The following is a 72089-nucleotide window of genomic DNA, read 5'->3' as shown; positions in this document are numbered from 1 at the left end:
AATTCATTATATATAAATGATTATGGTGTGTTTAAACTTCTTTCATTAATTACTACATATTTTCTACACTCACAATGTTTGACAGCTCACTATATAATCAACTTAAATCAGTTATATCCATCATGCAATGCATTTCCTTCCAATTTTTTGTGATAAACTAATAGATAATTGACTAAATAAACATCATGCAAAGTTTCAATAAAAATTTCCAAGTTTTTCTTACAATTTTCGTGGTTTTTATTCAATTTTTATCGATATCGATAATATCCCGATATTTCCATCGAAATTTTCATGTTTTTAGACTACCGATATTTCCGATATCATCGATATTTTATACCATGCTCCCAGCTTCATTGATGAAACTAGTGTCGGACAACTTCACTAGCCACAGTTAGTGTCGGTGTATTATGTTACATTTCTTCTCCAGTGTAACCCAGAGTCGTACAATTTCACCTTCGAGTGATGGGGCCTATCATGTTTCTTCACTAGTGTAACTCAGTGTTGTACAGCTTCACCCTTGAGTGATATGCCTTCGGGCGACTATGATACCCCTATTTCAGTACTTGGTTTTACAGATTTTCCTTTGGGCAACTATATTACTATTACTGAGCACTAGTTTGTACGTACATGTTTTTACCATACTAGGTTTTTCAGAAAACCTACTATGTAGTATTATTTTTTTTTTTCAAAATAGGGGGTTGTATGTTCAAAAAGGAAAAACGATTTTCTTATTATTACCATTATTATAAACTTTGGTCCACTCACGCTTTGTTTTGTGGCCCCATTAGGATTTAGAAATCGAGGCGTATGATCTCGGCGTCAAGGCACTTCCGCATCGGTATCTTCGAGTCCTCTCAATGGAGGACCCATTCCCTTGTTCATATCTTTTTATAATATTCCTTTCACAGTATTCTTAATTAGTTGTATGCTCTGAACACATTTCTGCATTTGCATAATTCTTTATATTTAAATTTACATATTTTATTTACGTTCGTTCCTTCTTCATAACTTGCATGCATGTTAAAATGGCTTCATCACCCTCAGGTGTTGGCCAGCACGTGCCCATCCTGGTGTTTGGAAGATATTGGAATCGGGGCGTGTCAGCTATGATTCCCGGCACCAAAAATTGAAATTCAATAACGAAATAACAATAAAATCAAAGAAATTAGAACATAAAAATAAAGAAACAGAGCTGAACTATAGCCATCAGATTGAAAAGGTGAATTTCAACCCAAAAAAAAAATCTAAAAAAGGCACAATATGTCTTAAAAATTAAAACTTAACCACAGCTACTCGGTCAATGAAGACGGAATCTGGGCGGGATCTCTCAGTCCCATTCCTGATCAAATAACATCTCAAAAGAATTGCAAGAAACTGACGCCAATATATACAAACTAGTAACAATATGAAACCAAAAAAAAAATCATAGACGTTAATTCTTTTTTTAATCCAATTAGCTCAAGTAGAGGCGGACCCTCTGCGGTCTCCATCTATCTTTATTTTGTTGCACTCCAGTCTCCATCTTTGAACAAACGCAAAAGATCAAACAGGTCTTAGCTTATGGTTGTAGTTTAGTTTTATTATAAGGGTATATAGGTATGTTCAGGTTGGTTTTCTGATATATTCGAAAGACATTATAAAACTTGTCATTTTTGAAATTAAAGACTCAATTTTGGCTATAAATGATAAAAGTATTTATCAAATATAGCCAAATATTAGCCCTTAATTTCAAAAATGTCAGTTTTTATAAAAACTTTCAAATACATCCAAAATATCACTTAAATAGACCCAAATGGCCTTAAACTTTAAAACAAAATAAATTAAAAAAAATAAAAACCATATTAGATTGATATTTTGGACAGCAAAACCTAAAAAATGGTGGAGAGATAGTGAATGCATCAGCTACTGTGGAGACTTTGTGCAACCCTAAACATACGAAGGTGATTGTAGATGGTTAATTTTTTTTCATTCTTCCTAGTCTATGTTTTCTCTTTACTTTTGTAGTTTCTTCCTTCGGTCGAATTTTATTGAAGAACGAACTGTCAATTTTTGTAAAGTTTACAGAATAGAAATTCTTTAGCGCATATTAGAAAAATTAGGTTTCTTATATCAATGGAAGATTGACAAATCTAATAGCGTTTGCCATTCAGTTAGAGGCAAAGCTAATAGTTCTTTAATGCATATTTGAAAAATTAGGGTTTACAAAATAAAGTTTTTCTTTCAATTATTTTATTCATCTTATGTTGGTTTGGTAAGCAATATTAATTTATTTTTTTTCAATGCATAAAAGTAATTGGAAGTTAACTACCAGAATAGCACCTTAATCAACAAGGTCCTTCCATTGCTTAAATGCATGATGTTTTGTGTATATATTAACGCTGTATATATTAATGCCCAGCCTTTCTCATAATTCAGTCCAGTTTTCACAGTACTCTTTTTATTTTCACATATATATTGATCTTAGCTGTGTCTGTATGTCACTTTTTTTTCTTCTTATTGTTTTGCTTATATTTCAAGACAATGTCTAGTTTGACAATTTTAGTGAACTATGGTGTGAGGTGGGCTAATTCAACGTACAAAAATTGCAAAACGGAAGGATTACTTGTTTCAGATAAAATTACATTTGCAGAGCTTCATAAGAAAGTACATGCTATTGTGAATGTAGAGCCAAATGAGTATGAGATAAGTATGGAAGTCATAAATAACGCAATGGAAACTACATGGACTACATATATAGTTGATGATGATGATGTGAGGGCATTTATTTTTGAAAACCTTTCGAGGTCTTGGAAGATTCCCTTGTGTGTTACATCAAAGCAGAAAGTATTTTCTTTGGAAGATAATGATGACCTAATACAAACATGGACTCGTGCGTACTTCGATGCAAAGCAATACAACATCATTACAACAAGTATTGTTGAATGTCTCAATGCAATCATCAGAGATGCTCGAAAACTACCTATCACCCAATTTCTTGAGTATTTAAGAATGAATACTCTCCATAAGTGGTTTTATGAGCGTCGAACCAAGGCAGCCAAAATGAATACACATTTGACAGATTGGGCAAACAAATTGATGCGAGAAAATAACAAGCAAGGATTATCATTATAGGTATTTTTGCATTCACTTAAATAGAATTTAGTTCAATTTGTCTATTTAATTTGGAACACTTTCATTTGTTCTCAAGTTTTTAAACTATTTTACCGATTCTTATATCCCAAAATCTGTAGCTTTATCCATCACTGCCATGTTTAGTAAAGAATAAATGTATGTTTGCAATGTAAGAGATTAAAGTTAAAAAAACTAGGCTTTGACCAAAAAAAAAAAAAAGGTGAAGTTATAAACCATATCTTGTGTAACTTCAACGTAATTGCTGCTATGGTTTTATATAAATTGCCCTAGTAGTTTTATGCAGCAGTTCAGGGTATTTATCCACGGCTCTTACAGATCACTAATTGCGAATTGCTTTTGTAGTTCTTATGCAAAATATTTTTTTTGGTTGTTTAGTTCTTCTTTTGTTTGAGTAATATATATGTACGTGAACATGTAGGTATCGTCCATGTTATTTTTTTTTTTTGTAGTTCTTATGCGAAATTTTTTTTTTGTTTGCGAATTGCTTTTTGTTTGAGTAATATATATGTACGTGAAGATGTAGGTATCGTCCATGTTATTCTTTTGTTTGCGAATTGCTTTTGTAGTTCTTATGCGGAATATTTTTTTTGGTTGTTTAGTTCTTCTTTTGTTTGAGTAATACGATGGATCTCGTATTGAAGTTGTGAATTTAGAGGAAAAGAGTTGCACATCCGACAATTTGATCTTGACCAACTCCCTTTCTCACATGCTTGTGTTGCATGTAGAAACCAACAACTTTCATGTTATCCTATGTGTTTTCACTATTATACTACAAACTCCTTGGTCATTGCCTATGCAGGAGCTATATGACTAGTTGGTGATCAAACCGATTGGATAGTAACTAATGATGTGCGTGAAAGAACTGTCCTACCACCAATTACACAAAGAAGATATGGTAGGCGCAAAGAAAAGAGGATCCCATCACATGGAGAAGAAAAAACAACTCGAAAGTGTTCAAAATGTGGTTCAAATGGCCATTATAAACAAACTTGTAGGAATCTCATTCAACTTCATCCTACTTTGTAGAACCCCTTTAAATTGGAGTTTTATCATTTTATTGTTTGGGCCAAGAAATTGGGGTGTAATGAATAAATATTTTCTTTTGATCATTCTATTGTTTATTTTGGTTGTATGTACAATTCTATAAATTTTCGACAATTAAAAGATAATTACTTTTATTTCTTTACTCTGATAGTTCACTTTTATAACATACTAAAGTGTTTTCTGTGAACCATGTGAGAAAGAAAAGGTTCCCTTGATTATTTATTAAAATAAAATTGAGAGAAAACTTTTGCTCTTTGTTTGGAAAAGAAAAGAAACAAAAAAGGAGAAAGTTTCAGTTAGAGATTATAGCACAATAAGTTTTAAGTCTAACAATAAGTTATTCATATAAATTGAGGGTAGTTATGTCTATCTAAGTGAGGTTTTGAATATATATGAAAGTTTTTATAAAAATTGACATTTTTAAAATTAAGGATTAATTTTTTGCTATATTTGATAAATTCCTCATTCAAAATTGTTTCGTCCAGAAAGAGAGTTTTTCTGAATATATGATGTAGGTAGATAGATGTATATTATTTGGCATAATTGGATTATTAGTCCACGTGGTGATAGGATAGTTCGAAAATCATGTGATAAAAAAATAAAAAATAAAAAACTAAGAATTAAGCCTTATGGTGAAATCTATTAGGATTTAGATCCAAAATTGAAGACTCCATCAACTCTTCATTATTTATTAGCACGTGAGCCACACATATTAGGCTAAAACAAAACTCCATTATTTGTTAGCACGTGGGGGCTACAGTGAGGCTAACCCTATCGTTTTAGTTTCACGTGCTAACAATTAACAGAGTTGACGAAATTTTTAATTTTTGGTCTAAATCCTAACAGATTTTACCAGAGGGGCTTAAATCCTAATTATTTTTTTTTACCACATGAGTTATCTTCCAACTATTGTATCATCACAGAGACTAATAATCCAATTAAGTCATATTATTATGTTTTTAGGAAAATTAATGAAAATTGCTTGAAAACTTTTAGTTTTAACGATAAAGGCAAAATAAAGGGTAAAGTGAACAGTACCAGGATTGACTTTTTAGTGTAAAAATATGATTTTTTTTTCTTTAAAATGAACAGTACGGGAAGTTTTTCGTTAAAATTTCCCTTGTTTTTCTGATATGATTACTGTATATATGCATAAGGCAAAGATGTTAGAATCAATTAATGCTGATGTGCTACTACCAAAGGAGGTGTACAATCCAAACCATTTGGAAGGTGTCCCTTTCAAATTTCAATAAAGCTATGGAATTGGCATCCATCGTTCTGGGAATTCACCATATTATAAATTTATATTAAGCTATGGAATTGGCATCCATTGTCTGGGAATTCATCATATTATAAATTTATATTATCACTTAAAAATAATAACAAGAGAATTGTTCCTCCACCCTCCAATAAAACGTGAACAAATGAGTTGAACTTCGAGAGAATGTCCAAGCTTTACGGGACCACAGCCGGGCAATGTACCAAAAACAATTGCAGAAATGCTAAGAATACTCTGTCAAAGTCGAGTTCTTTATGAATTTTTTGTTATCTTACAATTTTAATATGTCAATATTATAAAATATATTATGCCAAAAAATAAGGTGATAAATAATCTATAAAAAGTCCAACTTCTAAGAGAATCCTTAGCATTTCTCAAAATAATTTGGCATGAATACATATAGATCACATTTATTTCATAATTATTCGTGAGTGCAGATTATGGGGGCTCGAGGTCCTCTTACAGGTGTCAATATGTTATATATGTAAACCTATATTAATGATCATCCAGGGATCATAACAATTAAGCAATTAATCTACATTTACATGACTTCATGTATATAGCAGTAAACCCTAATTGGAGAAGCTATTATGAGACTTACTTGCAGTGGAAGACATCACGATTTTGACGAGTGTTTGATCATCCCTTCTCTGAAATCCTTTAGCGTTCCTTGCTCTCGATAGGACTAGCAATCATAATAGAACGACGTTGACTTGAGAAGAGGGATCAAGCCACTATATGACAACTGCTTTTCCTATCGTGGAGATAGCTATCATCAGTTTTTAAGAGTTTGTAACCAACTCTAATTCTAAGAGTTAATTATATTAATTCACTTGATTAAACCATGTGTTATGTCTCAATAGACCATAACCCCTTATTTAATTGTGTGACATACCAAAATAAATAGTTTGATCAACTCACATATGAAAAACTCTTACATTCTCCCACATGAGAGTAATCAAACTATCAACCAATATTATATCTAACAAGTAAATGGTGATCACTGAATCATGATGAACATAATGACCTTCCAATTAAATTCAAAGATTTATTAGTTGAACTTCAGACAACTTAATACAAAGTTATATAGTATTTGTGTTCTAAAATCACAAACTCATCAAACTCAAGAAGAATTGAACGTAAAGAAACTTCAGATGAGAGTCCAATCATATACTCCCACATTGCTTGACCTCCTGACATTGCAGATGTCATTCTTTATTCCATATTTTCTGCACAAAATTGCAAAACATAAATATGAACTTAATTAGACTTGAGCTCTTACAAGTGAATTACATCGTCATGTAAATCAACTTGCAAACTTAATAAGTACAATTTCTGATCAAATCATATATATAAAATGGTGGAAAATTACCTTACTCCCACATTCAAAAGTTATCCATGGTTGCATGTAAACCCATATTTGGCAAATGCCTTTGAAATGCTATTACATGTTGTTGATGCACAAAATCCGGTAGATCTTGGACCAACGTAAATCCGGCCGTGAATCACACAAACGCACAAGAACACAAAGATGTATCGTGGTTCACACTGATGTTGATTCCATTTCACTGTATGAATGTATGGATTACAATAGATCGACAAGGGAGCTCCCTGTGGATGCAGCCCTTGCCATTTTGCTCTCTGTTTGGCTGAGAGGGTATTGCCCTCTATTGTTGTGAGGGATGTGAGACTCTCTGGATGTCAGGCCCCCTCTTAGTGAAGGTGAGGCCCCCTTTTATAGAATAAGGGTTTCCTCCCTTCTTACATAAATCATGGGCTTAGGGATGAGGCCCAAAGACGAGGCTCAATATATGGTACCAATAGGAGTCCCCCAAGTCTTCAGTCAAGAGAGTCTTTTGGCTGGAAACTTCAAATCCAATCCATGTACAGGCCGAAGTGACTAGATGTCGTCCAGAACTGGTACTCAACACAAGGCAATGCTCAACATAAAGCAATACTCGGTTAGAGGTATCACACGTTACGAGACTGCTAGGCTGGAGGCGATGCTCGTTGCAAGGCTGCTCGGCTAGAGGCTATGCTCGCGGCGAGGTGGTTGCTCAGCTGGAGGCGATGCTCGTTGCGAGGCTGCTCGACTAGAGGCTATGCTCGCTGCGAGGCAGCTCGGCTCATGGTATTCCTCATTACAAGTATCTACTTTATGTCGACATGCACTCAGTATGAGTTGATTCTTGACATGACTCGGGTCCACTTGTCGGGTTAAACAAGATATCATTGTTCGGACTAAATATTTGTCACCATAAGCATGTGGCTCAGTGATCCATAGGCTGATCAATAGTGTCGGTAGGCTTCTTTAATCAGCAACAATGTCGATCAGTAGATCTAGTTGCTCAATAATTCCTGACAATAAATGACAATATAAGTATGAACGTATAATGAATAAATCAAATTGACAAAGTTTGTTAATGCAAAATATTGTACTATGTGCCTACTACAGATAAATAATTTATTCAGTCGTGTGGTAAATCACATGTTGTATAAGTGACATAGTTTAATGGCAGTCACAATACTCTAGGCCATGAATAATATATATTATATATTTTCATTCAAATTGTTGATATCCAATTTGGTCAGATGAGATGATAAAATAATTATATAATGTGAATGGTGTAGTGTGTGTGCAGACTTTGCCACGTTTTATGGTAGTGGTCATAAAGTGATCAAAGTAATGATAACCGTTACAAACAATAATTATAATAATAAAGTAGTAACAGTAAGAGTCTAAGGCCATGTGACACGACATAATGAGCACATAAAAGTAATCATGTAACTTTATTATAATGACAATGGGATACACAACCAATATATATATATTAGTTAAAGTTTTGTGAGTGCCGTGACAAACATAATGATAAAATATTAAAGAATAAACAAGTATTGTAAGCTTGAAGATTGCAGACAAGCAAACGCTGTAAAGCGTATGCACACTGTAAAAGAATATGCTCATTGTAAATCAAACATTGTCACTGGCATTCCAGTAATGATGTGATGATGTGATGGTGTGGTTTCCAGCAACAAGATCACCACAAAATAATAATGAAATATTAAATAATAAACCAGTTAATGATTTTGCAGAAAACTTATCTTCTTCGTTGCTTGTCCCATGGCTTTCTCAGAAAAGCCATTTCTCCATTATTCTCAGGGGCTGTGAGATAGCTAGGGAAGCAGCAGGGGTAGAAGTACTAGTACTCAGAGCTGGTGCGGGAACAGAAGCCGTGTGCTTCCTTTGTTCTTCTCCCATCAACATTTGGAGCCTCCCCTTGAGCATAGAGTCGGGCCTTTCACCGGTGGAGGCGCGGAGCCCTCTCTGGTTTCGGTGTCCAAGCTTTAGAATTAGAATTTTGAGTACCCCATTGTCTTGCAGCACTGCTTCCAGCTCTATTCTTTGACTTCCTGGCAATCACCTCCCACCCTCCGTCACCTCGGCCGAGCCCAAGCTAACATCTGCAACACCATGACTCAACTCTTTAATCTTGGGGCTACTTACTCCCGAGACATCTTTTCCCTTGAAAATTCCACCACTTCTTCTTGCATTCATCATACCAAATAATCTCTTTTTCTGGAACATTGATGAACAACGTCGATCGTAGTCGGAAAATGAGTCATATGCGCCAGAAGGAGAGATTCCCGATGGGTGGTGTGAATCACGCGCTCTCCAAGTGTAAGCGAGGTCGAGGAAGTGAGAGTGAGAGTGAGTTGTAGTAGAATAAGTGGCGTGGAAGGGAAGTCTTTTGATTGGCTGGGATGATGTGTTTTGTTAAGAGTGTTAAGAGCAGAGGATCTCAGGTGGGTTTTCAGTTTAGAGGAGTGGGAGGAGAGGAAAGAGTTAGGAATGTGAAGCTTGTTTGTAGCTGTTGCCGTGACGGAGAGCTGGTGTTTTGCAGTGACTGTGCAGGTGTTTGGTTCTTCGGTTTTTACAGATTTGCGGTGGAGATTGTGAGGTTTGATGAAAAAATGAAAGAGAACCGACATAGTTTTTCGTGTCGTTTCCCACAGACGGCGCCAAATGTTGATGCACAAAATCCGGCAAATCTTAGACCAACTTAAATCCGGCCATAAATCACACAAACGCACAAGAACACAAAGATGTATCATGGTTCACCCCAATGTTTGGGCTACGTCCACGTTGATGTTGATTCTATTTCACTGTATGAATGTATGGATTACAATAGATCGGCAAGAGAGCTCCCTGTGGATGCATCCCCTGCCATTTTGCTCTCTGTTTGGCTGAGAGGGTATTGCCCTCTATTGTTGTGAGGGATGTGAGACTCTCTTTGGATGTCAGGCCCCCTCTTAATGAAAGTGAGGCCCTCTTTTATAGAATAAGGGTTTCCTCCATTCTTACATAAATCATGGGCTTAGGGATGAGGCCCAAAGACGAAGCCCAATACATGTTACCAACATATGTAATGTTTTTGTCAGTGGATCCTTAACCATGTGATAAGTACCAATATGTTTCAAAACGACTGTTCCTTTTCTGATTTCATCTTGGAGCTTCATATACTTAATGTCCATGAGTCTTGAGGCTTTTGATCTTCTATTATTTTTGGCAAAAAACACTGCTAAAGTATTGTCACAAAAATTCTTGATTGGTCTTTCAACACTTCTCACTATTTTCATGTCATAAATCAAATTTTGTAACCACACAGTTTGCATTGTTGCTTCAAAACAACCTATATATTCTGACTCCATTGTTAAAACTGCTATAGTGGTCTGTTTTCGACTTCTCCATGAAACTACACCACCAGCTAATATATTCTAACTAGTTGGCATTCTGTCATCTATGCAACCACCCAAATCAGCATCACTGTAACATATTACTTCCAAATTATCAACTCGATGAAAACCCAGAACATAGGCTTATGTCTTCTTCAAGTACCTCAATACCTTTTTACCTACACTCCAATGAGCTATACCGGGATTTGATTAAAATCTCCCCAACACATTTAATGCAAAAGCCAAATTAAGCCTAGTGCAAACTTGTGCATACATCACACTACCAACTAGAGAGGCATAAGGCTTGTCTTTCATAGCTTGGATGTCATGATCAGTAACAGGGTTTGTGAAAGAGAAAACTTGTCACCTTTGGCAATGGAAACATCACCACTACTGCAATTCTCCATATTAAACATTTTGAGAACTCGGTCAATGTAATTCTTTTAAGACAACCCCAACATTCTCTTCATCACATTCTCTTCATCCTATCCCTCACAATCTCAATGCCTAAAACATAGTATGCCTCACCCAAATCTTTCATATCAAAATATTGGACAACATTTTTTTAGTCTCATTTAAAAACTGCATATTTGAATTGCCAATAGTATATCATCAACATAAAGAACCATAAATATGAAATGGTACTTATGTTGCTTTATGTAAATGCAATTATCAATCTGGTTTTCCACAAATCCAAATGATTGCACAACTTGATCAAACCTTTTATACCATTGCTTAGAAGCCTTTTTTAATCCATAAATAGACTTGTTGAGTTTACATAACTGATTCTCCTTCCCCCTTTCAACAAATCCTTGTGGCTACTTCATATAGATGTCCTCATCAAGACTGCTATTGAGAAATGCAATTTTAACATCCATTTAGTGCAACTTTAAGTCAAAATGAACCGTGAAGGCCATGACAACTCGAAATGAATTCTCAGTATAATCAACACCTTCCCTTTGAGTAAAACCTTTAGCCACAAGCCAGGCTTTAAACCTTTTAACTATTCCTTATGCATCACGTTTTGGTTTAAACACCCATTTGCAGCCAATTGGTTTAAGGTACTAAAGACCAAACACCATTTTTTGCCATTGATTCCAACTTGTCTACCATTGCAGCTTCCCAAAGAGCACTTTGTGAACTCTCAATTGCTTGTTTATAAGTTATCGGGTCGTCATGGTCACCTAGGTCATTTCAACTTCTTGCAGATAACACAAATAATCACTAGGAATGACATATTTCTTGTTTCTTGTGGATTTCCTCAACATAGGTTGAAGGTCGTGGGAAGAAGTGGTTGGTGTTTCCGTCACTGTTATTGGTGGATGTGAAACTGTCAGAGGTTATAATTCACCGACATTTTGAGATGTAGAAGCCACTATTTTAGATTAATTAGGGAGATCTTGAACTGATGAAGAAACTAGAATTGCAGCATTGTACATTGACACTGGAATAGTGACTGAATTAAGTAATGGCTGAGTTGGTGACTCTTCCTTCTCCTTAAATATGTATGATTTCCTCGATTATGAATGAGGCAAACCAAAATCTTCTATAAATTTTGCATTGTTACTCTTTGACAACCTTGTATGTGAATGAGGGCAATAGAACTTAAAGCCTTTCGACTTTTTAGAATATCCCACAAAGAAACAACTAGTAGTTTTCAAGTCTAGCTTCATTTCATTAGGATTGTATAAATGTGCCTCACAAGTGCATCCCCTAGTGTGAAAATGATTGAAACTAGGTTTCCTCCCTGTCCAAGCCTCAACTAGAGTGTTTTTCAGCGCATTAGTTGGTACGCTATTCAATATGTAGTAAGCTGTTTTAATAGCTCCCCTCTCAAAAAAAAAAAATCAGGCAACTGAGAATGAGACAATATACTTCGAACCATGTCTTTCAATTTACAATTCCTCATTTCTGCAACCCATTTTGAGATGGGGTTCTAGGCGTGGTGTACTGTGCTACTATCCCTTCTTGTTGTAAAAAAGTATAAAGGGACCTTTCTGTTGTCCACTTTCAATATATCTGCCAAAATATTCCCATTCACGATCTAATCTCACAATCTTTATGTGCTTATTCAATTGTTTTTCAACTTCAAGTTTGAAAATTTTGAAACAGTTAAGAACTTGAGATTTTTCTGAAATTAAATATAGATATGTATATCTTGAAAAATCATCAATGAAGAGAACAAAGTAAGAATTTCCACATATTGTTCTTGTTGGAAATGGTCCATACACATCAGTGTGGATGACCTCTAAGTGATCATTACTTTTGTTGGCTTTCGATTTCTTGGTTGAATTGATCGTTTTACCTTTATAACAGTCTATGCAATTCTCAAGTTCATTAGGTTCAAGTTTTGGTAAAACACCTTCCTTCATTAATCTTATCATTCTTTCTTTCGAAATGTGCCCAAGTCTTCTATGCAAAAGCATGGAAGAAGTTTCATTAGTGAGCAATCTTTTTAATGCAAAATGTTCAATATTAAGACATTCATGAAAATAAGTGCACTGAATTTGCCAAAGATCACCATTGAGAAATGCATATCCAAGGAGATTGTCAAACTGATTTTTAAAGAAAAACTGAATTTGATTGTCATAACCAGCATAAGAAAAACCATCTTTTACATACTGAGTTACTGAAAATAAATTCCTTCTCATGGAAGGTACATAAAGAACATTGTTTAAAACTAAAACATAACCAGCAAACAATCTTAACATAACACGACCAATGGATTCAACCACCACTTTATTCCCATTTCCAACATAAACATTGTAGACTTCCTTACTTGTTTCCTTCAGGCTTTGAAATCCCTGCAATGAATTTGTAATGTGGACAGAACATCCAGTGTCAAACCATTAAGAATTGTGAAGATCAAAAACCATATTAGACTCGACGGTGACAAAAACATTGATGGTTTTGTTACCTTTCCTGATGAGCCATGCCTTAAAACCTACACAATCATTTCTCAAGTGCTAAGTGGATTGACAATGATGGCATTTCTTGAAGTATAACTTATTCATTTTGAGACCAGAATTGGAGGTTTCTTTATTTTTGACATAAACATTGAAAAGTTTAATAGTTTTCTTTGGAGGAAAAGAAGAACCTGGTTTCTATGCAAATGGCTTGGAGCCTTTGTAGTTGGAACTATGGTAGCTTGCAGTCATATTTCCCTTTCCTTTTCCAGCATGCACAAGATTAACATTATCATGTTTAGCCTTCTTCATCATTTCCTTCTCTTGGCAGCAAATGGCAATCAATTCATTAATATCCCAGGTCTCTTTTTAAGTGTTGTAACTCACTTTGATCTGCTCATAATCATTCGACAGTGAGAACAATGCCATGTGAACTAAGAACTGATATGTTATTCCTATATCCATGGCATTAAGCTTTTTGGAAAGGTTAACAAGCTTAAGCTCCCTGACACTTCCAACTCCATCATACTTGGCATTGATGAGTTCTGAGAGATACATTCCAGTTTCAGCCTTGTCAGACTTCTTGAATTTCTCTTCAATCCATGCCATGTAATCCTTAGCCAAATCACAAACTGAAATCCCTCCTCTTATATGATCCTCCATGGCATTTTGCATTATGAGAATGGATATTTGATTAGATCTTTCTCATTTTGCAAAATTGTCCCTTTGCAGTGGTGTGCTTTCTTCTTCAGTAAGTGCAGTTAGTTGAGGCAACTTGAAAGCTATGTCAAACTCCAACATCCCTAAATGCATTTCAATCTACGTTTATATGACTTCGTGTATATAGCCATAAACCCTAATCGAAGAAGTTATTATGGGACTTACTTGCAGTGGAAGACATCACGATTTTGACTAGTGTTTGATCTTCCCTTCTCTGAAATCATTTAGCAATCCTTGCACTCAATAGGACTAGCAATCATAATAGAACGACGTTGATTTGAGAAGAGGGACCAAACCACTTATACGACAACTGCTCTTCCTATCGTGGAGATAGTTATCATCAATTTGTAAGAGTTTGTAATCAACTCTAATTCTAAGAATTAATTATATTAATTCACCTTATTAAACCATGTGTTAAGTCTCAATATATCATAATCCTTATTTACTTGTTGTGTGACATACCAAAATAAATAGTTTGATCAACTTACATATAAAAAGCTCTTACAATATATTGGTGGAAAACACCACCTCTCATGCTGATGTGTGTGTTTTAGTCGCATGGAAGAATTTCTCCAACTCAAGATCCATTGGATTGCTAGTTTTGATCTTCTCACCTAATTAACTCGTAAGACCACCACAACCGTAATTTGATCCCAATATTCTTAATATAGATGGCAAAGCATGCACCATTTCAATTATGAATTTGGTTACGGTAAATTTACTTTAATAAATTTATCATCTGTTGATGCACAAAACCGGAGGTCTTGGAACAACGTAAATCCGACCGTGAATCTGCAAGAAATGTAAATAATACAAGATGTATCGTGGTTTACCCTAAGGTTTGGGCTACGTCCACACTGATTGTATTTCTCTGAAAGTATTTGTGAGGGAGAGAATGTGAGAGCTTTGCTCTAAATATGAGAGACTTAGGGTTTGTGAGGGTGAGGAGGCCCTTTTATAGAATAAGGGCTCCTCCCCTAATTACATATTTGCCCCTTTCTTTATTACAAAATTACATTTAAGTCCCACGAGTATTTATACGAGGTCTAAATACGAAGCCCTAAATATGGTATAAACAGTAGTCCCCAAGTCTTCAATCAATAGAGTCTTTTGGCTGGAGACTTGAAATTTAGTCCATGTGTGGGCCGAAGTAACTAAATGTTGTCTTGAACTGATGCTCGATATGAGGCAGTGCTCAATCTAAAATGACGCTCAACTAGAAGTAGCAAACGCTGAGAGGCTGCTCAGCTCGTGGCTTATGTTGCCTTGGCTGGCTCGGCTTGCGGCGTTTGAAGGTGAGGGAGTCCCTTTTATAGAATAAGGGCTCGCTCCTCAATACATGAATGATGGGCTAGAGTTGATGCTCTCTAATGATGGTGAGGGAGTCCCTTTTATAGAATAAGGGCTCGTTCCTCAATACATAAATGATGGGCTAGAGTTGATGCTCGCGGCGAAGCGGTCGCTCAGTAGGTGGCGATGCTCTCTAATGATGGTGAGGGGGTCCCTTTTATAGAATAAGGGCTCGCTCCTCAATACATGGGTTAGGAGTGATGCTCGCGGCAAGGCGGTTGCTCAGCTGGCGGCGATGCCCTCTAATGAAGGTGAGGGAGTCCCTTTTATAGAATAAGGGTTCGCTCCTCAGTACATGAATAATGGATGCTCTCTAATGAAAGTGAGGGAGTCCCTTTTATAGGATAAGGGATCACTCCTCAATACATAAATAACAGGCTAAGTCCCCCAAGTATTTTTCATGAAGGCTCTCTAATGAAAGTGAGGAAGTCCCTTTTATAGAATAAGGGCTCGCTCCTCAATACATAAATAATGGGCTAAGTCCCCTAAGTATTTTTCATGAGGCCCAGTTGAGGCTATATGGTACATATTGTAGTCCCCCAAGTCTTCGGTCAATAGAGTCTGTTAGCTGGAGACTTCAAATTGAATCCATGTAAGGGCCGAAGTGGCGGTTGTTCGAAGGTGGTATTTGTATACCCTGCACTGAAGCTTTGTAGGTGAAGCTTTGCAAGTGAAGCTTTGAAGCTGGAGCTCTGTAAATGAAGCTTTTAAAGCTAGAGCTTTTGTAAATGAAGCTTTTGAAGCTAGAGCTCTGTAAATGAAGCTTTTGAAGCTAGAGATTTTGTAAATGAAGCTTTCGAAGCTAGAGCTTTGTAAATTAAGCTTTTGAAGCTGGAGCTCTGTAAATGAAGCTTTTGAAGCTGATTGACATGAGTGATGCTCATGAATGTTGACATAAGTGATGCTCATGAATGTTTATGTATGAGTGATGCTCATGAATGCTTATGTATGATTGACATGAGTAATGCTCATGAATGTTTATGTATGATTGACATGAGTAATGCTCATGTATAATTTGAAGTACTGGGCGTACTTTTGATCACCTAGTGGGTGATAATAACGGCAGGCTGCCGAATAATTTTGGAGTACTTGGCGTACTTTTGATCACCTGGTTGGTGGTAATAGCAGCAGGCTACCGAATAAATTTGGAGTACTGGGCGTACTTTTGATCACCTGGTTGGTGGTAATAGCGGCAGGGTGCCGAATGAAGTTGGAGTACTGGACGTACTTTTGATCACCTAGTTGGTGGTAATAGAGGGCTTGGCTTTTTTGGGCATAAGGGCCTTCGCCCTCCACACAACATTCCAGTCCATTTATTTTGGGCTTTTCCGTTTTTTTTTTTTTTTTTTTTTTACCCTCTGATGGGGTTTATACAGATGTCTCCGAAAGATAAGAAAAAATAAATTACATCATTCTGGTGGGGTGTTTATTCATTGCTTTTGCAGTGTCCCCATATGCCTCCCTTTTGCTTTCTCTTTATCCCCATGTGCCTCCCTTTTGCTTTCCTCCTTTTCACCACACCTCTCCCACTCAGTCTCTTTTTCTTTTTCTATTTTGCTTTGCTTTTGCTTTTCTTTTCTGCTTTTGTTTCTGATTTTCTTTCTGTTTCTTGACCCTGATGAATATGGCAAACAAGAAATGATAATAGTTTTAATAGTAAGAAAATAATTTTATCTCCGTTTTTGCTTTGCTAAAGCTTTTGCTTTCTTCTCTTCACTTTCCTCTCTTTCTGTCTCTGAGCTGTCATGCATGTGCACCCTTGAATCTGCAGGTTGGCCACGATGGTGATGCTTCATATTTCAGGGACAAATCTGCAGATTTCTCACTGAGGGCAGGTACAAAGTTGAACATGCATTGCTTTCTGTCTGCAACCACTGTATCTTCGAAAACTCATAGAGCTTCCCTCTTGCGGAGAAGATCACAAGTGCAACTTCAGCATCACACAGGACTGAAAGCTCAAAGGCTTTCTTCAGCAGCCCACTCCTTCTCTTGGAAAAAATCACTTGCCGACTCGCTGTATTTTCGATGCACTTCATCTGAGTCTTCCCCCTCACCATTTTCTCACCTTTCCGAACACGAAAATCGAATTCCGGAAAACCCCAGAAGTCAATTTCCCGAGAAATCTCAAGTACCAGCAAGAAAATTTTGAGTCCCTCGAGAAAGGGGCAGACCAGAGAACCCTGCAACCCTGGAAAATAATTTAAGGAGAAACCCAGAAGAGATGTTTCCGGATCGGAGAATCTGGCTTCACCAACATGAGCATCCCTCGACGAGCTGAGAGTTCTTGCCGAAGTGTAACGTTGCAGCAATCAAGTCCTTAAACGTCAAGTTCAGCAATGGCTTCTCGAACATCACCACCGGACTTGGTCTCGAGGTGATCTCTTCCGTTCCAAAAAATTGGACAAAATATTTCTTTGAATCAGGGACCTTCTTCCAATCTTCAAGCATGCTAATCTTGGCGGGCCAATAGGGGAAGCCCTTGACCTTAGCAAGGACAAGATCGCCGAGACTCAACTTGCCCTTATCCTTGGCCTTGCTCGCTCCGCGTCTACGCCCCGGAGCCATAGCGTGGACTACAGAAGCTCAGAGATAGTTTGAGAGACTTTTTTTGAGTGTTAAGCTTATGGGCGTACTCTATTGCCGTCTGGATGACTAATTGAGAAAGTTTGAGAGATTTTTTGAGGTTTTCTTTTTGTTTTGGTTTCTGTATATGACTGACCGAGTGTATGACTAACCGAGAGAGGAGAAAGAGAGAGATTTGGTTTGTTGGGTTTTTGTGATTTTGCAGATTCACGGCGGAGGTGAAAATTGAGAGAGAACCGACATAACTTTTCGTGTCGATTCCCACAGACGGTACCAAATGTTGATGCACAAAACCGGAGGTCTTGGAACAACGTAAATCCGACCGTGAATCTGCAAGAAATGTAAATAACACAAGATGTATCGTGGTTCACCCCAAGGTTTGGGCTACGTCCACACTGATTGTATTTCTCTGAGAGTATTTGTGAGGGAGAGAGTGTGAGAGTTTTGCTCTAGATAGGCGAGACTTAGGGTTTGTGATGGTGAGGATGCCCTTTTATAGAATAAGGATTCTCCCCTAATTACATATTTACCCCTTACTTTATTACATAATTACATTTAAATCCTCAGAGTATTTATACGAAGTCTAAATACGAGACCCTAAATATGATATAAACATCATCTAATATATTGGTTGGTCAACTTGGTTGGTCTTTCAATATTTTGTTTTCTATGTGTATTAATTTAAAGACGGAACAGTTTGACATATTGTTGTTAGATCTAAGATAAGAAAAAAAGAATGCCTCAAAACGTGGTCCTAATCGTACCTTTCTTTTATCTTCCCAAAAGATTTATTTTATTAAATTTAATATCATTATTCACGTCTTTAGCTAGAATGCTAAAAAACCGTGCGTGCATAACTATTTTTCTATCCAATGATATCATTGGGTGCATGTCACTTGCCATTTAAGCTGGAATAAAAGTGTGAAGAAATTTTTTACATATTTTAAAGATTTTAGGTTGCAATGATTTAAAAAACAAACAAATGTTGTTAAACAATTTCAATTATACATTCCCATGCAAACTAAAATACTACAGGCAATATTCTAAAAAAGGGTCTAGACGACGCTTAGGCGCTGGGCGATGATGACCCGAGGCATTTTCCTGCAAATCGGTTGGAAAAATCGGCTGGGCTCTAGGCGGTGCTAGGCGGCTAGGCCCTCTTTTTTTTTTTAAATTAAAAAAAATCCTATTTATATTACTATATTCCCTTATTTTCCTCCTATTTTGCATTTTATGTGGTTGATGTGTTTTTAAATGGTTATATGGCATGTGTCATCCTACAATACTTCTCACTATGGTTATATGGCATATATGCTTAATGTATTTTAAAATTTTGGACTTGTTGAATACTCTTTTTGCATTTTATCATTCTTTTATTATCTTATCCATAGATTTCATATAAGTATAATTTTTTGTAAGTGTCAATATGCACTTATTTACAAGATATACAAGAAATTTACTTAAATCCGCCTAGGCGCCCGTTTAGACCCCGCCTAGCCAACTAGGCGCTAGGTACCAGCCCGCCACCCGACTAGCGCCTAACATTTTCTAGAACTTTGACTATAAATTCCCCCTAATAGAACAATTATTATAAACTACAACCCACAAGCCTCCAATGTGTAATATATACAAGAGATTGAAACATACAAAAAGTGAAAAGTATTAAAATAATAAAAAGTAGCACGAGCAAGACCCAAATTGTTGACCACTATTTTCAGTCGAGAAAGGTTGTTTCCTTAAAAGTAAGGAGGAGTTTCTCTCAAATTCATTTAGTAGTCTATTCACAAAATTTTGTATCTATAATCAAAATCGATTATATTATAAATTATTTTTTTAAAATTATTTCTAAAAAAATTTAATTAAAACTAAGGTTATTTAATCGATTAATTATAGTAAAAAAATAGATAGACAATTCGTAGTTCTTTTACCAAATTTTTGTATGTGTCAGTATCTAGTTCGATGTCTAAATGTTTTCATATTTAATTGATTTTTTGCAGATATGATCTTTATATAGAATATATAACATGAACAATTCCTATCATAAGCATAAAGTTTCATAAACCAACCACGTAGTCAATTGAAGCACCACCTTTATTCCTTTTTGGTCTACATAGAAAATTGGCACGTAGCATTGATGTTTCACTTACATTATAATGTAAGGGTATTATTTAATTAAGTAGAAATGAAACATAGCAATCATATCGTTACTCTTATTACAATATATGTGTGCATATATGTACTACTTGACCTGTGTATTTCTGGAGATTTTTCTTCAATAATATTTAGTATTGAATAATACTAAAAATAAATATTAAAATTCAAAATAAAAAATCTAAACAATTGCAAAAGAAATTAAATTTAATGGCTCAAGCACGTATGATATTAAACGATATGTAACACTAAAACCACACTCCGTTTCTAGAACCTATAAAATTTTCTCCAAAACAAAAGTTGTTTTGTTCACATCCTTCAAAATTCTCAACTGGGTCCCCATCAATTTATTTTTGTCAAAGTCTTTGGTTTATTTTTCAATGGAGACAGGAGTGACATGGCTCCAAATTTTGATGTGCATGTGGAAAAATAGGTTACACGAATAAGATGGTGTCCAATAAACTCCAAAAGCTCGAGCTTTCGATTTAACTAAGAATTTTTGGTCAATTTTTGAGGTTTCATTTGTCTTCAAGCCACTTTCCCCGCAGATTTCATGGGTCGCTTTGCAAACTTCTTTGCCAACATATATGTACTTATGTAAATGTTAAAACTATTAACGTGCTCACACATGTGCGGAATGCATTGTTTAAATTACGACGTACTACGCGCGACTTACACGTTTTAAATGTATTTATATGCGTGAATTGTTTCAATAATTTTTTTATGACAAAAAAAATGTCAAATATTTGAAGTAAATGAATAATATTAGATCATGCTAGAAGAAACCCATCATAAACCAATCAAAGTAGTTGAATCCATATAATAAAATCGGTCTTTCAATGTGAGGCTAAGCTCATCCCCTCCCCCTTAGTGTAGATAACTTCATGCTCATCTCTCCATGGCCATTATCCTTTTCCAAAACTTAAAAAAAAAAAAAAAAAAAAAAAAAGGGGAGAAGAACAAGATATTTCTTGAAACAGTTTCCTGGGAAGGTTGACCAATTTAATAGTTCTGTGGTGAAATTCATCATCTTCTAGTTTTGACCATAGGGTACATATTTGGACGTAGAGCATTATTGCCCACCACTATAAATTTTGGTGTATGCTCATAGTACACTTAATTATTTGTCACGAGTTTTTTCACTTAACATTAACATTGGTTACTTTTTTTTTTTTCAAAATTGAAAACAAATGAAAGTTAACTAAAATTAAGTGATAGAACACTTGACAAATGATTAGGTGTATAATAAGCATGCATAATAGGTTGTGAGCAAAAATGCTTCTAAGTTCAGTTTCGTGTCAACCTATGTGAGAGGGATGTGAGTTTCAGGAACTACTACTTAAATATGTGTATATATATATATATATATATATTCCTTTTCCAAAACTTAAAAAAAAAAAAAAAAGGGGGAGAAGAACAAGATATTTCTTGAAACAGTTTCCTCGGAAGGTTGACCAATTTAATAGTTCTGTTGTGAAATTCATCATCTTCTAGTTTTGACCATAAGGTACATATTTGGTTGTGGAGCATTATTGCTCACCACTATAAATTTTGATGTATGCTCATAGTACACTTAATTATTTGTAACGAGTTTTTTCACTTAACATTGGTTAGTTTTTTTTTTTCAAAATTGAAAAAAAAATGAAAGTTAACTAAAATTAAGTAATAGAACACTTGATAAATGATTAGGTGTATAATAAGTTCAGTTTCGTGTCAACCTATGTGAGAGGGATGTGAGTTTCAGGAACTACTACTTAAATATATATATATATATATATATATATATATATATAGAGAGAGAGAGAGAGAGAGAGAGAGAGAGAGAGAGAGAGAGAGAGAGAGAGAGCTAATGGAAAATGTGAATAGTGATTTTGGTGTCACTAAGTTTTTTTTTTAACGAAAGATAGAAATATATTAAAGACGAATAGAAAGGTTTACATCCTTAGCAAGGAAATTAAACAGAAATTCTGGGCCAATACAATCCCAAGAGAAAGAACGTCCCTCCTTGAATACATACTTAGCCACCGAGTGAGCAGCACGGTTGCCCTCTCTAGGCACAAAAGCAAAAGAGACAGACCTCAGCTTTTGCGCTAGAATCTCAATGTCATCAAGAATGCATTCGATACTAAAATCAACCGAGATTTCTTTCTTCAACATCATAATAATCGTACTTGCATCAGATTCAATGATAATGTCATTAAACCCATGGTCTATGCAAGACAATAAGGCAAACCTGATGGCAGAAGCTTCAGCAGCAGAATGATTTGGACAAAAATGCCTCCAAGACAAAAAACTTCAAAAGCATCCCAAAATAATGCATCAAATAAGATAGGGGCAATAATGTGATTCAATTTCTCTATTTTTAAACACGTTCAAAACATCTTAAGATGCGTGTAATGCCAGTTATAAAAAATGTCATTCGCACGCGAATAATAATGTGAATAAATGAGTTGTCAAATGATTTTTTTTTTTTAACAAATGATATTATTTACACTGAGGGGGAGGGGTGGGCTTAACCTCATAATGGGCTAACAATAATGTGATTCAATTAGTTGTTTATTAAATATTATTTTCTCTATTTTAAACACCTTCAAAACATCTTAAGAGACATGTAATGCCGGTTATAAAAAAAATATTTTGCACGTGGATAATAATGTGATTAAATTAGTTGTTAACTAATTTTTTTTAACAAACGATATTATCTACACTAAGGAGGAAGGGGTGGGCTTAGCCTCACAATGGGTTTGCAATAATATGATCAATAAGTTGTTTATTAAATAGTATTTTCTCTGTTTTTAAACACGTTCAAAACATCTTAAGAGGCATGTAATGCCGATTATAAAAATAGGTCTTTCGCACGCAGATAATAATGTAATTAAATTACATTAAATTAGTTGTTAAATGATTTTTTTTTTAACAAACGATATTATCTACACTAAGGGGGAGGGGGTGAGCTTAGCCTCATAATAGGTTAGCAACAATGTGATTCAATCAGTTATTTATTAAATATTATTTCCCTATTTTTAAACATGTTCAAAACATCTTAAGAGACATGTAATGTCGATTATAAAAAAAAGTTTTTTGCACGCGGATAATAATATGATTAAATTAGTTATCAAATTATTGGCTTTTTTTTAACAAACAATGTTATCTACACTAATGGGGAGGGCTGGGCTTAGCCTCATAATGGGCTAGTAATAATGTAATTCAATCAATTGTTTATTAAATATTATTTCCTCTATTCTTAATGTAAATTTTATAGAGACTGATTTTATTATGTGAATTTAGTTGCTTTAATTGGTTTATAAGAGGTTTCTTCTAGCATGATCTAATATTATTCATTTACTTCAAATATTTGACTTTCCTTTTGTCAATTTAAGCATATAAATACATTTAAAACGTGTAAGTCGCGCGTAGCATGCCATGATTCAAAAAATGCCTTCGTCATTTTAATTAGTTTTTTTGTGCTGTTTTTTTTAATTAGTACCTCACAATAGGCTAGCAATAATGTGATTCACTTTCTCTATTTTAAAACACGTTCAAAACATCTTCAGAGGCGTGTAATGCCGGTTATAAAAAAAGGTATGTCACACGCGGATAATAATGTGATTAAATTAGTTGTTAAATTATTTTTTTTAACAAACGTTATTATCTACACTAAGGGGGAGGGGTAGACTTTGCATCGTAATTGTGATAGCCCGTCCCTGATTTTAAGAGTTTTAAAGTTTTAATAAAGGATTTTACAAAAATGCCCTTCGAGGCACGCACATTATTCGAGGTTAATCATTGTATCGTGCCATCTAAGATTTGTTTTCTTGACATATCCTCGTAGTACTCATCGCTACAGACACGTGGGCGCAGACGGTGCGTGATTTGGAGTTATATTGAAGAATTTATTAACGTTTGAAATTTGGGCATTTTAGGAATTATAATTTAGTAAATTCTAGAATTTCTTTTATGAAAGTGGACGGCCCAGATCTAATGAAGAAATAAATGGATGGCTGGGATGAGAAGAAAGAAGGTTTGTGTGTGTGTGCGCGTAAGAAGAAGAAGAAGAAGAAGAAGAAGAGATTGGGCAAAACTGCCTAACCAGAGGAAGAGAGAGCAGGAGCTCCGGGAGAGAAAGGAGAGAGTGCTGGCAAATGGGGAGAAGAGAGAGAGGAGACCGGAAAATCGGAACAGAGAAGGGAGGAAAGGAGAGAGGGCGAGAAGCAGAGGAGAGAAGGAAGAAAAATGGGTCTTCACTCGCGACCCGTTTCGACCCGCGACACCCACACCCAAATTCCGATGATTTTCACCAGAATTCTCACAAATTGGATCAAGTTACCACTTCCAATCAACACCTAGGCCTTCCCTCTTCATGTTTCACCCCAAAAATCATGAAATTTGATGGTGAATTGGTGAAGAACGCACTCGTGGGTGCCGCGACTTTCTTGTTCAAATTCTTCAAATCTTGAAATGTTTTCTTTCAATTACTAACACCTTTAGCATTCCCTTATGACCTAGAACAAAGCCCAAGCATTGGTTGGGACGACGGAGTTGATTTGAAGACGAATTGGAACTCACCCAATTATAGGGTTCCGCACGGATTTTGATGAAATTGAAGTGTTTCCATGCCAAATTGGCATTGGCCTCAGGTATAAAGTTTACTCTACTCATTGAGATCTTCAATTTTGTATTTTTTGAGAATTTTTGGAAATAGTTGGATTTTCCGGCGAGCCAGGGCGGCCGACCGCCACCCGCGGCGGCGCGTGGCCAATGGCCTGCCAATGTCATTCTTAGCATGTGTTTAAGGTTCTAGGTTCAGTTTTGATAATTGATGGACGTAAATTGAGTAATTGAACCTAAGTTCGTTACGATTCGTCGTTAGGCCAAAAGTTGAATCGACGATCCAACCGTTGGATCGTCACCAAACTTTGATACGTTGTAATACGTAATATTTGAGGATTATAGGAACTTATGGATCGGAAATCCGATTTACAGATCTTTCGGAATTGGAGTTGTAAGTTCATAAAATAGAATGTTAACCGTCACTTGGCTTTGGAAATTGACGGAGATCCGACCGTTGGATGGTAATGAAATTTTAGGATGTTGTCCTAGAGGTATATTGTGGACCTCTAGAAGTTATGGATTTGAAATCTGAGTTGCAGATCTTCCGGATCGAACTACATAGTGACGTGTTTTATATAAGTTATATATTCTATCGATATGTTTTCTAAGGTTGGATTTGATTATTGTTCTAGGCGCCGATCGTCATGACGCCTTGATGTGTTGTGCTAGGGAGTTGTTGGGCGAACTCCAGGTGAGTGAGCAGTATTTCTGTTTACTCCTATATACTATTGATATTTTTCCCAGAAATTGAGTTTAAATGAAAGTACGTTTTAAAATGACATGCATGCATATTATGAGATATATGAATTGATAATTGATGCATATATATGTGAATTGGTGCTGTGGACGCACAAGTGAGTATCAGCTGAGTTTTATATTGTTCATGTGAATCATTGATGATGTGAATTGTGTTGAGAGCTCATAACCCCTAGTGTTAGTGCTTATATTATTCACCGCACCGCACGCTCACCTTGGATCCAAGTAGGTGCATGTCGTACAGACCGATAGAGGGTTCCGACATGCTAGTCGTACAGACCACTAGAAGTGGTTCCGACTGGTAGGTGACCTTAGATTATGTGCACAGATGATTGATGAGAGAAGCACTAGAGCGTATTATTACACCATTCTTGTCGTACAAACTACTTCAGGTAGTTCCGACTTATGTGCAAAGTAGCGCCGTACAGGTCACCGTGGTGACTCCTGTTGGATTGGATATTGAGCTATAGAATTAACCGTACAGGACCAACTGCAGGGTCTCCGATTGATTCCTTATTTCACCTGTTATATTGATGCATCCATATTCTGTTTTTGACATTATGGCATGGCATACTTTCTGGTTTTGATAAAGATTGATGATTTGAGATATTTGAAGGTATATGCTATTATGTTATTTTCTGGGAAAGTATACAGGTTTTACAGCGAGGGGTTAGAAATGTTTTAAATGAAATGTTTTCAAAAAACTTTGTTTTACTGACCCACTCAACTTTGTTTTGCGCCCCTCCAGGTTCTAGATAGCAGAGTTTTGGTGGCCACGAGGGATCCAACGGTGTTCTGACAGAATTCACAAATGTAGGACTCACCCTTGGGTGCTTCATCTTAGTAATTGTATTTTTAAAGCTTCCGAACTGTGTAAATGGTTACGTCACTCTCATGTGACGGCCAGCATGCCCTCCTTCGGGACGGGGTGTGTCATAATGGGTTAGCAATAATGTGATTCAATTAGTTGTTTATTAAATATTATTTTCTTTATTTTTAAACACATTCAAAACATCTTAAGAGGCGTGTAATGCCGGTTATAAAAAAAGTTTTTCAAATGCGGATAATAATGTATTAAATTAGTTGTCAAATGATTGTTTTTTTTTTTAATAAACGATATTATCTACACTAAGGGGGAGGGGGTGGGCTTAGCCTCACAATGAGCTAGCAATAATGTGATTTAATCAAGGGAACTTTAACGAAAAACACCCGGTACTGTTCACTTTAATGAAAAACCACATTTTTACACTAAAAAGTCAATCCTGGTACTATTCACTTTACCCTTTATTTTGTCCTTATCATTAAAACTCAAAGTTTTCAAGCCCTTTTCATTAGTTTTCCTTTTAATCAATTGTTTATTAAATATTATTTCTCTATTCTTAATGTAAATTCTATATACACCAATTTTATTATGTGAATTCAGCTGCTTTAATTGGTTTATGAGGAGTTTCTTCTAGCATGCTCTAAGATTATTCATTTACTTCAAATATTTCACTTTCTTTTTGTCAATTTACGCATATAAATACATTTAAAACGTGTAAATCGCGCGTAGCAAGCCGTGATTCTAAAAATGCCTTCTGCATGCGCTCAAGGTGAATAGTGATTATGGTGTCACCAAGCTTCAACAAAAATATTTGGACAAAAATACCCCCAAGACAAAAAACTTCAAAGGCATCCCAAAATAATGTATCAAATAAGGCAGTGTTGGAAATGTGCCCTAAACCAATCATATGATGATACTTTACGGACATTTCACATGTTAAACTAATCTAGTTTAATATAAAGGACAAAGATTATTGTTTGAAGCCGTCTCATATAAATGTTATATACTTAAACGATAATTCCAAGGAATATGTAATTGGGAGAATGTGATCTAAAGAAGTTAGATTCATGAGACCATTCTCTTTCGTATACATATCCTAAACGTTCATGATCATAGGATTGCCAATTTGGCATTTACAGTCCGTTAAGATCAGTACATGTTATGTCTTCTCTTAGGGAGAATGACTGGTCTCGAGTCATTGGTGTGACTGACACCAAGACAAGCATGTAGGTGCTTAATAGAGAATGAGTCCACTGAACACGATCAACAAGGAGTTCTCATACTCATGTCACATGAGAACTCATGGTTGGGATAATGCAAAGTAGTCTTTTGACCTAAGGCATCATAGTTGTCTTAAGGTTAGATCCTTGATCTTTGACTATGTCAAAGTCACTCCGTCAGAGGGTGTCCACAACATAGTTGGGGTTAAGCCACTTAGCCATGGAGACAAGTTAATGCACAACAAGGGATCTCTAACCTTCAAACCATTTTAGGGAGAATATTCTATGATATGATTAAGAATCTCTGGCCAGAGTATGAATGAGATTTAGGAAGTCGTTCCAAATCACATTCAAGGTAATCATATAAGTAAGAGAATCACATTGGATAGTAGACATGAATAAACTATCAAACCAAACAATGTGGTCAAGAGTATTGTATTAGAGAAAGACCGTATTGCATTGTAATCCTAAATTGAATAGGTTCTCCACCTCTTCTGATTAGCTTAGGTATCCATGACATACTGCTAAGTGTCACTCAAGGTTTGTGGAAGCCCTAAAGGTGAGTAAACAATAACGGGAGAATTGAAAGTAAGTTTCAATTCACAATCGATTCCAAGAGTTATAATCGCCCACTGCCTCGCTAAAAGGAACCTAATGGATCATACATCGTGTAAGGTAGAGATTGAAGAAACAACGGAAAAAGTAAGAATAATTAAATGGTTTAATTATTTGTGGTTAGGATTAATTAATATGTTAATTAATCAAATGAATATGTTCGTTATAGACCTCGAGTTAGTTTTGAGCCGCAAGGCCCAATGGGTTTTGAATGTCAAGCCCATTAACTCAAGTTGTATGACAACTTGAAAACACAAAGGGCTTGAAAGCCCAATGAACCCTTAATGGCCGACCATATAGAAAGGGGTAGTGAACTTGGCTTAATTTCAAGTTTGTCACTCCTTTGTGAGGTGGTATAAAGGCAACTTTATAGTCATCTCATCCTTATGGTTTCTTTTGAAGAAAAGATGAGAACACAAGCTCCATTTTCTTTCTAAGAGGCCGGCCACCCTAGGAAGGTTTTACTAGCATCTAAATCTTCCTAAGTCACTCATCTCTTCATCAATGCTCTCCTTGGTGTGGAGACTTAGAGATTCTCTATTTTGGGAACTTGGAGAATCCATTCATCCATCATCCTCCAAGAAATCCATGGAGCTAAGAATAAAGAAATGAAGGTCCTCTCTCTTGGGTGATTAGCCTTTGCTTATGCAAAGAGGAATCAACAAAAGTACAAGATTTCTCAACTCACTTTGTTTTGAGTTGAGTCTTGGTTCACCATAACTACTAGACTTTGAATTTCATGGGTTAATTTTTGTTTTTGAGTGCATACAAGCATGATTCCGCCTTTTGATTGTTAATAGCATGCATAGATGTTGATCAAATGAACTTGTTTTCACAAATATTTCATTTTGTGAGTTTTTTTTTATTAGTACCTCACAATAGGCTAGCAATAATGTGATTCAATTTCTCTATTTTTAAACACATTCAAAACATCTTAAAAGGCGTGTAATGCCGATTATAAAAGAGGTCATTTGCACGCGGATAATAATGTGATTAAATTAGTTGTCAAATGATTGTTTTTTTTTTTAACAAATGATATTATCTACACTAAGGGGGAGGGGGTGGACTTAGCTTTACAATGGGTTAGCAATAATGTGATCCAATCAATTGTTTATTAAATATTATTTTCTCTATTTTTATACATGTTCAAAACATCTTAAGAGGCGTGTAATGCCAGTTAGAAAAAAGGTCTTTCGCACGTGGATAATATTGTGATTAAATTACATTAAATTAGTTGTTAAAAGATTTTTTTTAACAAACGATATTATCTACACTAAGGGAGAGGGGTGGACTTAGCCTTACAATAGGCTAGCAATAACGTAATTCAATCAGTTGTTTATTAAATATTATTTTCTCTATTTTTAAACATGTTTAAAACATCTTAAGAGATGTGTAATGTCGGTTATAAAAAAAAGGCTTTTGCAAGCGGATAATAATGTGATTAAATTAGTTGTCAAATGATTTTTTTCTTTTTTAACAAACAATATTATCTACACTAACGGGGATGGGGACGGGCTTAGCCTCACAATGGGCTAGCAATAATGTGATTCAATCAATTATTTATTAAATATCATTTTCTCTATTCTTAATGTAAATTCTATAGAGACCAATTTTATTATGTAAATTCAGCTATTTTAATTGGTTTATAAGGGGTTTCTTCTAGCATGATATAAGATTATTCATTTATTTCAAATATTTGATTTTCCTTTTGTCAATTTACGCATATAAATACATTTAAAATGTGCAAGTTGCGGGTAGCACGCCGTGATTAAAAAAATGTCGTCGTGATTTTAATTAGTTTTTTTGTGTTGTTTTTTTTTTTTTTAAATTAGTACCTCACAATAGGCTAGTAATAATGTTATTCAATTTCTCTATTTTAAAACATGTTCAAAACATCTTAAGAGACGTGTAATGCCGGTTATAAAAAAGGTATTTCGCACGCGGATAATAATGTGATTAAATTAGTTGTCAAATGATTGGTTTTTTTTTTATCAAACAATATTATCTACACTAAGGGGGATGGGGTGAGTTTTGCCTCACAATAGGCTAGCAATAATGTGATTCAATCAGTTGATTATTAAATATTATTTTCTCTATCCTTGAACACATTCACAACATCTTCAGAGGCGTGTAATGCCGGTTATAAAAAATGTCTTTTGTACGCAGATAATAATGTGATTAAATTAGTTGTCAAATGATTATTTTTTTAACAAACGATATTATCTACACTAATAGGGAGGGTGTGGGTTTAGCCTCACAATAGGCTAACAATAATATGATTCAATCAATTGTTTATTAAATATTATTTTCTCTTATTCTTAATGTAAATTCTATAGAGATCGAATTTATTATGTGAATTTAGATGCTTTAATTGGTTTATAAGGGGTTTCTTCTAGCATGGTCTGAGATTATTTATTTATTTCAAATATTTGACTTTCATTTTGTCAATTTACGCATATAAATATATTTAAAACGTGTAAGTTGCACATAACACACCGTGATTCAAAAAATATTATATATATATATATATTATTATATTATATTACTATTATTGTCAACTTGAATAGTTGATGAATTCTCCTATTTTTAATCCAACCTTTGAATTCTCTTCTTCTTATATTGCCTAACCATTACGACGGCTAAAGCTAACCACCTACTTTATTATTCACATAAAATAAATAAATAAAAGGCCAAGCAAGGAAAGAAATCTGTGCAGGTCTCTCCAACCTGAACCTCCCAACCCTATTCAAATTATATGCAGAAATAATTGACAGAGGTATCTATTTTCTTTAAGATTTAGGTTTTAATATTTGGTTCTTTCATTCATTCATGGTTCTCTCTTTCGTTTTTGCTCATCTGAGTTAGGATTTCTGATACAATTTTTGTCAGTTGCCTTCTCTCCAAGTTAATTTGTACTTCCATTCTGATTTCCCATCTGGGTTTACACTCTTTTGATCTTCTCTTTAATCTTCCAACCATTTGTGATTTCATCTCTTTTTTCCTTAGGGTTTTTCTTATCTTGCATATTACTCTGTTTTCATTGACTTACTGCGTTTCGTTTCTCTAGTATGATTCTTGTTAATTTTTTTTTAAGTAAACATTTTTCTCTATGATTTTGTGTTCTACTGTTTTAGCATTTCCATTAAAAATCGGAGTATTCATGTGTAGGATTCTATACAATGAAGTGCTTCTACTACTTCAAGGACAAAGCTAGGAGCAGGGAACAAAGATCAGCACCAGAACTGAAAGAACAGAGAAACTCGGACTATTCAGGTCCCGGCGATAGGGTCATTAAGTCTTCCTGCTCTGCGAATTCACCCCGCGGTATACCAGAAATGTTTGAAGAGAAGGCTCATAACTTGCGGGTGTTCACTTTCGCGGAGCTCAGGCAGGCAACAAATAACTTCAGTAGGCTGCTTAAGATCGGAGAAGGCGGATTTGGGAATGTATACAAAGGTTCAATTAAGCCTGCTGATGCCAAGGACCACGATCCAATCTTTGTCGCCATTAAAAAGCTTAACAATGATGGCTTACAGGTATGGGGGTTAAGCACCTTACTATTACTTAACGCGCTATTGTGATTAAGATACATTTTGTAGACTAATTTTCCTTAATATTTAATCAAAAATTATTTAAACCGCTGTCACGATTATTGTTAATCGAGTTCTGAGTCTTCTGGCATCCTCTCATTACATTCTTTTTTGTGGTTTCGAATACCATTGCTTATGATTCTCTGTTCTTTCGTACAGGGTCACAAGCAATGGGTGGCAGAAGTTCAATTTCTGAGTGTTGTGGAGCACCCGAATCTTGTCAAACTAATCGGATACTGTGCTGTTGATGGTGAAAGAGGAATTCAACGACTGCTCGTCTATGAATTCATGCCGAACAGAAGTTTAGATGATCATCTATTCAACAAGGCGTACCCAACTGTACCTTGGGAGACAAGGTTACAGATAATACTTGAAGCTGCTCAAGGATTGGCGTATCTGCACGAAGGATTGGAGGTTCAGGTTAGCCCTAAACATCGATATTGAAAAATCAGTTTCTACATACAAATCAAGTTATATACTTGATTCGTAAGTCGGTTGTTTTAGCTTCCTGAGCTAGAGCTTGTTACATATGGCATATTTCACATATGTATCCATCTGGTTATGTCAGATTACATGCTTTATCCTTCATAAGATCTACCTTCGCTTCTGGTTCTGGGGTGGGGCGGTTATCCAAATTTGAGAATGTAGTTTCTTTCTTTGCATAAGGTCAACCCTAAAATTTTACATTCACCAGTCTTCCACATCGCTTTTTCATGCCTTAATCTCCGCCTAGTGGCGAAGCCAAAAGTCTGGCTCTAAAATGCTCTTAAGATTTAAGAAAAATATGGATCTGACGTACCCTAACTACAAACCACTATCATTTGGGTTCGGTATGATGTTGTTCTTGTTATCATCTTCCTTAACTCAACCCCCATGCCTAGTACCATGAGTCAGATTCAAAATATATGCCCCTTTATTTGGAAGGAGGAAGGAAGGAGGAGGGGAATAGAAAAATAAGAAAAAAGATAAAGCAAAAGTAATAGTATTAAAAGACTTTAAGAAATACAATAAAAAATGAAGGAAAAAATAAAAATAAGTTCTCTAGCCTACTTCTTCTCTCTCCCTCAAAACTCATAGTGACGTCGATTAATTGCATAAGAACCATAAGCCTCAAATTGAACCCAGTGAAGAAAATAAGGAAAAGATTCTGGTTGGGGCTCTAATACTGTCAAAGAGCTTTGGAAATCAGAGGGATAACTCTGGTTTTTTCTATGTGAAAAAAAATATCAAGTAGGCCCGGGACCATTATGGTCCCTTCATGGCTCCGCCCGCCCTTCCCTGCGGGAACTGTTTCTCTGCTAGACATGTTCTATTTCATGTTTTCAGTATTCAAGCTTAGTCTTAGTCTTGGTTATTCTGATTTTTTTTCTTATGCTGTTGATGAAGGTAATCTATCGAGATTTCAAATGCGCGAATGTGTTGTTGGATGAGAATTTTAAACCGAAGCTTTCAGACTTCGGGCTTGCTAGGGAGGGGCCAATGGTTGGCCATACTCATGTTTCAACTGCAGTAAGTATTGCATTCACTTATTTCTCACTAGCATTTGTAGCTTGGATAGGAACCTACCTATGCAAACACTGCTTCGAAAAATGCTGAAGAATGTTTCTCATGATCAGGTAGTGGGGACTAACGGGTACGCTGCTCCAGATTACGTCGAGACAGGCCATCTTACAACTAAGAGCGATGTATGGAGTTTCGGTGTGGTGCTGTACGAGATTCTTACAGGCAGGCGGTCATTGGAAAGAAGCCGACCAAGAATAGAACAGAACCTTTTGGAATGGGTGAAACAGTTCCCTCCCGACGGTAAAAAGTTTGGCTTGATAATGGATAGCCGGCTGGAAAACAAGTATTCGATCACTGCAGCAAGAAAGATTGCTAAGTTGGCCGAGAGTTGTCTGTCAAAGAGGGCAAAAGATCGGCCAACAATGAGTCAGGTAGTAGACAAATTAAAGGGGATTATTCAAGACTCCGAAGAGGGAATCCCATCGGAGAGAAGTCCTGAATCCGTTGAGAATGACCAAGCCGACTCGGTAACAAAGACGGGTGAATCGGAGGCCTCGGAGTCATGGAAGAGACGAATGGCTCACCTGGCCAAACTAGGTGAGCATGTGGAGAGCGCTAGTAGAAGAAGATTCATGATTATGCAGAGGGCGAAGGTGATATGATGGATAATTCATCCTGTATAGTTGTAACTTGTTTTCGGGTCGTTTTGGAGATAGATAGAACTTTTTATCGAGTAGGATTTGGATGGTTATTTTTGTAAAGTTGTTAAAGCCATCAGAGAATTCTAAGATTGGTTATGTGAGAATCAGCCTTTTCCATGTATAGCTGATTTAATGAGAATAAGATATGGCTGTTTCTTTTCTTCCTTTTTTGCCCTCTTTCCAGATAAACAGAAAATTCCCCCAAAGCACTCATTCATGGTAGCATTGTCACCGTACAATCTTGTGAAATCATTCATAACGTCACGGAAGTTAAATCTTCGACAAGAATCGCCCATAACTCATTCCCATAGAGATTACAAGAATTCCTAAAAGGAAGCCCAATGGATCATACGAAAAACTGCAGCGACCAGAGCCGAAACCTTCTGTTGCTCCCTCTCAGCAACACTCACTCAATCATGCAAGGCCTTGACAAAAGAGTTGGCTCATGTACATTTTCGGAGACTATGCAGCCCTTCGAGCTGCAAATGGAAACCTACTAGACATTGACCTTGTTCTTCAGTGCTTACTCTCGAATCTGCATAGCAAATTCACTTGGAGTGTGGTTCGCTGGGCGTCCTACATAGGTCCTAGAGGGTGCACCTGCCACACAAATAAAACAGGTCATGCAACTAACTTTCATCGGTAGAAACACATTAACCCATGAATTGCCTTGTTAACATATAAAATGCCCCCACTTCCAAACATTGCCTTTCACCTCACCTATTAACCCATGTATACTTTGCCTGCTAGTTTAAAGCCTTGCCTTTCGTTATTCAGCATACACATTGATAATTACCCAAATGGCAAACCGTTATAAATTTTAGATTACAATATAGGTTACCGATCCAGGGGTTTACGACATCGGATTTTAGATTATAATATGAATATTCGAAGTGAAATTCGAAGAGAAAACTTACAAAAAGGGCCCTTGTCAGCCAAGACACCATGATTTCCCTCAAAATAATTTTTTTTTATGAGTCCGTGCATGAATACAGTCCTGGGTCCACCGGTTGGAGCTTTCATTTTGCTTTGCCATCTATTTTGGGTTTTCAACCTATACACTTGTTCAGCTGCAACATAAAATTAAAACACAGTTAACATCAGTTGCCATATTATATCTAAAAGTCGGCATTGCTCTTTTATTAACTTCAATACCTGACCTAATGTGCCCAGCACATTATGACCCCTTTTCATAAATTCATGCACGGCATTTATCCAACATTTGCAGTTGACGGCATAACTGGCAGGCATGACTATTTTCTCATAACCTCAGCACACTTTCCCTTCCATCTCCTTTGTCTTGACTGTTTTCATTTGCTCGCCTATCTCTTCCCTTTGAGTGATCAGTCTCCCTTGAAACCATCAAGCCAGCTGCTTTTTGCTTCTTTCTGATTGTTGCTACTTCAATCTTGTTGCCACAAGAGGCATAAAACATGAGACCGGAAGGGTACAATCATGATAACATCAGAATGTCCCAGATCATAATCATTGTGGTGAAAACTGATGAACTAAATCAACTTTCAGGAGCCTTTAAAATCAATTAACTTAAGAGGATTTTGACTTGCATCCTTGCAAGGTTTATTTCTACATAAATAATCATATGTAATGTACATGAGGAAATCCAGGAAGAGGCTGTTTTCAGCTGTTCCACTGGAAATTTCAGAATCTTCTGGCAGATTATGATAAGCTCTGTCCAATAATTTATACGTAATTTTGTCAAAGCAAGTGGAAAACTCACTCAACTTCTGACCCCACATGAGGGCCTTCTCAGGCTTCCCCTGCTTGCAGAACTGGGACAATAACACATTAATTGTAACAGTATTTGGAAGAAACGCCAACTTGAGCAAGTTAGCCATTAAAATCATAGCACGGTCCAATATGTCAACACAAGCACCATTCATCATCGTGTTGTATGTAACTGAGTCTGGAACAACACCTCTTGAAACAAGCTCATCCAGAATCATCACAGCTCGATTTATATTTCGACTACTACAAAAACCTTGAATGCAAATATTATAGGTTGTGAGAGTTCACATCCACTGGCATACATTTTATACAAAAACTCATCTGCTCCAACCATGTCAGATGCTTTACAATAACCACCAATTAAGGTATTGTAAGTGACAATATCTGGGGTTAACCCAGTTGGGTACATGTCCATAAATGTATCAATTGCAGACTTCATTCTTCCCTGTTTACAGAACCCATTAATGATCATATTGGTGGTAAAGATATCCGGAAGAAGACCCTTTTGCCTCATATCTCTCTCTAACTTCAGTGCATAACTCAACTTGCCGCGGTTGCAAAACCCGCCAATCAAAGAATTATACACAAAATTGTTGGGCACAAAACCTCTCATTGACATATCCAGAAATATATCATATGCTTCCTCCACTAGACCCGCTTTACATAGTCCATTGATAAATGCTGAGAACGCAACAACATCAGGACATATCCCTCTTCTTACCATCTCATTCCATAAATTTTGAGCCCCGTCTAAATCGGCAATTCTAAAGTACCCATCCAAAAGCACCGTGAAAACAGCTTTTTTGATAGGGAACCCCTTCTCTATCATCTTACACAAAAACTCTCTGGCTTCTTGCAGGTTCCCCTTCTTGGATAAACCCATAAGCAAAGAACTACATGTAGAAGATGAAGGAGTTATACCAAATGTAACCATAAACTTATAGGCCTTAAGGGCCTTTTGCTCTAACCCTACTCTGCTACAAGCTGCAATAATTGAGTTGAAAGCGACCACACTCAGAGCTAATCCTTTTCCTAGCGTATCCTCTAAAAATTCAATGGCATCGTCCAACCGACCTGCCCAACATAACCCAGAAACCATGATGTCATACAATGAAGGATCTGGAAGCAACCCTGACACAGATATATCCTTTAACAAACGGTCTCCATCCTCTTCCCTTCCATACTTGTAATGCCCTGCAATCAAGATATTAAAAGTTATGCCATCAGGAGATATGCCTTTGTTTCTCATTTCTTCATATATCATGTTGGCCTGGCCAATGTCCCTTGCCTTAACGTACCCGTCCATCATGGTATTGTATATAGTAGTACTTGGAGAAATACCCATATCTGGGATCCCATAAAAAATCTTCCTAGCTTCCACCATATTCCCCTCCTTACACAACGCATTTATGACGGTGCTAAATGTAACGGTGCTCGGCTTACAAGCCCATGCAATCATCAAATGCACCCAATGAAGTGCATCGTCTGCCTGCCCCCTCTCACAGTTTGCATTGATCAGAATGTTATACGTAATACCATCCGGATCACACTGAAATTTCCACATCACATGCAACAAGCTCTCTCCCACCGTAATCAACCCTTTTCTACAAAACCCAAGAATCATCACATTAAAAGTACAATTACATGGGTGAGGCACTAAGGCCCCTTCCGAAGGATATCCCTAAACACCTTCCACACGCTACCATAATCACCAATTCTAATCAACAACCTCAAAAGAATCGCAATTGCTGACAAGCTCGGGTTCAAGCCCACCTCCCTCATCCTACTCACAACCTCCAATGCCTCCGCACCCATTTCGGCATTCAAGAAACCTCTCATAAGAGTATCAAGAACTGAAAAGTCTGACTCATATTCACAATGACCTCGCCACATAAATCCCACCAAATCTATACTCCTACTTGGCCCAATTCGCGCAATCACACACGAAACCACATCCTGAGCTAGAAACCGCAGATTATAACCTGCCAAAAAAATGTGCAGCAATACAACAACTCCTCCTCACAATTCCCTCACTATCATCCCTGAAGGCTAATTTGAAAAACCCAAATGCAGTTTCTCTACAACCCAACAGTTTCATAACTTTTACAAGAAAAAATGGGCAAAACCCTCTGGAAAAACCCTTCAAAGCATAACCCGGTTGGTTCTTTATTATCCGTGACAATCCAACCGTGACTTTACGCCTTTCATTGGAGTTTACAGAGCACAAGGATTTGGAAGTGGGGTTATTAGCAAATGGCAAAAACTGAGTAAAATAATCGAAGCTTTGAGAGCTTGTAATTAAGATTCGGGAGGAGTTGAAAGTGTGATAGTGTGTACCTTGAGAGAAGGGTGCACGCGACGGAGGTCAGCGGACATTGGAGCTCGCCTGAGAGCCGCAGTGGTTAAGCTGCGAGATCCGAACTCTGGGTCGGGTGTTTGGTGGGTTTGAAGGGCAAGAACATAGTACAGTGTGGAACAAGTAGAGACTGTTGGACGAGAGTGAAGGTTTGAGACTTGGAGTTGGGCAATGAAGAAGAAATGGGCCTCTACCCCCAAAATGCTGGGCATCACAAATAATTCCTAAGCCCATTTATTTCTCATCATTAAATTATGGAATTAAATTTTCGAAGTTTTTTGTTTGATTTACTTAAAATCTCTGTATTATTAGTCAGGTAGGATCTCGCTCATTCCATCCCTCTCTCACAACACTCTCCATCCACTCTCTCGCATTGCCTGCTCTCTTTCGTCTGGATCCTAGGTTCATCTTCGTCGTCTTTTTTTTCTTTTTTTTTTCCTGCTATCTCTATTCCTCCCTCCTCCTTACACACGCACCCCTCCCACCTCCTCCTTTCACCCTCCATTCACCTTCGATCTTTGACAAGTGATAACAAAACTTTTCATGGGTTGAAGGAGGAAGACGATGATTCGAATTCTTTCGATATGGGCTCCGACGAAGATGAGGACGACGAGGAAGGGAGCTGGGCTCCGACAAGGAAGGGGGTAGCAATTCGGATCTGGGCTCCGATGATAAAATGTTGGTTTATTACCATTGAAATTATAATTTCTACGATTTTTATTTTGGTTGGTGAATCGTTAAGTGGGTTCTATGGAGGGTGGGATTTGATGAGTGGAGACTGTTCTAAAAATCCCCGTCTAGTGCTGCCTAGGCATTAGGCGTTTGGTCACCGTGTCGATTAATGCTTAGGCGTTTAAAAATTTAGAAATGACTCCTAGATCTGATGAGGCACCCGCCTAGCTAGCCCAGACACGCCTAGACACCCGGCTAGGTTGCAACTCACTTAGACATAAAGTATACAACTTTCATTTTGCATTATTTTTTTTAATAAATTGTAAGAAACTTGTTGAATACTAAAATGAACACAAATTATATGTTTGTTCCTCATGTTTTCATTATGTTTCAATACTTTGTCATTCTATTTTGTAATTTATGATGTAATTATATATATTTTAAGTATAAACAGACACTTATTTAAACGAAATATAACAGATTTACTTAAATTCGCCTAGTCCACCTAGGTGCCTAGGCGCTAGGCCCCATCCCACCGCCTGACTAGCGTCTAGCGTCTTTTAGAACCTTGGTGGGGGAAGACGGTGAAGACTGTGAACAGACTTGGGTTTCTTTCCTTCCTTTTTAATTTTTTATTTTTTTAATTTTTCCTGTGTAATGATGTTTTATTTATTTATTTTTTCTGTTTTTCTTCCTTTTTTACATTTTAACAACAATTATTCTGTGAAATTATTTAAAAAAATTATTATAGTTCGACATATCATTTGATGCACAAGTTAATCCGAGATAACATCAAACACCCAACTAATTTACTCAATGTTAATCCGAGACAACATCAAACACCCGACTAATTTCCTCAATACTATTCGACGACTATTTATCATATCCGACATAAGTAGTCAGTACAATCCGAACTACTAAACAAGTCCCTAAAAGTATAATAGAATTTAATGTATTAATAAATAAATAAGAGGTGGTAATTGAAGAGTGATGGTGGTGTTGGCTATGATGATGGTGGATAATGGAGACGGTGCATATGATGGGTGGTAGCGGCGGTGGCGGTGTTGGTGGTGGTGGTTAAAGTTGTGGTTCTGGGATGGTAACAACAATAATGGTGTTGACAGTGGGGGTGGTGGCAAGATGATGATAGGAGTGGAGGTTGATGGTCATGGAAATGTATGCCTAGCGGTGAAGTGCTCGTGGTAGCGGCTAGGTGATGATAAAATGGTGCTAAATGCGGTGGTGGTCACACTTGCTTTTAGTTATGACCCTTGATACTCATTTGATTTGTTTAACCTAATGCATAAAAAAATGATCGCGTAGTGTAGTGAAACTAGCTCTCAACTTGAAGTGCCAAACATGAATTTGGAAGCGAAGATCAATCTGTTGACTTGTAGTTTCCTATAATTTAGAATTTCCTAGTTTATGATGGATCCCGTGTAATCTGGGAGAAATCTCTTTGTAATCTCCTGTAATTATTCTTCCCTGTTTGGTTAGGATTAAGATTGTATATTATACCTATTTCTACGAAGAATAAACACATCATTCAAAGCATTATCTTCTTGGTATTCAGAGCCTAGGTTAAGAAAAAAAACCAAAAGCCGCGCACTGTGCGTAGAACAGAACTCCTAGTCGCGCACCAGTTGTGCTGCACCATCCGACCAGCGAGCGACGTCGTCGTTGCTGACCCGATTCCACTGCGCCGATCCTGTATCTATCACGATCCACTGCTGCATCACGCCCAGATCGAAGCTCGGGTGCCCCGTAGCTCACGAACCGACATCAAATCACCGCTGCTGCAATACCGACACCAACCCAGTTGTCGATCAGCTGCTTCTACTACTGAATCGAATGGAACACCTCTCCTGAAATCATTGCTGCACAAACCAATCTGACTAAAATCAATTTGAACCCTTCCCATCTGCACTTGCGCGTGTTTTGAAAGCCCCAGAAGGAAGAAGAAAAAAAACGAAAAATAAAATAGAAATAGAAAAATAAAGAAAACAAAAAGTAAACGATTGTTTTTATTTTGAGTTTTTGAGGCCCACGGTTTGTATTGGAGACTTTCTCCAAGTTCCTGGCAGTTTTTTGCAACGTGGAAGGTTGTCCCACCTTTCACTTGAAGCCACGACATTCACCATTCTTTACGCTATAATTTAATGGACAGCGCTGAGATCCAATCAAAAGAACATATTCCGACTCTCAGTTCGTTCTACCGTCCACCTAACAAGTGCTCTCACTGTAGTTTGAAAAGGCATTCAAAAGATCGTTGTTTCAAACTTACTAGCTATCCTGTTAATTGGGACAAGACTTGAGATCCCTGGTGTAATGAGTCGTGTGCATTGATTGCTGAAACTAAGGTACATTCTGAACATACAGTTAATGATGGTAAGGCTTTAAAGGTTTCTGCATCTATTATGAATGATACATGGATAATTGATTCTAGTGCTACTGAACATATGACTTGTGATTCTAAATAGGTACAAACCCTAAAACCATCCCCCAAAACTGTCGTGAGTGTTGCCAATGGTAATGTTGCCCCCATTATTGGGGAAGGCGATGTCTCACTTTCTGATACCCTGAATCTTGATTTTGTACTCGTTGTTCCTTCTCTTAACTATAATTTATTATCTGTTGCTCAAATAATTGTCGCCCTACACTGTCTTGTGATTTTTTGGCCTCTTTTTGTGCTTTTAAGGACATTCGGACTCGCAAAATGATTGGTTATGGTATTAGGAAGGGAAAGCTCTACTACTTAGAGCTGACATCGAATAGTTCCCGACTGTTGACTCAATCTCTTGTAGTGGAAGGAAATCAGAGGAATAAGAATAAAGCTTCGGAGAATTGGTTGCGGCATCGTCGACTTGGACATGCTTCATTCGGTTATCTGCGGAGGTTGTTTCCCATCTAAAAATGCTACACTTTGTGGTGCTCATTGATTTGTTACTTTTATTGATGACTGCACATGTATAACTTGGGTTTGTTTGATGAAGTCCAAATGTGAAGTTACTTCTTTGTTTCAGTAGTTTTGCAAAATGATACAAGTACAATATAAGTCACAAATACAGGTTCTTAGGAGTGACAATGGTGGCGAATATGTAAACTCTGAACTTCGTGCCTTTCTTGATCATCATGGTATTGTTCATCAGACTACATGTCCATATACTCCACAACAAAATGGTGTTGCATAACGCAAGAATCGTCAGCTTCTAGAGGTTTTTCGTGCCTCTTTGCTCGAGGCGCGTCTCCCGTTATCCTTTTAGGGAGAAGTTCTCACCTCAGCTGCGTATCTCATGAATCGTGTTCCATCCCGATCAATCGACTTTCAGACACCGCTCCATACTTTCTCTTCATATGTTGATGTTCCTACAAATCCTAATCTTCCACCTCACGTGTTTGGTTGTGTGGCCTTCGTTCATCTTCATAAACAGCAAAGAAGTAAGCTTGAACCTCGAGCCCTACGGTGTGTGTTTATGGGGTATGCCTCAAATCAAAAGGGGTATCGTTGTTATCACCCTCCGACGAAAAAATTGTTTATCACTGTGGATGTGGCGTTTCATGAGAATGATATGTATTTTGCCAATCCCGAGTCTTCACTTCAGGGGGAGAATCAGACAAAAGTTCAAACTCTTGATTATACTATTCCAGATATAGATAGTGTGAATGATTTGGATTTAAGTGGTGATGTCTTGGAAATAAGTGGTAATCATTCACATGAAAACAATGATGTGAATGAATTGGAACAAAGTGGTAATGTCTTGAAGACAAGTGGTGATCATTCACATGGAAACAATGTTGAATACATTGAAAATGACGAGTTAACATTGCCAAATAACTCACTTCCTGATAGCTCACTGCCAGTTCCCTCACCACTGGATAGTCATGTGTCGTCAGCTGCCTCAAAGTCGATCTTGAGTCCCAATAACCATAATCAATCGTCTTCGATCCCGGATGCACCACTACCACGTCGTCTCCCTAATCGCGTCAACTGAGGTATTCCTAAACTTACTTATGAAGTTGACCCTAAATGTAAAACTAGGTATCCGGTGAGTAAGCCCAACCCTGAGTCTAATGTGTTATACCCGTTAAGTAATTATACGTCTACCTGTCACGCCACAATCCCGACATACGTCTAGGATCGACATGTGACGTCACCAAATATCTGTATCTCAACATACCCCACCTCCGGGATATGGCAAATCACAACTTGAGAATCGAATCGCATAGTAATTTTTTGTACACTTTATGGATGCATCTAACCTCCCCGTTAGACTGCCTACATACCCTAAACAGGGATCAAGCCATTCGTAGTTCATCCTTCACTATACTCGAACAATCATCACATAAATCGTTATGTCTCAACAATATACCACAATGCATATCATGCAATATTTCAAAGAACAAACGACAAAGCACAATCATATTCTTTAATCGTCTTGCCATTCACCCATACATGCATTCCAACATCATCCAAAAACCACCCCAATCAATAATACATACCATACGCCGAAATGCAGGGCTAGAGCGACATAGTTTGGCCGAAGCCTACATCTCTGAAATTGATATCAAATTCAAGGAACCAACAGGTCAATGGATACGATTCCGGACCATCACTCAAAGGAATCACAGAGTAGAAAGGATTCCAGACCATCACTCAACGGAATCCAAAAGGATACGATTTCGGACCATCACTCAACGGAATCGCAGAGTAGAAGGGATTCCGGACCATCACTCAACAAAATCCAAGTGGATACGATTCTGTACCATCACTCAACGGAATCACTGAGGGCCAAGGAACACATCAACGGCTTAAAGAAACAACTCATGAATAAAGTGCTCAATTTACAATGGCTCAACGAAATGAAACAAAGCACAAGTAATAAATTAGAACGGTCAACGAAGCGAGAAATGAAATAATGAAATGGGATATGAAACAAGTTTTGAAGCAACAAACCCCATGGCAATGGATTAACGGCCCACTATTAGCCTTCATATTTCATCATATAATACCATCTATGCAAATCAACCACATTTCACATATGCACGTCAAATCACATATCACAATCATCATTAGTACGCAAGCCAAATCATGTTTAATAAACATAGGTCTATGGCAAAATATATAAAATCACATTTCAATAGAAATCACATTATAAAACCAAGTCATATTCACAAATGATACTAATATAAGAAATCAAGGTAATAGCCATATCACATATGTTCAAGTCACTCTCTAACCAATGTAGGCCCACTAGACTTCACTTAAAATCTCTCGTAGTACTCATTTTAGTATCTAGAACTTTTCGAGACATGTTGACCAAAAGTCAACTCTCGGTCAACAATAGGGTCCACAATTCTACATAATTCGATCCGGAAGATCCGTACGTTGGATTTCAGATCTGTAACTTCCAAAGGTCCACAATATGCTCATAGAACAAAAGACTAAATTATCATCACGATCCGACAGTCGAATCTCCGCCAATTGCTAGAATTAGATGGTTTTCGACGTTTTATTTTACGAACTTACAAACCCAATTCGGAAAGATCCGTACGTCGGATTCCTGATCTGTAAATTCCTAATATCCTCAAATATTATGTTCTATAATATATTAGAGTTTGATGATGATCCAACGGTCGGATCGTCGATTCACATAATAATCAAGTGACGGTCTCTAATAAAACTATGTTTAAACAATGAGATTTCGTCATTTGGACTTCACATATGAAATTGGATTATCAAATTTAGCCTAAGAAGGTCAGGGGTACCTCGGCCCACGCGCCTCCACCACGCACTGCCGCACACGGCGGCCGGCCACCCGACTTGCCGGAAAATTCAACTAATTCCAAAAATTACCAAATTTTACAGAAATGAAGATCTCAATGATTAAAACAAGTTTTATACCTGTGACCAAGTCCAATTTGGCTCGCACCCGTCGGAACTCTAGAATGGGTGAGCTTCGATTCTCCTTCCTCGGTGTTCCGACGTCCCTACAACTGATTGGGTCTTGTTCCTGGGTCCAAGGGGAGTTGATTAAGAGTGGTGATGGGAGGTGTAACTCTCTGGAACGGCAGAATCGCCGTCGGGCACCTCCGGTGCTCCGGTGGAGTTCCTCATGATTTTGGGCCTAAAATCCCTCAAATTTGGGTGGAGGTGGTAGAAGGGAGGTTATGGAGTAGTTTTCAAGTGTTGGATGGGTGAATTTCTCCTGAAAAAATGGCAAATATTGGTAGGAATTAGAACCAGGTCGAAGCCGGTTTTTGTTGTGGGTGTGGTCGACGGGAAGAGGGAGGTCCTCCCTCTTTTCTTCTAATTGTTCCCTCCCCCTGTTTTTTCTTCTGATTGGTACCCACTAACTCTTACATGATTGGCGTTTTTCCTACAAAGTGGGAATTATTTAATTAAAAACTATAGTTTAGTAAACGATTTCAAATGTTCGTAACTATACCGTTATAATCCAAACTCACAAACGACTTTCACCTATGCTCTCGTGGTTTCAAGATCTATTTGAAAACATTATTGGTGACATCGAAAGGTCAACAAATTTTAAATACTTAATTTCCAAACTTCAAACTTCGTAACTGGTTTAATTAAAATCTAAATTCAAATAAATTAATATAAATTCCCGAAAAATAGTATAAAATCTCAATAATACAAACACGTAAATTATAACAGTGAAATCCAGGCACGGGATTTCACACTACCAGTCACCTGTCAGAATCAAATAAGTCATTTGTGCATCAATTATCTACTGTATCTATTCCTAACATTGTGCATGAGGCTTTAGCTGATCCACGTTGGCAAGCGGCAATGAATGAAGAGTTGAAGTCTTTGAAAAAGAATGCTACCAGGGAGATCACAGACTTGCCAACTGGCAAGAAACCTGTGGGATGCAAATGGATCTATACGGTGAAGTACAAAGCTGATGGAACTGTAATACCCCATATTTAAAAAAAAATAATTATATATATATATATGGGTGTATGTTGGGTAATTATTTTTAAGTAATGATTTTATTAGATTTATTTTATGCAAGAACCTATTTTCGGTATGTAAAATAGTTTCAATGTAAAATCCTTTTTTCCTACAAATTATTTCAAAAACTAGCTAGTAGTATTTTATGTTCATATGTAATTAAGGATATTTTTAGTTTGAATTGGAGGAGGGAGATTAAATGAGTTTGGATGAGGTGGAGAGTTTGTAACATTAGGAGTTAATGATTTGGTGATTACTCACTTCTCTAAATGTGGAGTGGAAGTCTATATAGCATACGTGCATGTGTCTCAGTGCATGAGTTTGGCTTTATTTTCTAACAAAGGCTAAGTACAGTTTTGCCAATTATTAGAGAATAAAGAGGAGGGGTTAGTCACCACTCTAGATAGGTAAAGGTGGAAGTTGGTAATTAATAGAAGTTAATAATTAGGGTGTGGAGGTGGGAAGCCTTTGGCTTATACGTGTGGTAAGTGTTGAGTTTGGTTTGATATGTTTACCAAGTAAGAGTGAGTTGGCAAGTTGAGTTAATGTAGAGAGATTACTCACCCATAAACATTTGAGAGGTGTTAGTCTATATAGAGCCATAGATTAGGTATGTGTATGTATTAGCATGCATGTGGCAATATGTTGTTGTTGTTTTAGAGTGCTTATTCACTAGCCTAGGGGAATTTCAATTAATTGTCTATATTCTCTCTTCAATGCTTCAATCTATCATTACAAAATTTCCAATGAGGTGAGAACGGGTGGGATGCATATCCCTTAGACTTTGAACTGGCTTTTTAGTGTTTGTTCACCTTGCATGATATTGATTAACTTCACATTTGTTGTTTTGCTATTGAACCACATATCATGGTTGATAATTGGTGAGGATTCATTCCCCAAATTGTTTGGACGTGGCCTTTGGGTGCAAGGAACATCTTGCATATTATTCATTAGTTCATAATTAGCTTCACACTTGTTGTTTTTCTATTGGACCACATTTCATTGCTAAGGATTAGGACAACATTTGTTATTTAGTGATTGGAACACATTTCATGGTGATGATTAGGTTAACAATTGGTGTGTTTCTATTGGAACACATTTTATGTCTAATGATTGGCACAACACTTGCTTTCTTTCTATTGGCACACTTGTGGAGATTCTTTGGAGAGGAAAATGCAATACAATCTCTATAAAGGAAGAAACACTCACCAAACGGAAGACATAGAGAGAAGAGAGAGGAAGAAGAAGAAGAAAAGGAAGAAAAAGAACAACTCCAATAAAAAGCCATCCTCCCTTTCATATTACCCAATTACCTTTCTTTTACATATTGTTAAGGCTTTAAGCCATCTTTCATTGTATTTGTAAAGTCCCTCATATATATAGTAAAATACAATGAAAGCAAATCCCAGTGGATGTAGTCGATTTGATGAACCATTTAAATCTTGTGTGTTTATGCGTTTACATTTTGAGATCATTGACATGAGAAGCACTTCCACCAAACCATCAAAAATCTCCATTTATTTTCCCTTGAGAATGATGTACAAAAAGTGTGAGACAAATCCCAGAAAAATATATGAGACCTTACCCAACAAATCTCTACCAAACTCCATTCATCAAAAGAAAGATATCCAAAACTAGAAATTCGTCCAGCCTATTTAATAGACCAAAACACCAACATCCATAGATTATATCATAATACTTTATTCATGAGAGTTGTTTGTCTGTCTCTCTACCATGTTATATCACAATTTCCGAAAAATCCAACGGTGTGATCATCCAATATGTTTGAAATACCAACTCATGTCTCTAAATCCGCAGAAAACTGGACAGCCATGTTATGAGTACCAAAACCCCATTTTTTAGAGTTCAGATCAAAACACTTCATTCACAAAAGTTGTTCCTTATCATCTCCTTTATAATGTATCCAAAAACTACGACAATCCAATCTATGTGCTGACTTGTATCCCAGTTTGAATGGCTGATGTTCGGTTGAGCTAGCCTTCTCTGCCAACCTCTTTGCATGGCCAACATCTCTAGTTTCTTTTGCTCACTTTCATGGAATTTTTTCAGCAATCTAACTCCTATTACATATGTAGAGTTTCAGCTATATTAAAGAAGAGGAAGGGGAAGTGGTGAAGGAAGAAAGAGAACAAGAGAGAGGAAATGAATTGAAACAACAACAAAAAATGAGGAACTGGTAACATATTGCTTATCATTTACATAGATTATTATTTTGTTAATATTATGATTATATTACTCTTGTTACTAATCAATTTGATTTATGTTGAAGTTACAGGCTTGTTAAAGAAAATGTGAGTATTGATATCTATGTGAACATGACATATACATATGCATTGCAAAGCAAGAAAAAGAGTTGTGCTGTGTCAAGTGCTCACTTGTGTAAAGTGTTTAAGTTGTAAGGATATTCAAGGGCTGAAGTTTGCCTTGAATAATAATGAACCTTGTATATGTCAGGCATAGGGTGCAAGGCTTGAGTATACAATTGGTTGATGATAAAAATAATGAAATCTTGTATATGTCAGGTGTAGGGTGCAGGGTTTGAATATACATTTGGGCGTCAAGTGAAGTGTCTGTTTAATAAAGTGGAAACTGAGAGTTTAATTATAAAAATTGGGTTTAAGGGATGAACGAGAGTTAATTCATATTCTAACGTACTCAGAGCCAAGTGGTATAAGCATAGTATGAGACGTGCATGCTTGGGTGCCTTAGGTATGTGTTGAAGGGATTAGAAGGGAGTGAGTACATTCATGCATCTCATTGCATACATTTTATGTTTTTGCGAGAGATACTCATTTCAATTATTATTTTAGTTGGTACTTTTATTATGAATTAATTTTGTATATTAATATTTTATTTCCGCTGCATATTTGATAATTTTTATGTAAGATTTTGTTATCTAATGTATGTAAAATTGTTATAATTTTATTTTATTTTCCACCATATCTTGGTTGTAAAATTTATTTATATAGCTAAGATATGACTCACACCCTAGCTCATGAGTAGTCTTTATTCGCGAGTCGGGCCGTGACAGGAACAATGGATTGCTTCAAGGCAAGACTAGTAGCAAAATAATACACTCAAAAATATGGAATTGACTATACAAATACATTTGCCCATGTGGCCAAGGTCAATACAGTTCGTGTTTTGTTGTCCTTGGCTGCAAATCTTAATTAGCCATTACAACAGTTTGATGTGAAGAATGCCTTCTTGCATGGGGATTTGACACAAGAAATTTACATGGAACTCCCACCAAGGAGTAATGTTCCAGATATGCATAGACAAAAGGTGTGTAGGCTTTGAAAATCATTGTATAGGTTGAAGCAGTCCCCAAGAGCGTGGTTCAGTAGATTTACCAAGTCTATGAGAGCATTTGGATATAAGCAAAGTAACTGTGATCACACGCTGTTCTTGAAACATCGAAATGGAAAGCTTACATCAGTTATTGTATATGTGGATGACATGGTAGTTATCGGTACTGATCCGGATGAGTGTGCAGCCTTGCAGAAATATTTAAGTACAAAATTCGAGATGAAGGATCTTGGGTCTCTGAAATATTTTCTCGGGATTGAGGTATCAAGGAGCAAGTCATGAATCTTCCTGTCACAGAGAAAGTATATTCTTGATCTGTTAAAAGAAACTGGCATGTCAACATGCAAACCCGTGACTACTCCATTGGCAGAAGGAATGAAGCTGAGCATTGATCTAAACCAAGTACTGGTAGATAAAGGGAGGTATCAACGGTTAGTGGGAAGATTAATGTATTTGGCACATACTAGCAAGGTTCTAAAAAACGCTAGGCGCTAGTCGGGCGGCGGGCTAGCGCCTAGCGCCTAGGCAGCCTAGGCGGATTTAGGTAAATTTTTTGTATATCTTGTAAATAATACATATTGACACTTACACAAAATTATACTTGTATGAAATCTATGAGTAAAATGCAAAAAAATATCTAACAAGTCCAAAATTTAAAAACACATTAAGCATATAGGCCCTATAACTTAATACATTTTGAAAGATTATATCTAATTTAAAAAAAAAATAAAAGTAAAAATCCCATGTGAGTTAGGCGGTCTGATGTGAATATGGGTGGGTGGTTCATAGTAATTTAAAAAAAATTATGTTTAATTTAAAGAGAAATAAGGGTGTTTGGATGTAGGGACTGACACCCCATCATTTTTTACAAGAAAAATCAATATGCAAGACTGACAACCTATGGCTTTTGACAAAAAGCAAGCAACTTGATGCATGCTGTCAAAACTTGATTGGAGGGAAACTAAGAAAAAAAATTAAATAAGAAAAGCATGTATAGTGTACGTGGTGTGAAACAAAGAGAGAGAGAGAGAGTCATCTTTCAGCGTCTTCATCCTTTCGCCAAACTGTGAACCAGAAACCAGAAAGACAAGATTGCAGCTGATCTACATTCTTGAAAAAAAAGAACAAAACTGAAATTCCTGGACCACCTAGGCCATTCAGTCGCCCGCCTAGGCCGTCTCGACGGCCGCCTAATTCATGTCCCGATTTTTCTCCCGATTTTGAGTTAATCCCCACGGCTGGCCACCGCCTAGGCCGATTTTTAGAACACTGCATACTATACTAGACCTTGCTCAAGCCTTAAGTGTCGTTACTCAATATATGCATGATCCAGGAGAACAACACATGAATGCAGTTATGAGAATATTGAGTTATTTGAAAGGAAGTCCAGGAAAAGGGATTTTATTTAAGAAGAATGGTCATTTTAGTGTTGAAGGTTATACGGATGCTAACTAGGCCGGTTCGAGTGATGATAGACGCTCAACATCAGGTTACTTCACCTTTGTTGGTGGAAAACGGATTACTTGGAGAAGCAAGAAGTAAGGAGTAGTAGCAAGGTTGAGTGCAGAAGCGGAATACAGAAGTATGGCCCTTGGTATTTGTGAGATTTTATGGCTTAAACTACTACTACAAGATTTGGGTGTCAAACATAGTCAACCGATGAAGTTGTTTTGTGATAATAAGGCTACTCGCGATATTGCTCATAATCCGGTACAACATGATAGAACTAAACATGTAGAGGTTGACAAGTTCTTTATTAAGGAAAAGCTAGAAGGTAAAATAATTGAAGTGCCTCCAATCAGAACGGATGATCAAATAGCTGACATTCTCACCAAAGCAGTTTCTAGTGAAAAGTTCTCTAAGTTTCTAAACAAGTTGGGCATGTGTAACATATATGAACCAACTTGAGGGTGAGTGTTGACTTGTAGTTTCCTATAATTTAGAATTTTCTAGTTTAGGATGGATCACGTGTAATCTAGGAGAAATCTCTTTGTAATCTCCTGTAATTATTCTTCCCTATTTGGTTAGAATTAAGATTGTATATTATACTTCTTCCTAAAAAGAATAAACACATTATTCAAAGCATTCTCTTCTCAATCGAGCAATCATACGGGAGAATGAGAAAACAGTGGCAAAGAAGACAATTGCATGGCGACCAGTCGATTTGATCACCTAATCAATCGGATCATGCCGACCGATCAACCCGCATATCGTGTTTTGAATTGAAGTCCCATTTAGGCTATGTTTTGTCTATCTAGACTGGATTATGGTATCATATTTGGACTTGTATTGTAACCGGGTTTGATTCCCATATAAATAGGACTTTGGTGAGCGTTTTTGTGTGTTTCTATTTGCTTGGTGTATCAGGGTATTTTTGGGTTTGGTTATTATGTGTGCCATCATGATAGTACAATGGAATCAAGATTTATAAACCAAAAGCTTACCAACCGGCAAAGCCTGAAATTCTTCAACTCCATACTACCCACTAAAAGTTGACATATAATTTCTTTTCATAAAGAAAAAAAAAACAAAAAAGAAGAAGAAGGAAAAGAAACCAACGAACACTTGGGTTGATTTTAATTGGAGAAATTGAAAACTTATTTATTGGATTTTTATCATAAATCGTTTTTGAAATTGATCTAACTTATCATTGTAATTTCTTAATTTACAAATCAATCAATCTAGTTAGACCCTAAATTTTATCACTGCACATCAATGTGATCCTTGCCGTCAAAATCTTGTAGATTTTCTGTTAATTTGATGACATGGAACACACAGAGCTTATATAACCAATAAGTTAACATAACGCGACGATACAAGAAAAAGTAAATTTTTTTTTTTTAAATTCTAAAACCAATTAGAAGACAAATAAAATAATTTAACAAATAAATAAACAAAGACAACAAAAAGGCCCATCTGCATCTTCCAAGCCATATCCACCCAAACCCCAGCTGCATCTCAAATTTTTTTTCGATTCTCTGCAATTCGTTTTATCTGCGGTTCGCTTTTGGTTCGTACAATGACAGGGAGAAGTGAAGGCGGCGATCGGGATTGATTCTCTGCAACCAGGTGGCTATGGACCCGCAATTGAAATCCTTTATCCTTTTTCCAAGTTTTTTGATGTTATGATATTGTTTTGGTGGGTGGTTGTGGCAGATGGTGGTCTAGGGAGAGAGAGACGCGGATGGCGATGGGGGAAGATGCAGACTGGGTTTTTTTTTTTAATTTATTTAGTTTTTGAAATATTTCATTTGGTTTTTTTTTAATTTTAAAAAAAAAATTCACGTAACACCAAGTTATTGGCTATGTAGCTGTAGGCTCTACGTGTGCCATATCATCAAACTAACAGAAAATTTAACGAATTTTGACGGTAAGAATTACATTAACGTGCAGAGATAAAATTTAGGGATGAGATTGATTGATTTGCAAATTAAGGGATCAAAATGATAATTTAGATCAATTTCATAGACCATTTGTGATAAATATCCTTTATTTACATTGTGTAAGAATACCAACCATTTTATTGTATTTTATTTTTACAAATTAACCACTCAAATTCTATTTTCAGTGTGTACCATCTTTATTAATTTTCATAAGTAATACGATCAATACGCTACTTTAGTATGAACATACCTCCTCCATAAAATGCAGAAAGAAATTTATGTACAAACATCACATACCTCGCACACGAGCCTTTTTCAATGACAGTTTTCGACATTTCAACACTTATTGACACCCTCAGACGTGAAATTTGCAAGTAGAAACAACTTCAATGCAAATATGTGTGCCGATGAGAGGTAGCCAATATAATCTTTACCCCGTCTGTGTTGCGGCGCTTGCTAGGAGGAAGTTGTGTCTGGGATCTTTGATTCGACGTCCACCAATTTCCCTAAATCTTCATTCTCTCTTGGTAATTTTGTAACTGCTCTTTGTTTGATCAGTCTCCCAGTTTTGTTCATTTTGGTCAACTTTTATGTATGAGCAATGTTAGGTATATCAAATTTGTTGACTAAATTTACAAATTAAATTATGTGTTACCGATAAGAAATAAGTTAATCAATATTTAAATAATAATTCAATCATTAACTTTCATATCATATAATTTATAAAATTTAGTCACTAGCATTAGTCATTTTGTACTTGTGCTGTTAGCCTTTTGGCTATTTTGAATGGAGTTGCTACTTTCCAGTAAAAAATAAAAATCTTAACCCAAGTCGTGTTAATAAGGGGGAAAAATCTCCTATTATGCAACTTGCGAGGATTTTTAATTGAATTTCTTATGAAAACGAATAGATTTTTAAATGTGTCAAACGCAAAGGTAAGTAATATAATTGATTAAAAACTTGAAAATAAAATTTTCAATCAATTGTAATATACCACTTTATCTATCGAACCGTGTAAACATTTAAAATTTCGTTCATGAAAAATTTAAATTCGCATTAAAAGTAGAATCATGATTGGTTGTCAAAAGAAGATCTTTAGGGGATATTTGCAGAAACCCTAATTGTCCAAGCGGTGTATGTGCAAAATTCCCAATCGATTTTTATTAAAACAAAGAAGAAAAAAAGTTAAGATATTTTGTAATGATCGATCATGACATCCATGCTTTTGGCAAAGATGAAAGCTGGAAAGGCCTATTCTTTTATTCTTTCTACATTTCCTTTTCTCTTTTGGCATGGAAAGTCACATTATTTGAGAAACTTTACATCAAAATTAAAAGACTAAAACAAGTGGTGAACCTGATTGTTAAAAGAGTTTTTTTTTTCTTTCATTCCGTTGCGTTTTGTGTTTGAACTCTTTTTTTTTCTTTATTGTTTAAACTAGCGCAGAATTTCGTTTGTAGTAAAAACAAAAAACACAAAACAAAATTTTACAGCAATCCGTTTGAATGGACTTTTCATCAATGTATCAACCAACGTCCTTTGGGAAGTAAACAAAGATGATCGACCACTATCAAAATTTTACAAATTAACCATCCCTTACATTTCAAAGGATGCTATTTGCCTTGTAACATCTCAACCAAAACATCAAAAAAAAAACAAAAAACAAAAACAAAAACAAAATTTTCTTGGTGGGTTTTTCTTGATTTCTCCTCCATAATTTTATATTTTCCAATCGGCCACAATTTCCTATTTACTTCGTTTTCCTTGAAGCCCCTCACCCACCAGTCCACCCCACCTTCACAAATCACAACACCCAGTCAACCTTGATCACCTCCACTATGATCTTGCCACGTGGACTGATCTGAAATCTTAATAACAATCTCCACCAATAATCTCTCAGTCTCAGATCAATCAGGCTACAGCAACAAACCCTGTCCGTACGGTTTTGTTAGCGGTGGAGTTCTTGTTGGGATCTGACTTTCTTCTGCTGGAAGAAAGCTTCCAGCTCTTCTCTTTGTTCTCATCAAACTTTATCTGTTCTTGCCTACAATCTTTACTGCAAAACGGTGTGTTACCCCTGAAACAAATAATTCCAAATCCCCATCAGGACATGGAAAACCAAATTTCACATAAACAAAAATCGATAAAAACGATATTCCAAACTACCCTAATCTAATCTAGCAAATACCGCAGTGCGGTGGGACACTGCTCTGACAAACTGGATCATAAAATTACCTGTACATGAAGATGTCCGAGTTGTTTCCAAGTGGTTTTCTACAAAGATGACAAGCATCAAGGAAGTGAGGCTCGTTTGTTTGATCTTCGTAAGTGGTGTAGGAGAACATGCCGGTCCTCATACTTCAAAAAATAAAACCAGAGGAGCCGAAGAGGAAGAAGAAAAGATCGATGGACCGGTCGCTAATCTGCTACAAATTTGGAGCTTGCTGCAAACTTGGTGCCAAGAACAAGATAGTGAATGAGTTGGGGGGAGGAATTAAACGGGAAAGTCCTGCCACATATAAAGACTTGTTCAGTGGACTTGGGGGGATGAGCTGCTTTGCGAGTCTATGTGGAAGAAATGTGGTAAACCAATCAAGTTCTTCGGTTGAGTCAACTTCCAGACTGTTATGCAAAATCAAGGGTTGTGATTATCTGGGAGGATGAGAGTATTGTTGCCTGAGAAGCATTGGAACTTTACTTTCTGCATGATGGAGATTGGATATTATGGAGAAAACAATGGGTGGTGGTTTTCGAGATTGGACCCATCGAGATTCCATTGGGCTCAATCTATTGGCTGCACTGCAGTGCGGTGCATGCATCAGCATCTGTTTCTAGAACTTTTTCTTTTATTTATTTTTTGCTACATTAGTTTTTTCTATTTTTGCATTTGGTCCCTTTTGTGTTGGGTATTTTTAGTACATCCATAAAAAATAGTATTCCTTTTAATTTGAGGCTCTCTTCCCCTAGACCATCGTGATGAGGGAGGTTAATTAGTGCAATAGTTCCACTTCCATTTGTGTTTGCTAAGATTAATACCAATTACTATTTTACTAATGGTTATTGTATTTATGTGTTCCTTTTTTGAGCATTAAGGGACACCATTTGGGGAAGTATGTGGGAATCTTTTCTTTCTTTGTTTCTAGGTATCCTTTAGAATTAACTATTAATAGTGCATGTGAGCTTAGAGTATGATATCATATGATATCTAGCTCCCAAGCAAAATCTATCAGTGATGCTATTTGGAAGTTTTTTTTTTTTTTTTCCTGATAGATGAGTGTTAGTGGTTTAAAATATTAGTTGTTAGAAGAGAGGATGATCAGTGGACTTTGAACATGTACCAGGATTTATAATCATTGACTTCCATCACTGCGATAAAGCGTCATCTACAAGTTTAATTTAAGATTCCCTATCTTCACATTCTAGATTCGTTGAGTAGCTCAAATAAGAGTTAGAGATAGTGGTTTTAGTTTTGGTGTCAAATTATTGAGTAAACCCTCCAATTCTCATGCAAGATAGATAGGGTTGTAACCGTTCAATTGTCTTAATGGTACTTTTATTTTTATTTTTTTCAAATGTTTTGGTAGTGTGTGTTTGGTATATAGTGCTCATAAAGCTTAGTACACACCAACTAATACTACCATTCTATGGTATTCTTTTACTTATATTTGAGACGTATTAAGTTTTATGTTTCAAATTACTGAAAATCGATCTAATTCTTTGATTAGGTATGTAATGTGCAGGTCTAATCAAACATAATTTCATTGCTATAAAGAATGCAAGTGCAAACCACGTGATTTATTATTTACGCATGATTCGATGGAATAGTTTAAAAATAGCGTTACATGGGAAATTAACAGTCTTTAAGAGCTTTAAGGACTTATTTTGTCTAAAAAAATAATTAATGGCATTAATTTTCACTTGATTAATAATTCAAGAAATGAAAGTGGTGGATTGCTCTAGTAGTTAGTCATTTCTTTTGAACCTACTACGTCATGAGTTCAAACGCTCTCATCTCTTAGTGTAGTATCCTAATGGACACACTGTTGGGTTTCCATCCAAGCATCCCATGTTTAAAACTCCTCCCTCCCCTTAATTATTATAGTGGTTTCGAACTTTTCCCTTCCCCTTAATAAATTTAACCATCTCTCCATACTTAGTGTAGTTTACAATAGGAATAGGGCTTATATTCAAAAAGTAATAATTCGCTACTTGGTACTATGACCCAATGGTGTTTATCTTCACTTGTAAGTAAAATGTCTTAGGTTCGAATCTCGTCAAAAACGAGTTTGAACCACATTATTACTAGCTCATTGTGAGACTAAATCTCACCCCTCCTCCTTAGTGTAGATAATAACATTTGTTAAAAAAAAAAACAATTCTTTAGAAAATAATCGGCAATTTACCTTTTTTTTTTTTTTTTAATGTACGTACAACAACCTTATTATCTTTTGCGTTTCATGAAAATCTTTGGTAACTCATTAGTTATATATAGGGATGGGCAATGGTTATGCGGGCGGGTAACTGCGGTTAATTTACCCATAACCGTTTATGCTCATACCCGCATAACCGTTTACCCGTTGGGTAATTGCCTAAACGGTTATACCCATACCCGTTTATAAACGGTTAACCATACCCATAACCGCATACCCATTTAACAGTAACCGTTTAATACCCGTTTACCCATTTATCCTTTTTAACCTGTTTATCTTCTTTTTTTTTACCATTACCCTTTTTTTCACCCGTCTACATGTTTTTAACAACTTGAAAATTAAAAAAAAATTGTCATAATTTTTTTTTTCTTTTTACAATTAAACACCGTTATAGGTACATTATCATACATATCCATATTTTAATTTTTTAAGTCCTTATACCATTCTAATAATTGAAATAATAGTTTACGGACGATATTTTTAACTGTTACCAATGAAGGTAAATATAATATTTGCTAAGTATTATTGGGTTACAAAAATTGTTTAGAAGACATTTCTGTCAATTTCACGGTTACCCCCATGAAATTTAAATTAATTTGGCCAATTCCTTGATGATGAGAATCATCATTCCTGTAGTAGTGTTATTGAGAGAATGACCGATGAATTCCTTGCTAATTTATTGGGTGCTAAGTATTATTGGATCGAGAACATGGTTTATGTTGGTTTTACATATATAAAATAAATAGGTAAACGGTTACCCGTTTATAACCGTGGTTAATACCCATAACTGCCCATTTAAATTTCACGGGTAAACAGTTATACCGATAACCGTTTATTTATCTAAACGGTTACCCATAACCGTAACCGTTTAATTTAAATGGGCGGATAACCACGGTTACCCATAACCAATGGGTATTTGCCCATCCCTAGTTATATAACTTCTTATGTAGGTTCTAAATGCAAGTAAATACTCCAAGAATAGAAAAATGAAAAGAGATTTGTGGGCTATAAAAGGATTTGCAGAAGCTTTTGGACAATAATGTCAAAAGAATCCAAAAGTATAACCCTCTTTCCAATTGTCCTTGTTTTCTCATCTTAATTACAACAGCACCACCAACATAATGCGTGCTAGAGAAACGTCATTCTAGCCTAGAGTGTTACTTCGTAGATCTCATTAACAAAGAAGGGCATATAAGTAAACAAACATAAAATATCTCTAGAATCCTTTCTTTGAGCAAACACTGGGCCCCAAAAGCCCAAAGAAAACAATAGCGGAATTAAAGACCCAACCGTGGAGGTGACTCGGAGGGGACCCACACCCACCAAAACCATCTAGGGGGGATCCACCTGACTCAGGACCATGCTGGCTCTACTTCCAAGGTCCTTGTCTCCCCGGGCCCACGACTACGGGCCGTGCCCCACGGGCAGCCTTCCTTTTGTGCTCGTTACACGTGTGCCTTAAAAGAACTACCAGCGCAGCACCGTAGATTATCACACGTGCTACGTGGCAAGTGGCTGCGAAAAGAGACATAAGTGTGCACGCACCATGTTCTTGGAACGGCCACGATTTTCGAGGTGGAGAATCGACGGTGGAGAACGTCCCACGCTCGAAGGGGTTCCAATTATTTGGTGGGCCCGTGAATTTCCGTTTGGTTTCTCTCCACGTGGACCATACCATGTGGCTTGCTGAATGAGCTGTTGGACTGAATTTTTGTCATTGGCTGCTTCTTTAATCGATAAAAAAAAAAATTTAATAGAAAATTTTGAAAAATTTGAGTTTTAACGATAAAGATAAAATAAAGGGTAAAATGAATAGTACCATTATTGATTTTTTTAGTGTAAAAATATAATTTTTCATTAAAATAAATAATACCAATAGTTTTTCTTTAAAATTCACATAAAAAAAAAGCTATTTGCGTCGAGTAATTAGGTAAACGTGAGTTGCAAAATGTGCACTTTACGCTGTGTGCAGTGCATGTGTTTACAAAGCGTTCGACATATAAAAAATTCGTGATTGTTACCAAGTATCAAATACTAATGTTTGAACTGATGAGATCTTAACGTTTATAGTTTGCAGGTTAAAGCACCCAAGAAAGTTCATCGATATGTTTAAAAGTTTTGTTGTGTTTCTGCTTTCTTGAGAAGAATTTGAAAGTTATGATTTCAATGTTAATTTTATTTATTTATTGGTTCAACATTTGTTAATACTATTAAAACTACACACGTTTCATTGTGAGATTTTAGACAAAGAATAATCAACCATATCGAGGAGCACTGACAAAAAAAATTAGAAAAATAATACAATACAAATAATGCGTTATATAAACTTTTGATTTTTTTTGGTCCAACGCTTATGTGTGCATTCAATAATGTGTATTCTCTTCTATTAAAAAAATGTGTAACGTGTAGCACTAACAAACAAAATTATTAAAAATATAATTCAAATAATACATCGACATGACTAACTTTGATTAATCTCTCTTTAACTTGTCTTCACTTGGTTAGAACTAAAAAAAAAAAAAATATATATATATATATATATTTTTTTTTTAATTTATATTTTACAAACGATATTATTATACTGAGAGGGTGTGAGAGTGTATAAGCCTCATAATGAACTTGCAATAATATTGGTTCAAATTTTCCTTTGGGTGAGACCGAATCTAAGGTCTCTTACTTACAAATGAAGAACAATACAATTAGATTGTAATACTAAGTAACAATACTAAAAAGAAATTTAAAACAAGTGAAATACAATGAACTTGAAACTTGGAGATGTGGTCATAAAATGCGGAAAAATAAGAGCACATAACAAAGTTCATTTTTTGGATTTGCAATCGGTAAAAGTAAGTTTTTTTTAAAGTCAAAAAGTAAAGTGCCTTGCGGTGCTCGGTATTGCGTGTGCCGCTTTGAAGCACGAATACGAGAGTGAAATTTGGCGATTCTTAAAATTAAAAATTTTCTAATTCGAGGGGGGCAGGCAGGGATTACACAACTAAAAAAAATGTTAAATATTCCACTTTCATTTATTCAAAACAAGAAATTATGAGTTCTAAATACCGAAGTTGCCCTTGACGGCGTGAGCAGCCCAAGTGTTCCGACGGTCAGGCTAGGATGTGAGGAAGAGAGTAAACGAAGCACTTTGAGTGAGGTAAAAAAATGTCTAACCCTTGTGAGGAGTCGAAAGACGTATTTATAGGCTTTTAATTTTAAGGGTTAGTCTTTTAGTTCTTTGCCAATTGTCTGAGTCATCAAAGTAGTTATTCGATCCGGCAGCTGAAAGTTGAGATAATGTTTGAGAAATAAAAATGAATATATAGATAGCACCACCCTTCTACGTAATTCCGGCTGCCCTATACAAATTTGTCCATGGCCAGAATAGTCCCTTCATTTTCTTGCTTTCTGCATTCTCCGAAACAGAATAAGTGACCCTTAACACACTACACATAGTTGCTTATAAATCCATTGGAATTATGGGATATTGGGATTGAAAGCCACTTTGCAATCGAGTCCAGGAGACTGGAATTGTTTCTGTAATTACTTGTAGAATTATATAACTACATTCTACATGCTTTGTAGAACAAAAAATATTACCTTCCTTTTGTTTTCATGTATGAAACAAGAATATCAAATTCCAGTATTATTTTATCACCAATTCCACATTAGCCACAGAACTGCAAGAGAAACAAAAACGACAGTTTGGAGAAAATATTGGCTCCAAGAGACCGATCAGTGTCGAATTGCAGCACCTTAAAGATGTGACAGAGGGTAAAAACGGACTAAATCAACATCACAAAGACTAGTAAAACTAGCCGGTGAGAGCAGAGTTTAGGGCACTATGCACATCAACTCCAATCTGGGCTTCAGCTTTCTCCAAGTCAGTCGACGCTGAGTTGAGCTTCTGGGTAAACTCTGCAAGCCCCTTCTGGACAAGACTTGAATCGACACGATCAAGAGGGACTGCCTCTACAGCAATTATGTCTGCAATAGAGTTGGCGTGGATGAATGCAAAACCACTGCTGACGAAATATTTTGTGACATCAGTTCCTTCATGCACCGACATGACCCCGGGTTTCAACTCGGCAATTGTTGCTACATGACCAGGAAGAACACCCATATGGCCAGTGCTTGCTGGTATTATTACCATGTCCACCTGTTAAGACATGAATCGTAAAAACTAAAACTTATGGTACAAATATCATCTTCGTATTTCTGTTTTGGAATCTGCAGATATATAATCAAATATAAACACAACTTAAGACCCTTGCCATCGCATCTTTGAATTACTGATCACACACTCAACAGATAATGTTAATTCTAAAAAGTTTCAGTCTCAACATAGTCATAATGTTTGGCAAATGACATGGTGGGGCTCAACCACTAAAAAAAGTTGACTGTTACATTATCGAGTTCTGTCAAAGCAAGGGGCATCTATTGCTCATCATTCTTCAACAAACACTAGTTTTTTTGTCTGGCAAAACAGTAGTTTTGGCACTGAAAAAAGGTAACAAGTACATCTTTAAAAATATGGTTTTGAAAGATATCAGAAGATGGACCATGGACGTGAACTTAACCACTCTCTAACACTCGCCAGTTTGGGAAGAGACTTTGGGTCATAACATTGAACGAAGGAAAAAAAACTAATTTTGTCTGAGATTAAAATTAGTCAGGCAACAAATCATTGTGTTTAGTTCCATATTCTTTTAATCTATCAGAAGCAAGTTATGCTAAAAGATTCAGTACCCTTTATCAATGTCAGAAATGCAGTGAAAAAAATAATAGTAAAGAAGGTTTTCAATGATTGTCTGAGGCCACTAAACATGCAACTCTACTATGAAACTGAGGATAACACAAATAATAAAAAAGGAAGAGCACGTTGATCTCAAAATGCAACACCAACAACTTTTCTTATTTTATGAAGCAGAAAGGTTCATTTCGCTCTGCCGGGATAAATCCAAAGTTAGCTCCAAATGGGACAAATAAAACTAAGACACATATAATATTCCATGATGTACTTACCTTACTTATGCACATGAGGAATGCATACACAAATCACATAGGTAGAAAACTAAAAATTCAACTGCCAACGGGACAATGTTATTTTTTTTGGCATGCAACCAAGCACCATCTCACCCAGCTATGTTACTCAAGTCTGATTTCCATACCCATTTACCAATCAAAATGACTAAAAGGTATCACAGAGCTTGATTAAGGAGAGGAAATGGAATTTCACACTAGACGTTTTCCATCCCTAGCTGGAAATTTAGTTTTCTTTACAAGCAGTATTGGTTTCTCATCAGATTGACAACTCCACAAACTTTTTAAAAGAAACTTAGTTTCCACATCTGTTCACATTTGTATTTGAGTTAAATACTTTAAACAGTATAGGATATGACTTGTAATAGAGAAAAATGTAACACACATAAATAGATCAAAGTGAAAACATGGATAACGATGATTGGAAAATGCTATAATGCATCCATTCAAAATTCGAAACAGAGAAATGCTTAAGATCAATCTAGCAAAGACATTTTGTGTAACAAGAATAATCACCACGATTTAGATGGAAGTTTGCCATCGAAACAAAATACTGAACCAAGAACCAAAAGGTTAACTCTTATTCTGAAAAAAATGGACTTCCACAAAGAAACGCAAAACACAGAGTCCCATACAATAAACAGCAGAAAAATATTAATGCGGCGGCGTCTTTTGTAAGTAGCATTGCATCACTGTGAAGATATGAAGACCTATTTAGATGAAATGGTTAAATCCTTCAATACACCTTAGAACTTATATATCACAATCCACCTTCCTACATTGATCAGTCAATCAAAGATGTACAATGACAGTGAACTTGCAAGTCGTATAGCGAAAATGCTCGAACCAATCAATAATCTGAAAATAGCTCCAGTCCCAGCAAATTAACAATTAAAAACAAAACCCATATAAGTTCACAACAAATCAAAGCGTGAATTGACATAAATACTGAATTAGCTCCAAACCGATTCCAACCTACTCAAAACAACAGAATACCCAATTCAAACTAGAGACAACAAATTCCACCTGAAAAATCACAATTAGCACCAAACCCAGATAAACCCACACTAAATCATACAAAACCCATATCACCTGAATCTCAAATCAAACCTCAGATCAAAAAATTGCAAACGCCGCACAACAAATCTCCGAAAACTGACCTCTTTCGCCGAAAGTTCGGACGCATAAGGGAGCACGAAATTGACAGTTAGCTTAGTGGGGATCGATGACGGGGTTACAGGCCTAGGCTTCATGAAGGTCAATGGGGTCCTTGGGGGATCTATGTGAGGCACCACTTTCTTCCAGGCATCACTGAAAGTCGAATCGGCTGGGGCAGTCTCAGCGACGTCGGTGGAGAAGGGTCGGGCCCTGAGGGGGATCGTGGATCGGGTCAAGAGGGTGGTAGCTCGGCGCAGCATGGTGGCGGAGTGAAGGGTCGCTCGGGTCTCGCAGGGTCGGAGAGAGAGAGAGAGGGTGGAGTTCGGGTAGAGGTTTTGGTTTGGGATTCGGAAATGGCTTCTGCCGTTTCGGCACGTGGAAATAGAGGAGGAAATGGGTATAGGAATTTTTGAGGCCGTTGTGGGCTTTAGTCAGTTTGGGCCCATTACACAAAGTTCGGTACTAACAATGTTTGACTCCTCATTTCTCCTCAATTTACGTAGTGGTTGATTCATTCATATAAAAGAAATTTTATTTGAACCAATATAACCTCTTTTTACACCTAATTTAAAATTTAAATGTGAATTTTCTTTTTTACTCTATAACATAATTACCATTAAATACAAGGTAAAGTAAAGAATAAACTAAGATTTATTAATAAACTCACACTCAATCATCAAACACTCCACAATGTTTACCCTACATTCACCCTCCATCAAATTGGTTGCACGGAAAATGCAACCCCTAAATGCTTGGAAGATGTTGGCATATATTGTCTGGTAAACTACCACTTAAGTTGTTTAGGATCAGAGCCAAAACTGTCAAAAGAGGACATGTTGAAGACAACAGGGAGGAAGATGACCTGTTAAAAGAGCATTAGCCTGCACAAACACCCACTCCGCCTGATCTTTAAAGATGAAGATGCTATATCATAACTAAAGTTGGTTTGTTATTGGTTTGTTATAAGTTTGTTACTAATTTAATTAGTTTGTTTTATGTGGTTGGTTTAGATAGTTGAATGTAAATAGTCAAAAGGACTATATATATGTAATTGTATTTTTCATTTAGTCAATTAATGAAAAGTCACAGATTTCTTAATTCTTAAGAAATCTCTCTCTCTCTCTCTTCTTCCTCTCTCTCTCTCTTACAAGAACACAGAGTTTCTACATGGTATCCTTCGCCTTCTGCCTCACGGCCAATTCGATCCCTTCTTCCGCTTCGTTTCTCTGATTCTCGCCAATCTTTTCTTGTAATTTGTGTTTCTGATTGCCATGGCATCTCCGTCAGATTCTGCATCTCATGAATCTCTTCCAAATTCTTCGACGAACCCTAACTTGTCCAATTCGTATGCTTCTTTCACAATTCAGAATATTGGAAGCATGGTGCCGATGAAGCTCAAGAGATCTAACTATCTTCCATGGCGTGCTCTATTTGCACCAATTCTCAGGCATTACAAACTTCTTGGAATTGTTGAAGGTACTGAGCCGTGTCCACCGCCATTTCTTCTCGATCGATCGATTAATCCAGCTTTTGAGATCTGGTATGAAAAGGATCAGAATCTGTTGATTTGGTTGAATTCCACACTCTCGGAAGATGTCATTCTTTTTACTATTGGTGTCTCTTCTGCTCGTGATCTTTGGATCAAGCTTGAGCAGCGTTTTGGTGGCGTCTCCGATACTCATATCCATCAACTCCGGTCTCGACTTCAAGAAATTCAAAAATGTTGGAAGTATGCCCACAAAGCCACTCATTTGATGTAATAGCTTTTGGAATACTTATTGTATTAAACTATTATATGTTTAATGAAGGGCAAAGCTTATTGTTAATCACTATTTATTGTATCATGTGTTTAAGCAATAAGGGAATCCAAGGAATGTATTTGATCTAAGAGAGAAGTGATTTAAGTAAGTTAGATTAACAAGACATTTCTCTTATGTTCATTCCTAAAACGTTCATAGCCATAGGATTGCCAATTGAGCATTGACAATCCGCTAAGGTTAGTATGTGTTATGTCAACTCAAGCGTAAGTATGACTAGTCTTAAGTCACTTAGTGTTAGACACTAAAACAAACACATAAGTGCTTGAAAGAGTAATCAAGTACATTGAACAACGATCAAAAGAGAGTTCGAACATACATGTCATGTAAGAACTCGTTAGTTGCAATATGCGAATTAGTCCTTTGACCTGAGACATCATAGATGTCTAATGGTTAGGTCATTGATCTTTGATCATGTCAAAGGCATTCCATCGAGAATGTCCACGGCATTGTTAGGGTCAAGCTATCTAATCATGTAGGCATATAAATGCACAACAAGGGATCTCTAACCTTCCATGGTGGAAGGAGAATACTCTAAGATATAATTCGGGAGTCTTTGGCCAAAACATATGAATATGACTTAGGAAGTATGTTCCAAATCATATTTAATTGAATCATATAGAGAAGTATCACATTGGATAGTAGACATGATACAAACTATCACTCAAACAATGTGATTAAGAGTATTGTATTAGAGAATGACCGTATTGCATTGTAATTGTAACTGGATAGATTCTCCAACCAATTCTATTTAGCTTGGGTAGCCATGACATGCTGCTAGGTGTCAATCATGGTTTGTGGAAGCCCTGAAGATTAGCAAACACTAATCAAAGGGAGAATTGAAATGTAGTTTCAATTCATAATCGATCGTTAAGAGTAACAATCGTCCACTGCCTCACTAATTGGAACCTAATGGATCGTACACCGAGTAAGGATGAAAGTGAAGAAATATAAATGAGATGGATAAGCAATTAAATGGTTTAATTGAGAATGGTCAAGATTAATTAATTAGTTAATTAATTTTACGAAAGGTTTGTATTGGGCTTTTAAGTTAGTTTTGGGATTCGGGGTCCAAAAGGGTTTGGTCCATTAGGCCCATTATGTTTAAGTTGTATGACAACTAAAACAAATATGGGCAAATAGCCCAATCACTTAAGATGCCCGGCCATAGCAAGGGTAGTGGGAAGTTTTGCTTAATTGCAAGTTTGCCACTCACCTAAGAAAAGAGATATAAAAGCATCTTTATAGCTTTTACCTCATCAGGGTTTCCTTGAGGCAAAGAGGTGAAACATTTTCTCTCTTTTTCTCTACAAGGAGGCCGGCCACATAGGGAAGAAATAGCTAGCAATCTTTTCTTCTCTAAGTCATCCATTTCATCTTCACACCTCATCCTTGGTGTGGAGACTTAGAGACACCAAACCTTTGGTGTTTTTGAAGATCCTTTCCTCACATCCTCAAGGAGCAAAGGAGCACAAAAAGGGAAGGAAATCACAAGGAAGATCCAAAGAGCTAGGAGGTGACTTGAAGGCCCTCCACTTGGGTGAATCCCTTGTGTAAACAAGGATGAGCTTCAAGGGTAATAAATCTCCAAATCCTTCCTTCTCTTTAATGTTGTTAAAAAGTCTCATGGTTCACCATTCACTAGGCTTTGAAAGTCATGGATTTTAGAATTGTTTTTTAATGCATGCCTACTTTAATGTGTTAATAGTTTGCATATGTGTTCAAATATTCTCACATGTTCTAAGCTAGGACAAAATTTTTCCTTCAAAAAAGGTACTCAATCTATGGCGGATTATCTTCAACAAATGAAAGAAATATCTTATTCTCTTTCTGCTGCTGGTGCACCTATTTCTGATCGATATCTCAATACGGCTACTCTCGCTGGACTACCTGATGAATTCAAATCATTTATTGATTCTGTAATATTACGTCTTTCTTCCACGTCTCTAGATGAGTTACATGGACTTCTTCTCACCAAGGAGCTTTCAATGTCTCGTCGCAAAAAGCTCTTTTCCTCCCCTACTGAGTCATTTCAGGCGTTCTCTGCTCAGTCTCAACCGCCTCTTCTTCCCACTCCACCGCCTCAAGCATATGTTGCACAATCTCAACAATCTTTTCGATTTCACTCTTATCATGGAAGAAACACATATCGCTGCAATCACTATCATAATCCTGGTCGGTACAACAACAATCGTGGACACAGAGGCATTTATAGAGGTCAATCTTCCAATCGTGGTCATCAACAAGGTGTTCATAACTCTTCATTCAGCAGCTCTCATGTTCCTTGTCAAATTTGTGGATCTACTAGTCATGAAGCTATTGATTGCTTCGATCGTATGAATCCTTACATCTCTAGGAAGATTCCTCCTGCAAAACTTGCAGCCATGTGTGCACACTACACCTCTAAACCTTCTCCATCTTGGCTACTGGATTCTGGCGCCACATCTCACATAACTAATGATATTGCCAACAACTCTTCACCAACACCATATATTGGCGAGGACAAAGTTTATGTCGACGATGGTAAAGGTCTCTCTATCCATCATATTGGCTCTTCTTCTTTGCATTCTTCTAATGCTAAATTTCACTTGAGTAATGTGCTTCATGTTCCTAAAATGAAACACAACTTGTTATCAGCATGCCAATTTCTCAAAGATAACTATTGTGCCTTAACACTTGATTCTGATGGCTCTGTTATAAAGGATCATACTACGGGGATGACGCTTTTGCAGGGTCCGATTAAAGATGGATTTTACCTTCTACAAAATTGTTCTTCCACTGCTCAATCTTCTAGATGCACTTTTGCTCTTGTCAGTGCTCAAGGTTCAGTCAAACTCTGGCACAGTCGGCTGGGACACCCTTCCTCATCTATCTTTCGCAAAATAATCTGTAGTCATAAGCTTGCTATTAAAGGTACAACCTCTGTTGACGTCTTTTGCTCCAAGTGTGCTATTGCTTAAAATCATAAACTACCATTTAGTTGATCAACTACATCCACTTCTAAGTCTCTTGAACTCTTACATTGTGATCTGTAGGGTCCGACTCCTGTAACTTCAGTGAGTGGCTTTCGATATTACTTTCTCATAGTTGATGAATTTAGCAAATACAGTTGGTGTTTTCCTTTAAAGACTAAATCAGAGGTGTATTATACTTTTGTAACCTTCAAAGCTTATGTTGAGAATATTGTTGGTAATAAAATCAAGATCATTTGTTCAGATTCTGGAGGTGAATTTACCAGTTTACAATTTAAATCTTTTCCACATGCTCATGGTATTGTCCACCAACTTAGTTGTCCACACACACCCGAACAAAATGGTTGTGTGGAGAGGAAACATATGCATCTTGTTGAGATAGCCCGGACTTTATTAGTTGAATCTAGTGTTCCTCATTACTATTGGGTTGAATCTTTTACCACTGCCATTTATCTTATAAATAGGCTGCCTATATCAGGACATACTAAATCACCTTGGGAGTTGGTGTTTAACAAGTATCCAGATTATTCCAAACTTATGGTTTTTGGGTGCAGTTGTTATCCATGGTTAAAGCCTTACATTTCATCTAAGCTTGATGGGAAAAGTAAGAGATGTGTCTTCTTAGGTTACAGTTTACAACACCAAGGTTATAGGTGCTTGGATTTGGCCACCAATCGGGTTTATGTCTCTAGGCATGTTACATTTGATGAGGATACTTTTCCATTTAAAGATGTTACTCTAGTTCACTCATCTGTTGATCAGTGTGTTCCTTCCTGTATTGATCTTCATTTTTCAATGCCTATCTCTAAACCTACTACACTTGTGCCTCTCTCCCCATCTCTCACATCTTTTTTACAACCCATTCTATCCTCTCTTACAATGCCTACACATCATCATGTCCTTACACATCAATCTATACCTACACATCAACCTGTACCTACCAATTACCCTGTCCCTACACATCAACCTGTCCTTCCAACTCAACCTGTCTCTACAAATCACCCTACCATCCAAATCAACCTATGCATCATTCTGTTTCTAATGTTCATCCCATGGTTACTAGATCCAAAAATGGCATTCATACACCCAAAGTATTCACTGCTACCAAACATCATCTCCCCTCTTCCACTAATTACATTCCAAATACTTATCTTCAAGCCTCTAAGTCTGAAAATTGGAGATTGGCCATGCAACATGAATTCAATGCTCTTTTATCTACTGGCACTTAGACCCTAGTTCCTTCTTCACCATCTTAAAATGTCGTTGGCTGCAAGTGGGTCTTTCGAATTAAAAAGAATCCTAATGGATCTATTGAGAGATATAAAGCAAGACTTGTTGCTAAGGGATTTCACCAAAACGAAGGTCTTGATTATACAGAAACCTTTGGTCCGGTTGCAAAGCCAGTTACTATCAGGCTTTTGTTATCTTTTGCTGTCCAATTTAACTGGTTTCTCAATCAACTGGACATAAGTAATGCATTTCTGCATGGTGACTTAAAAGAGGATGTGTTCATGGTTCAACCTTCTGGTTTTCAAGATCCCAGCAAACCTACTCATGTGTGTAAGTTCAGAAAATTTTTTCTATGGACTTAAACAAGCTCCTAGAGCTTGGTTTGACAAATTATTTCATGCTCTTCAATCTCTGGGATTTAGTCAATCCTTATCTAATGCTTCTTTATTTGTTCTTCATGCTCCAAAACTGGTTATTGTGCTTGTATACGTTGATGATATTCTGGTCAGTGGTCCTGATGCTACCGTTTGCAATTAGTTCATAGCCAAGTTGGGCACTTTATTTCCTGTCAAAGATCTAGGCCCCTTGCATTACAGAAAACAAATATGACTGGTGCCAAACCCTGTTGCATTCCTCTTAGTTCGACCAAATTAGATCACAGTGGGGAATTACTTGCTAATCCCACTGAATCCAGATCCATTGTCGGTGCTTTCCAATACTTAACATGGACAAGACCTGATATTTCCTTTACAGTCAACCAAATCTGTCAATTTATGCATGCACCTATTGTTCTTCACATGCAACTAGCCAAACGTATACTGAGGTTTCTCAAAGGGACTATCACTCATGGTCTCTTGTTTCAGAAAAGCTCATTGGATCTGTCAGCTTACTCTGATGCCAATTGGGCTGGTTATTCTTATGACAGAAGATCCACTAGTGGTTCCTGTGTTTTTCTGGGCAACAATTTAGTTAGCTGGAGTGCCAAGAAATAATTAACCATAGCCCGTTCCTCTACTGAAGCTGAATATCGATCCTTAGCTCACACTACTGCCGAGGTTACTTGGATCTGCAAGGTGCTTAAAGACTTTGGTTTCTCTCTATCTCACAAACCTATTCTCTGGTCTGATAATCTCTCTGCAATATCTCTTGCATCTAATCTTGTATTTCATGCTCGTACTAAGCATGTAGAGATTGATTATCATTACATTCGTGAGTTAGTACTTGTAAATCTGGTTGAAGTTAAGTATGTGTGCAGTCAGGATCAAATTGCCGATATTCATACCAAAGCCTTGTCTAAAAACAGGTTCCAGTTCCTACAGTCCAAGCTTTCACTTGGAATTCTTAATTCTTCCAAGTTTAGCTTGAGGGGGTGTGACGATGAAGATGCTATATCATAACTAAAGTTTGTTTGTTATTGGTTTGTTATAAGTTTGTTACTCATGTAATTAGTTTGTTTTATGTGGTTAGTTTAGATAGTTGAATGTAAATAGTCAAAAGGACTATATATATGTAATTGTATTTTTCATTTAGTCAATTAATGAAAAGTCACAGATTTCTTAATTCTTAAGAAACCTCTCTCTCTCTCTTCTTCCTCTCTCTCTCTTACAAGAACACAGAGTTTCTACAATCTTTACTGCCAATCAAGTTTGGAATTCCTGAAAAATCAACACATACGTATATGTATTGGAATGGTTCCTTTAAAGATTCAAGTTGTTGAACTAAAGCTAATCAACTTAAACCTGAGTAGATGAGACAATTCCGGTGGCAAGGTACCACAAAAAACTGACCTCTTTCGCCGAAAGTTCGAACGCATAAGGGAGCACAAAGTTGACTGTCAGCTTAGTGAGGATCGACAACGGGGTTGCAGGCCTAGGCTTCATGAAGGTCAATGGGGTCCTTGGGGGATCTATGTGAGGCACCACTTTCTTCCAGGCGTCACTGAAAGTCGAATCGGTTGGGGTAGTTACAGCTACATCGGTGGAGAAGGGTCGGGTCCTGAGAGGGATCGTGGATCGGGTCAAGAGGGTGGTGGCTCGGCACAGCATGGTGGCGGAGGGAAGGGTCGCTGCGTCTCGTAGGGTCGAAGAGAGATGGAGAAGGTGGAGTTTAGGTAGAGGTTTTGGTTTGTGTTTCGGAAATGGCTTCTGCTGTTTCGACACGTGCAAATAAAGGAGGAAATGGGTACGGGTTTTGATGAGGTTGTTGTGGGCTGAAGTCAATTTGGGCCAATTAAACATATTTTATTTAGTGGCTGATTCATGGAATTTCGTGTTTATAATCAAAATTGTTCACATTATAAATACTCTTTAATGACATCTCTACAAAGAAAAAATTAAAACTAAAACTAAATTTTTGTAGCAAATAGACAATTACTAATGCTTTTGGTAATTAGTAATATACGAGAAAGTATGTTAAACTATATTGATTATTTTAATTGAATTGACTAATTTGTCACTAGATTATATTGATTATATAATTAATAGTATGGTTTTGTGTCGGATTAAAAGGTTGATTATGTTATATTATGATTTAGGGTTTAGGAAAAGTTACAGAGTTGATGGCCACAAAAAATGCAGACAAAAAGTTTGTTAAAAGCGCCCAAGCGAGTAGCGATTTTAGAGACACATTTCAGTTTTACTTGAGCACAACAAATCTCTCCGAAAACTGATCTCTTTCGCCGAAAGTTCAGACACATAAGGGAGCACAAAGTTAACAGTGAGCTTAGTGGGGATCGACGACTGGGTTGCAGGCTGATGCTTTATGAAGGTCAATGGGGTCTTTGGGGGATTTATATGAGGCACCACTTTCTTCTAGGCATCACTGAAAGTCGAATTGGTTGGGGCAGTCACAGCGACGCCGGTGAAGGGTCGGGCCCTGAAGGGAATCATGGATTGGGTTAAGAAGGTGGTGGCTCGGCGCAACATGGTGGCGGAGTGAAGGGTCGCTCGAGTCTCTCAGGGTTGCAGAGAGAGGGTGGGGTGGAGTTAGACCTGGCATTTGTAGGGGTGGGCAAACGGGTATAGGAACCGCGGATCAAGGTGGGTACGGGCCAATTCTAATTTTTTAATAAGAGAAATGGGGCGAGGCGGGGTTTTGAAAATTTAGGGGTGGGTCGGTTCCAGATGTATAGAAAAATAGGGTCTCAGACCGGCCCGTTTGTAATTGCAATGGACGGACGAGATTGAACCCTAACCTACCATCCAATCTTAACCGTTAATTTTACCTAAGTTCTCTCTTGTCTCGAGTCATCGACTCTATCACTGGATT

General features: G+C 36.8%; 3 protein-coding genes and 1 pseudogene across 6 annotated transcripts; 1 reads left to right on the top strand and 3 right to left on the bottom strand.

Annotated features, from left to right (window-relative positions):
- The first annotated feature begins 30553 nt into the window (after positions 1–30553).
- LOC126627825 (probable serine/threonine-protein kinase PBL19) lies at positions 30554–33879 on the top strand. 3 transcript variants are annotated; one of them, XM_050297389.1, is made up of 5 exons: positions 30554–30700; positions 31093–31460; positions 31674–31934; positions 32901–33023; positions 33131–33879. In XM_050297389.1, the coding sequence occupies exons 2-5, from the start codon at positions 31104–31106 to the stop codon at positions 33677–33679; spliced, it is 1290 nt and encodes a 429-aa protein (XP_050153346.1). In that variant the 5' UTR covers positions 30554–30700; positions 31093–31103; the 3' UTR covers positions 33680–33879. The 3 variants fall into 3 exon arrangements, with proteins under 3 accessions (XP_050153346.1, XP_050153347.1, XP_050153345.1); XM_050297390.1 differs by lacking the exon at positions 30554–30700 and adding an exon at positions 30732–30808; XM_050297388.1 differs by lacking the exon at positions 30554–30700 and adding an exon at positions 30825–30990.
- Positions 33880–33914: 35 nt separating this feature from the next.
- Positions 33915–37829, bottom strand: LOC126627815 (pentatricopeptide repeat-containing protein At1g09900-like; annotated as a pseudogene).
- A 15834-nt stretch (positions 37830–53663) lies between these two features.
- Positions 53664–54686, bottom strand: LOC126627858 (FCS-Like Zinc finger 3-like). Its single transcript, XM_050297443.1, has 2 exons — positions 54414–54686; positions 53664–54255 (listed from the first exon to the last, which is right to left on the bottom strand). Exons 1-2 carry the CDS (start codon positions 54533–54535, stop codon positions 54090–54092), a joined length of 288 nt encoding a protein of 95 aa, XP_050153400.1. The 5' UTR covers positions 54536–54686; the 3' UTR covers positions 53664–54089.
- Positions 54687–60233: 5547 nt separating this feature from the next.
- Positions 60234–71770, bottom strand: LOC126627845 (ATP synthase subunit delta', mitochondrial-like). Of its 2 annotated transcripts, XM_050297421.1 has the most exons (3): positions 71727–71770; positions 62806–63043; positions 60234–60761 (listed from the first exon to the last, which is right to left on the bottom strand). In XM_050297421.1, exons 1-3 carry the CDS (start codon positions 71744–71746, stop codon positions 60417–60419), a joined length of 603 nt encoding a protein of 200 aa, XP_050153378.1. In that variant the 5' UTR covers positions 71747–71770; the 3' UTR covers positions 60234–60416. The 2 variants fall into 2 exon arrangements, with proteins under 2 accessions (XP_050153378.1, XP_050153377.1); XM_050297420.1 differs by lacking the exon at positions 71727–71770 and having other exon boundaries at positions 62806–63185.
- Positions 71771–72089: the final 319 nt, after the last annotated feature.

This window comes from Malus sylvestris, chromosome 7, assembly GCF_916048215.2.
Source record: "Malus sylvestris chromosome 7, drMalSylv7.2, whole genome shotgun sequence".
NCBI lineage: Eukaryota > Viridiplantae > Streptophyta > Magnoliopsida > Rosales > Rosaceae > Malus > Malus sylvestris.
The sequence above is the reverse complement of the archived record's forward strand: the minus strand, read 5'-3'. Positions and strand labels throughout refer to the sequence as shown.

Coding starts and splice junctions, on each gene's coding strand:
- LOC126627825 (XM_050297389.1), top strand. CDS start 31,104: ATGAAGTGCTTCTACTACTTCAAGGACAAAGCTAGGAGCAGGGAACAA. Junction 31,461..31,673: donor TTAACAATGATGGCTTACAG/GTATGGGGGTTA, acceptor TCTTTCGTACAG/GGTCACAAGCAATGGGTGGC. Junction 33,024..33,130: donor ATACTCATGTTTCAACTGCA/GTAAGTATTGCA, acceptor TCTCATGATCAG/GTAGTGGGGACTAACGGGTA.
- LOC126627858 (XM_050297443.1), bottom strand. CDS start 54,535: ATGAGGACCGGCATGTTCTCCTACACCACTTACGAAGATCAAACAAAC. Junction 54,256..54,413: donor TCGGACATCTTCATGTACAG/GTAATTTTATGA, acceptor TATTTGTTTCAG/GGGTAACACACCGTTTTGCA.
- LOC126627845 (XM_050297421.1), bottom strand. CDS start 71,746: ATGTTGCGCCGAGCCACCAC. Junction 63,044..71,726: donor ATGTTGCGCCGAGCCACCAC/CTTCTTAACCCA, acceptor CCGAGCTACCAC/CCTCTTGACCCGATCCACGA. Junction 60,762..62,805: donor CCGAACTTTCGGCGAAAGAG/GTCAGTTTTCGG, acceptor ATGTCTTAACAG/GTGGACATGGTAATAATACC.